The following is a 72,089-nucleotide window of genomic DNA, read 5'->3' as shown; positions in this document are numbered from 1 at the left end:
ACCCCCCCCCCCCGCCCCCTTATTCAATGTTGTATACCAAACACCGCATTTTTTTAAATGTTCTATATCATGTATATCTTTGCTCCAACATTGGTTGGTGGGCACTAGTAGAAAAATTGTAATGAGAATTCTTTCAAAACGATGAGAATTGGACAAAAGTATGAGAATTGAAATTTTCTCATTCAAATGAATGAGAAATACTAATTAGCGTATCAACCACCCCGGGCAACCACCTGTCACATTGTTTTAAATGAGGAAATTTAAGTTTCAACCGTCATCCTGACGTTCTGTATTCTGCATATAGCTACAATCAAGTGCAAATTTGCTGTGACACATCCACGGTTCAATGCCCCCCCCCCCCCGCCCCCGTATTCAATGTTGTATACCAAACACCGCATTTTTTTTAATGTTCTATATCATGTATAGCTTTGCTCCAACATTGGTTGGTGGGGGAGGGAGGGGATTCAAAATAGGCTGGAAATTATACAAATAAAATATCCTATGGCGAACTTCATATGGACGGTTTTATTGAACCGAGGTTGCGAAATATGCATATGCAGTTATTAGGCCTTTGCATTTCTATAATAACATATCTACCAAAAAACGTTGACAACGTAAAGAAATCAGCAAGTTTAAAAAACCCACCTCGGCTCACTTTTTGAAACTTGGTCCCATTTGTAAAAGGTACTGATTTCAACTTTATCATATTTATATAAATTTAAAACATTTCCAGAAGTGTTATGTATCTTTAATGTGCAAATGCGATATTAATTTGTAAGCTTTCTGAAACGACCTAAAAGGTTAATTATTATCTTGTTCTTGCATGGTAAACCAATATCCTATTGTGTTTTGTTTTATAATAATCATGATTCATGACTGAATTTAACAAATAACAAGTAGGCTTGTAATCTTGTTGGAAACGCTGTATTCTGTTGAAATAAAATAAAAACACTGATTTGCTGTTGGTGTTCAAAATGGGACCAAGTTTCAAAAAGTGAGCCGAGGTGGGTTTTTTAAACTTGCTGATTTCTTTACGTTGTCAACGTTTTTTGGTAGATTTCTTTTCTTTTTATGAATGTAGCCAATCAGCTCCAAGCTTGGAAAGTCATCAGGTTACGAAGTGCTCCATAAAACGAATAATATAACGAAAAATAGATGTTTGAGATTGCTATTCTTGATTCATGACAATAAAAGATAAATTAACAAAACTTTATCAGTCGTTTATTTTTAAAACTTGCTCGTCACGCATGACTGTAATGTTAAGATACATTTTATTACACTTTAATTATTCAAGGCAACGTAAATATGTAAAGAAAATGTAAATATGAACAACACACACCCAATGTAGACAATGCCAGATAGACACAGAGAGTAAGTCCGATTTAGGCCTACTTCAAGTCGGAACTGGTTAATGCGCATATATTTAAGCCTATACTACGGAAGCGTCTAAATGCCCCGACTAGGCAAGATAATCGTGTTTTAATGTTAGTGGTTCTTTGTAGCCCTGCGGGCAATTTACTTGGCTATCCGAATTTCGCGGTTTGTGGTTCTTTGTATAGACCTTCGGGGCAACCTAGTTGGATATTCCTATTAAGCGGCGGTTGTCGGCGATCTTTCGTGGTTTGTTGTTTTCACCAAGCCCTGTCCTCTATCGGGAGCTAATTTATAGTTTAAGCTTGTTGGATATCCAAATTTCGCGGTTTGTGGTTCTTTGTATCCCTGCGGGGCAATCTAGTTGGATATCAATATTGAGCGGCAGTTGTTGTTGATCTTTCGCGGTTTGTGGTCTTAATTTGTTGGATATCCATATTTCACGGCTTGTGGTTCGTTATAATCGATAGGCCTGCGGGCAATCTAGTTGGATATCCAAATTTCGCGGTTTGTGGTTCTTTGTAGCCCTGCGGGGCAATCTAGTTGGATATCCCTATTAAGCGGCGGTTATCGGCGATCTTTTGTGGTTTGTGGTTTTAATTTACCTCATCAAGCCCTGCCCTCAATTGGGAGCTAATTTATAGTTTAAGCTTGTTGGATATCCATTTTTTGTGGTTTGTGGTTCTTTGAAGCCCTGTGGGGCAATAGTTGCATATCCAAATTTCGCGGTTTGTGGTTCTTTATAGCCCTGCGGGCAATCTAGTTGGATATCAATATTGAGCGGCAGTTGGCGATCTTTCGCGGTTTGTGGTCTTAATTTGTTGGATATCCATATTTCGCGGTTTGTGGTTCTTTATAATCGATAGGCCTACGGGCAATCTGGTTGGATATCCAAATTTCGCGGTTTGTGGTTTTATAGCCCTGCGGGGCAATCTAGTTGAATATTCCTATTAAGCGGCGGTTGTCGGCGATCTTTCGTGGTTTGTTGTTTTCACCAAGCCCTGCCCTCTATCGGGAGCTAATTTATAGTTCAAGCTTGTTGGATATCCAAATTTCGCGGTTTGTGGTTCTTTATAGCCCTGTGGGGCAATCTAGTTGGATATCCCTATTAAAAGGCGGTTGTCGGCGATCTTTCGCGGTTTGTGATTTGAATTTCCCTTATCAAGCCCTGCCCTCTATCGGGAGCTAATTTATAATTTAAGCTTGTTGGATATATCCATATTTCGTGGTGTGTGATTCTTTGTAGCCCTGCGGGGCAATCTAGTTGGATATCCAAATTTCGCTGGTTGTGGTTCTTTATAGCCCTGTGGGGAAATCTAGTTGGATATCAATATTTAGCGGCAGTTGTTGGTTATCTTTCGCGGTTTGTGATTTTAATTTGTGACAATTTATAACATTTATTCCAAATATAATTTCAGTCTGAGCTGTGAACAGAGCCACTGATAATTTGTTTGTTTGATGAAAAAAAATAATATCACCATAGCAATCGGTGTTCAAAATGGTGTTATTCCTGATTTATGACAATAAATTGGTTAATAAAACATTGAAAAAAAAACTGGTGGGAAGTTTCGAACTTGAGCAAAAACTCATAAATGGATCAGAAGTCCATGGCCTTAACCGCTTCGCCACGGGGACGTCTCGATATAACGACGTGTAAAAGTGGAGTATTTATTAATATGAATGTATGCTGTGGTCCGGAAAGAATAAAAGAATTGTGAAAAACTTGATTTTTTTGGCGAATGGGATCCAGAATTTGTATGGAGGGTATCCAGGAAAATGCTAGGGTATATTTGGAAGTGAATCTCAAAAAGTAGTGCGACAGTGACAGCCATGTATGGCTGTAGCAGTGTCGAAAGATTCTGGATATCAGTATGATTAGCTATGATTTGCCACTAAATTTGGCTATAAAATACCGCGTAAAATGAAGCAAGAATGATTGTTTATTATCAAACAATCGGATTGACTGTAAGATTGGTGTAACTTTTTGAATTAATGAGTTATTAAAATATTACACTTTGGACAGTAAATAAGATTTAGCATGGTTTTAGATATATTTTGTACCCAGCGAAAAATATCATAGAACAATAGCGTTTTGTTTCGTGTAAATATAGTCCTGTGTGATATAGTCCCGCGGTGCATCTGTTTATTCTTCTTTATCAGTCGTTTTTTTTTAAACTTGCTGGTCATGCTACCGCTTGACTCTAATATAAAAAAAAAAAAACACCAAAATTGAACATGTTGAAGAAAACCCAAGCATTGATACATGGAAATAGAAAATCAATCAATCAAGATTTATTCATTTAATATTTCATATAAATACATTTGAATAATTATGCAATACAGAAGAAGTGTAAATTGGCAATGTGAAGAAAAAAAGAAACAAAAAAAAAAAGAAAGAAAGAAAGAAAGAAAGAAAGAATTGAGATTCACCAAAAGACCCGCTTACCTTCCAATCCACTCATAGATCTTTTGTATAAATATATACCAATAATGCAGTTGTATAAATTGAATAAATAAGTTGAGATAAAAAAGGTTTTTAAACATATCTTATAGAAGAGAAGAGGAAAAGTAACAATAATAAAAAATAGCCCTACAGAAGATTCGAACCCATGACCCTCAATAATAAAGCCTATAGTTTACAAGTCAGATCCTCTAACGCTGCAACACGAGGAACTCTATGAACATTTAATCGATTTGTAATGTATATTAAGTTATTCAATGTACGTATGGCCCGTGGCGTAATACAAAACTGAACTGAAACGTCTCAAATAGACATAATTGTATCGGTTTACTGCGAATATATTTGTTGGCAATGTATTTAGGGTTAAGAAAATAAACTTGGAATTTTGATTCGTGCACTTTTCTCACGGTGGACACAATTTAAATAAAGAAAATTACATTAATTTCTTTTAACACTGTTTGTGTCGACCGTTCGGCCATCAACCTGTTATTCTTATTATAAATAACTCTGCACGACTGACAACGGCCCTACTGCAGTGTAGTGGTTTCGTTAATGCCTTGCGATCACGAGGGCTAGAGTTCGAGTCCAATTGTCGCCGATTTTTTTTCCTTTAAAATTTTGTTCTTTATCCCTTTTTAAAATCTCGGATGACACCTACGACGGCGCAGTTTATCGATTTAAATTTGTTTTTAAAAATTATGATCAATAATGAAATCCGTGATATTATAAATTAAAATTAGCAAAGTCTCAAGATACTGGTTATGGCTTCTTTAGATTTTACATTCACCTATTTGGACACAATTAACGCAATGTAGGTGTTTTGCATCAAAACAAAGTAATCATAATAATTCCTTATGAGAAAATTGAAGTTTACATTAATTTCAGTGTCAAACGACCATCTGTGACAGGTTGTTGACAGGTGAATTAGTATTTCTCATTCATTTGGATGAGAAAATTTCAATTCTCATAGTTTTGTCCAATTCTCACCGCTTTGAAAGAATTCTCATTTTACAATTTCCACTAGTGCTTACTACCTCAACAGTGAAGGACGTGGAAACACAACTTTATGACTTGAATAAAGAAAGCAAGAAGGTGGGATTGAAAATGCACAAAGAAAAAACAAAATATATGATACATTTGGCAACAGATGAAAAGATCATCATTGAAGATTAGGAAATTGATAGAGTTAAGTATAAATATCTGGACCAAACACTGAGGTTAAAGGATTGTTCGAAGGATAAAAGCAGGATGGAGCTGTTTTGGAAGACACAAAGAAATCTTATGCAACAAAAATATGCCCATGTCACTCAGAAGGAAAGTATATAATCAATGTGTCCTTCCAACAATGATGTATGGCTCTGAAACTTGGTCATTAACTAAATATTTAGAAACTAAACTACAATCCGCCCAAAAAGCAACGGAACGGCAAATGTTATACATATCACTGCGAGACAAAATAAGGTGCTCAAACATCAGACAGCAGACATTTTGAGGAAAATCAAATAATCAAAATGGAGATGGGCTGGACATGTTGCCAGAAGAAATGATAACAGATGGACAAACAGATTGTTAGAATGGTAACCAAGAATGGGAAAAAGAAGACGACGTAGACAGGAGAGGAGGTGGAGAGTGATAACACCATAGTTGGACTTTATAACCAAACATTGGAGGGAAAAAAGATACCAGTTTGTAGGAAGGAACCAAAAGTCATTCTCCTTTAGAAGAAAGACGAAAAGACAGGAATACAAAATTACAGACCTGTCAGTCTGTTATCAGATGTGTAAAATTTTTACTAGGATAATACAGAACAGAATAAAAGGAGTGCTGGATAAAAACCAACCACGAGAACAGGCAGGCTTCAGAAGTGTATATTCAAAAGTAGACCATACCATCTGCATGCCATCAATCAACTCATTGAGAAGGCAAATGAATATAACTTGAAGCAATGCATTGGATACATCAAACTACGAGAACGCCTTTGACTCAGTGGAACATAAAGACCTCTTTATAGCATTACGTAAAGTCGAAGTCAATGAATGTTATGTCCAAATTCTTGAGGACATTTACACAAACGCCACAGCCAAAATCCTCATTGAAAAACAAATTCAAATTCAGCGTGGACTGAGACAGGGAGATACTATATCCCCACAGATATTCACCACACAAATGGAAGATAATTCTCGCCATCTATGTTGATCACCCTCTCCTGTAGGTCAGGGTGATCAACATAGATGGCAAGAAGCTAACAGATCTGAGATTTGCAGATAATGTAGCTTTGGCGACTACATCAGTAAAGGATACGGAGGTCCAGCTCATGATCTGAATATAGAAAGTAAAAAGATTGGACTGAACATACACAAGGGCAAAACTAAATAATGACAAACCACGAGTCAGAGGGGTCCATTGTAGTTGAAGGCGATATTATCGAAAAGGTGGATGGCTATAAATATCTTGGCTAAACAGTGAAGATGGAGGACAACACCAGGGAAGAAGTTTTAATCAGAATAAAGGCAGGTTGGAGTTGCTTTGGCAGATTCAAGGACATTCTATTTGATAAAAAGTTACCAATGCATCTGAGAAGTAGAATGTTTAACCAGTGTGTAATGCCAACAATGACATAATGGGGCTGAAACATGGACAACAATTACTAATAGCATGAATAATACAGCTGCTAAGCTGAAGCATATTGCGCACATTTTAGTAGAAGCATGAGAATTTACACACACGAAGCACAAGGTCCAATATTGATTTTAAGATGTGGAGCCATTTTGGATTTGACCCCTGGTGATCGCTATACTCGATCTTGTTGACAGATATACCAAATTACTCGTCTGCTCACAAGGATTAAAAAATGTATAGTTTGTGCTATCTACGACCTATCGTTACGGAATTATCCTATCAAACCCTCATTTGTAGGTAAAATATCACATTTTTGGTTTTACAGGGGTAACAATTTCAACTCACACCGATTTTAGCAAAATTAGTGTCAAATTGTAGAACTTCTAAACTGTTTACTTGTTATGTGCAATGGAAGTCAAAGATCAACAGTGGCTTATAGCCACCCAAGGGCCTTTGACCTTGTTTGCCCTCTATCTCAGTAGGTGAACACAGTACATAGCAAAACTATTCTTTTTCTGAACAATTTGCCACCAGTTTTTCAAAATTATTGTTTTAATCCTTGTGATCAGACGAGTAATTTGGTGTGTCCCTCAACAAGATCGGAGCATTTTCAATTTTTTACCCCTGTATGAACTTTTGAGACCTCTAGCGGCCACCAGGGGTAAAATCCAAAATGACTCCACATCTTAAAATCAACATTGGACCTTGTACTTGTGTGGAAATTCCCACCCTTCTACTAAAAAGTGCACAATGGCTTTCTGGAACAGAAATTACAAACAACCCAAAGTGCAATGGAAGGGAAGATGCTACATGTTACCTTGAGAGGTAAAGAACACTGAAATAAGACGTCAAACTCTAGTCAAAGACATTATGGTGAAACGCAAAGATGCGAAATGGAGATGGGCAGGTCACCTTGCACGAAGGGAAGATAACGACTCACTGAATGGCAACCAAGAACAGGGAAAAGATCAAGAGGAAGAGGAGCTAGGCGGCGTGATGACATTATTGCCTACATGGGACCTGCATGGGATCATGAACAGGGCTACGTGCAACAATGGTCGAACACAGTCTTGTGAGGTGGGATTTTGTTATTGTGATTCAACTTAATTACATGAGAGAGGATTCCCATTTCTCATGGGCTCATCACAATGTAGAAAAGGGTAAACTGCAGTTTGTTAGTTAAATGGCTAAAATATGACTCCTGCCATCCCGCTCGCCTTAAGATTGAGTTACAATACTAAGCTATTACGGGTTAATGGATTGCGCGACAAAGCAATTTTAATGGCTTCTTGATTTGACGGTAAAGACTAGTCCTATATAATTGATTTGAAAACTAATGGAGATACGTGATTGCGACACTTTTCAAACGATTTTACAAAATATTCTATAGACATCAGAATAAACAGTCGTGGTCAATTTTGTCAAGGCTAAAAAAGGTAGACGAAGAGCTTCATTTTAATCACTATCAAGCATTAACAACTTAGAATACTAAGTTTTGTTGTACGATGTCTTTCATTAAGGGATGGGGTATGAACGTTTGGACAGTATTTATTGTGGGACATTAGAGCATATCAGACATATCGAATTGCATTATGAATACGAAGAATGTCCTGATATCAAATAATTTTGATTTTTGAAATTCGCAATGTAATACACATTTTATGGCAAATGATTAAAAATTGATATTTTGATATTTAACAGTACTCAAGTAATTGAAAATTTTGACCTTTCGTATTGAAGATATGGATTTTCCCAAAACACCAAAAAATTAGGTCTTTTTGGAAAAAATCCATAACTTCAATATGAAAGATCAAAATTTTCAATTGATCGTCGGCTTTTCCTCCCAGCTACATACACTTTAAGAATATATCATTAGATTTATAAAATGTACTTCGAGGATTGTTAAATATCAAAAACGTGAAAAATATCAAATTTTAATAATTTGTCATAAAATTTGTATTATATCGTGAATTTCACAAAATGTAAATTATTTGATATCAGAAAGACATTCTTCGTATTCAGAATACAATTCGATATGTCTGATGTGCTCTCATGTCTCACAAAAAATACTGTCGAAACGCTCAAAACGCTCATTCCATATCCCTTAATAAAGCATTTAAAAAATTAAAATACGACAATGTGTAATCTGAAATTCAATATTTTGCATTTACATCTTCATTAGATCCCTAAGGCAATAATAATTTAAAAAACAGAATAGACTCTTATTTGTTTTCCACAAAATATTAGTTTTCATTGATCACATTATGTCCATTTTAATTTCGAGCCAACAAATGAGATAAAACCAAGAAAATTGTCAATGCGTGTATTACTCGCCGATCGTTATTAAAAATGAAGTCAAATAAGGAATAGTTTGCACTGTCTAGAATGCTTTGCTATTGCCAAAATCCGATAACAAAGGTCAACCTCCATTGCAGTCTATACGGGCTATTGACCATGACCTATTTTGCGATGTTTCCTGGGAACGAAACATCCTAGACAATGAGAACTATTCCTTATTTGAGTTCATTTTACGTACAATTGAGACCATCTTCATTGAAATCGGAGCACTTTTAGGTTTTGACCAATGTGTGTGGCCAAAAAACCCTGACCACCCCTATTTTGACCTTTCTTCTTATAACTCAAGAACGGTATGTCGCAGATAGGTCAAATTATACTTTTTCTGAATCGTTATGACTAGAGGTGTGATTTTTGACAAAATCTGTGGTACAGGATATAGATCCCCAGTTTGATGGTGAAGGCGAGCGCCACATGGGCACTTTCTTGTGTGCCATCCCCATATACAGTGTTCAGTTATACTGTTTATAGTTGCAGGGAGTGTGGACGCTAACTGGTATTATGTCTATCCCTTTCATCTTTCTCTCTTCCTCCCCAATCATAGAGTAAAAGTAGGTTATATTAACATCTTGGGATGCAAATAACATCTTGCAATCAGGGTGAGGTAACTCTCTACTGACAACACCTTATGAAACCCCTCATGTATTATGAAGTACAAGAATAAGGAAGGCCGTAGAACCCAAGGCCATAATGGGTACCATCTAGATGGTTCGAAATCGCCCAATCATAACTACTCAGAGGCAAGACCTCAGAATGAAGTTCTGCAGTCATAGCTACGAGGAGGCTCCAAGGCGGGGAAGAGTGGAAGCTTCAGAATGGAGAATAGTAGGAAGACTGGACAAGAGTTATTTGTTTGCACATACAACAAAAGAACAATCAGAACAGAAGAGTTAGAGGAATTCAAGTGGGACATCATTGGTTTAGCAAATCAAGGAGAGAAGGGGAAGGTTTGGAAGAGATTGAAGGGGGAGCTTGGTTGTACAACAGAGGAGCAACAGAAGATGACAAAAAGGCAAGAGGAGTTGGTTTACTGACACATTCAAAAAACAAAGACTACATTATAGAGGTGAAGAGTTACTCAAATCGGGTCATCTTACTAAGACTTCAGCTAGCTGGAAAGGAAGAGATGTGCATCATCCAGGTATATGCAACAACAAGTGACCATGATGATGATGTACAGATGAAGTGGAACAGTTCTATGAAGATATCACAAAAGGATTGGAAGAGCACAAATCAAATTATACTATAATTATGGGAGTCTTTAATGCTAAAGCTTGTAAAAAACAAGAAGGTGAAGAAAATATCTTGGGAAAATTTGGAATTGGAGAAAGAAATAGAATGGGTGACACCATGATAGAATTTGTTGCCCAACACAGTCTTGTGATCACAAATACCTGCTTCAATAAAAATGTGAATAGATACTGGACTTGGGAAAGCCCAAATGGCCATACCAAAAATCAAATTGACTTTATACTCAGTAGTCAGAGAGGAATTGTGAAAAACTGTGAAGTCATCACTAGAGTCAACATCAGGATCTCTTCCAAGCACTGAGAGAAATAGGTATAAATGAAGGGTATGTTTGTATTCTGGAGGATATATACACAGATGCAACATCTCGAATCCATCTGGATAATGACGTTTCTGAAATTGTTAAGATATCCAGAGGAGTTAGACAAGGAGATGTATAAAGAGGAATCAATGTCGATGGAGAAAAATTAACAGACCTCCGATTTACAGATGACGTTGCCCTTACTACCTCAACAGTGAAGGACGTGGAAACACAACTTTATGACTTGAATAAAGAAAGCAAGAAGGTGGGATTGAAAATGTACAAAGAAAAAACAAAATATATGAGAAATTTGGCAACAGATGAAAAGATCATTATTGAAGATCAGGAAATAGAAAGAGTTAAGGAGTATAAATATCTGGACCAAACACTGAGGTTAAAGGATTGTTCGAAGGAAGAAGTATTGAGAAGGATAAAAGCAGGATGGTCATTAACTAAATATTTAGAAACTAAACTACAATCCGCCCAAAGAGCAATGGAACGGCGAATGTTATACATATCACTGCGAGACAAAGTAAGGTGCTCAAACATCAGACAGCAGACATTTTGAGGAAAATCAAACAATCAAAATGGAGATGGGCTGGACATGTTGCCAGAAGAAATGATAACAGATGGAAAAAGAGATTGTTAGAATGGCAACCAAGAATGGGAAAAAGAAGAAGAGGTAGACAGGAGAGGAAGTGGAGAGATGATATAACACCATAGTTGGACTTTATAACCAAACATTGGAGGAAAAAGATACCAGTTTGTAGGAAGGAGCCAAAAGTTATTCTCTTTTAGAAGAAAGACGAAAAAACAGACATAAAAAATTACAGACCTATCAGTCTGTTATCATATGTGTATAAATATTTTACTAGGATAATACAGAACCACAGAACAGAATAAAAGGAGTGCTTGACGAGAACAGGCAGGCTTCAGAAATGGATAAACAACAGTAGACCATCTGCATACCATCAATCAACTGATTGAGAAGGCAAATGAATATAACTTGAAGCTATGCATTGGATACATAAAACTACGAGAATGCCTTTGACTCAGTGGAACATAAAGACCTCTTTATCATCATCAGTCGGCTGCGGAGCAGGCGACTACAAGCTTTCTCCAACTGTTGCGATCTTGGGCAAGCGAAACAATTTTGTTTGGCTGCAGCATCCCTTCAGTATCTCCGAGGAGGTCCTGTACATACTGTAAGTACAGTGTCCGCGGCCGTCCCGGTTTCCTCTTCCCATGTGGTGGAATATAAAGGGCATATTCTTTCACAGGTTCGTCATCTTCAAGACGCAGTATATGGCCGAGAAATTTGAGTTGATGAATCTTGACTCTGGCAACCAGTGGAGTGGTGTTGGTCAGATTGTAGATGGTTTCATTTGGGATCCGATCCACACGCTTGACATGACTCTGTAGCAAGATGTTGCAAAGGCATTGATCTTGTTTTCCATGTCCTTGGTGATTACCCATGACTCGCACCCGTACAGAAGGATAATGACACAAGTTCTCTCAAACAGCTTGATTTTTGTTCCGATTGGCAGGGATGGGCTTCTCCAAAGGCGTTCCAGTTTCCAGAAAGCGGCCCAGGCTAGTGCTTTTCTTCTTTTTAGGTCTCCAACACTAGAGCCCATCTTGGAACCCAAGTACTTGAAGTCTGTGACATGGTTGATGGTACTACCATAGACTTCAAGCGCTGGCTGGGCGTTACAGTTTGCAGTCATATATTCTATCTTAGGTGCGCTGATGATAACGCCTAGATCTGCTGCTGTTGCAGTCCTAGTAAGCTGTGACTGGGCCCGGACTATAGAAGATTCCAACAGGGCAATATCATCAGCAAAATCCAGGTCATTCAGCATCTTAGCAGGATACCTGCTTGACCGACGTGGGTAGGTAACAATTCCAGCGTCAGAAGTTGATTTCTTCAGGAAGTAGTCTACCAGGATAACGAACAGGAATGGTGCCAACACATCACCCTGAAGCACTCCAGTTGTTACTTGGAAAGGCTCTGAGATACTTCCATCTACCATAACGGCACTATTGGAGTCCTTGTAGAGCACCTGGATGGCATTGACCAAAATTCAATTGGAAGAAGTTGCAAGATCCTGATACAAAGGAGGAATTTCAGCTGGAACTAACAAACAGATTCCAGGTCTTGAGCATGGATGATGCCACACCCATCTCTGATAGGTATGAGAGCACCCAATGGGAAATCCAACACCAGAAACAGCATGTTAAACACTTTTTCTTTGCAACCGGGGTTGCAGGTGTTGGCAAAGGTAATTTTCAGCTCCCCGACACTGCGACAGTGTCTCCCCGACGAAGTCAATGAATGTTATTTCCAAATTCTTGAGGACATTTATACAAACGCCACAGCCAAAATCCACATTGAAAACGATATTTCCAAAACAATTCAAATTCAACGTGGACTGAGACAGGGAGATACTATATCCCCACAGATATACACCACATCAATGGAAGATATATTCTCGCCATCTATGTTGATCACCCTCTCCTGTAGGAGAGGGTGATCAACATAGATGGCGAGAAGCTAACAGATCTGAGATTTGCAGATAATGTAGCTTTGGTAACAACATCAGTAAAGGACATGGAGGTCCAGCTCATGATCTGAATATAGAAAGTAAAAAGATTGGACTGAACATACACAAGGGCAAAACTAAATATATGACAAACCACCAGTCAAAAAATGGTCGAACACAGCCTGGTGAGGTGGGATTACTGAATAGGACTTTAAGGTATCCCCTCCAAGTTTTCCAATAAAATAATTTCTCGCAAATAGTTCTGAGTAAACGACGTTTGAAAATCTTGGTACCATTTCATTGGTCCTTCTAAACATTGAGAACATTCTTGAGCACTCATTTGAAATGTATATTATAGAAGTGAATGTGCACAAATTATTTGCAATAATTAGATGTTCTGAAACAATCGATATCATCCCTTCAAACGGGTATTTACAGCTATTCGGCTTTATGCTGAATCCAAAATGTTTCTGCCCCTGCGCAAATAGTTGTATTCGAGGTCGAATACGCATTCAACTACGCGTAAACCATAGCACGCATTCTTGATTTGGGGCTTTGTATAGAAATTACCAGTTGTCCAAAGGCTGTAAACTTTACATTTGATATATAAGTTATAAAATAGTCATCTCTGTAATATTTAGCAAAACCCGAGGATTTTAAACCAGAAATTAAAATATTGGCCTATATTTTGCATACAATGTTTGCGATTCTACGAGGGCGCACTCACATTATTAAGCCAGGGCGATATCATGTGGGGAATGTTTGTACTTATATTGGTATCACTGGATAGAAGACACCTATAGCTATCCATTGGTATCAAATATAATAGTATAGGACATTTAATATAGAAAATTCAGGGTTTCCAGCTATACCCTACGACAGATCAACCTGATTTGTACAGCAAAGTATACGATTCGTCTTTTGGTCGAATTCATTAATTGCACTCAGGCGCGATTCGTCCAAATCAAAATTTCGGTATCTACGTCAGGGAGTAACATTTACCATTAATTTTTGGTGGAAATAAAAGATCATCTGAAACATAATCATAAGCATACAATAACTCAATTTATTCAAAATTCTCGATTCTGCCGAATTCATAACGATAATGAAAATCGTTTTATTTTTTTTTTTTTTGGGGTGGGGGGCAGGGGCGGCGTAATATTTAGTATCATTATAACAAACATTTGTTGTGATGTTCCAAGCTCATAGCCATTTTAGGCTCACGCTCTTTTTACGAATGGCCCCGAATTGCATATTTAGTTTTGGGCGATTGTCGAGAAAAGGTGATATATTGTTAAGAAGTGTTAATTCCGCTTCCAACAATTTTCAAAGTCTTATAGATACCATAAAGGTTGCTCGCGGAAATCCCAATATTTCTAACACTATAACAGTATCGGTTTTAAACCAAAAAGTTGACATTAGTTCCCTGCTTCAATTTCATAGATTTGTCTTTCACTTTGAAGCTATTTATACAAATGTCAAATCAATTTTTTATGCTTTTAATACGAGACCGATCACTGATATTGTGCTTATATATAGCTATAAACGTTCAGTTTAATAGTTTATATTCAATATCTGAAATTTGACATCATCGTCAGTAGATACCAGGGAAATACACTAGCAAACAAACCACACTAGTAATAATATTTGGAGCTATTTGGCACAATAGCAATATTCGCCACCGTCATCGCAGATTTTATATAGCCTTTATTTGCTATTCCAGTTAAAATCCATACACCCCTATGGAAGACATGACCCTAATATTTTACACAGAGTGTGTGAGTTTCAAATGGTGTTACCTGACTGGATGCCTCCATTTTAAATTCACACCCCATGTGTGGGAAATCATGTGTTCCATAATGGGGTGTATGGATTTCATCTGGAATATCCCGATTGGACGATTCCTTCTGACGTCGCTATCAGTAAAACGCCGTCTAATGATACACACAGCGCTTGCAACATATACATTTAAGAGTTGATACGATTCGGACTCAATTTAGCAACAAGGCAAAGAAGTTGGTCAAAATGAATTGTATATTAGTTGTATCTGTGATTATGTCACAAATTGGTGCCTGCCTCGGACAGCAGCCCCAAGTTAGCGACACAAATTCGGTGCAACACATTCGAATTGGTTTATTGTTCAGTGGGAGAAGTGACTTTCTAAATTATCTTATTTTCAAACCTTCTTGTGATATCGCTATTGAAAAAATCAACTCCCAACCGTTCCTATTTAACAACATATCCTTATCGTATGTATGGAGTCCTTTAGACACTCAGTGTGGACGCCCAGTCATGACTGCTCCTGGTGTTGCTTCAAAGATGTACTACAACCACAACCCAGTGGCCATCATTGGGCCACCGTGTAGTACCGAAACGACCCCAATTGCCGATTTAGCCAACTTCTGGAATATTCCGATCCTTTCTGGTACATCCGGAGCATCGTATTTAGACAACAAATTAAGATACCGAACGTTGACGCGGACTTCATTCCATTTGTCCACGATGGGGCACTTTTTCTCGAGTATATTTGAAGGATTCAAGTGGACTGCCACTAGTATTATTTGGGAGAATAAATCGTCCGTACTTTGGAAGTTGCTAGTGGATTCAATCACTGGATCTTTGGAACAGCATGGTATAGAAGTTAATGATGTTTTATTGGAGGATCACCAGAACATGACAGCTGTGCTACCAGCTGCTACAAAACGCGGCAGAAGTAAGTTTACTTGTGATACTAAACACCTACCAAAAAGTAATTCCCCCTTTATTACGAGATAAAACGCAAAATATATGCATCAATTTTAAAAACTGAAATAATGAACACAAACCCAGTAAATTCTGCAAATATTAATACCTCATTGGTCTAGATAGCTCAACGTTTGTAGCCATGGTGACGCCTTGAATAAAAAAGATGCATTTTTGAAAGATGCACTAAAAAGCTACTCAAGTCAGGGTACCATTACATTCTCTACATGAATGGTCAAGGATGACCAGCGGTGACCAGTAAGGGGCGCACCATTAGATTTCCAGGGGGGCATGGGAGAAAAAAAAAACTTCGTCGGCGGCGAAATTTTTTTTTTTCTGCCTGACCCAAACTCCCATGCCCCACCCCCAGAATCTAATGGTGCGTCCCTAACGACCAGGCAACAAAAGCAACATTTTCAATAGGTTTAGGTGCAACTTCTGAACTTTTTCATTCAAATGGTAACCATGACAACAAATTTTGGGCTATTGAGACAAATGAGGCATCACAATTTGCAAAACAAAACTGGGTTTCCTTTTGCTATTTCAGTTTTAATTTTTGATGCATATATTTTGAGTTATTATCTTATAATAAAGGGGGGGGTAATTACTTCTTGGTAGATGTTTATCATTATTTTAATATTAATGTCTTAATACTCGACGCCACTGAGTATAAGTTAAATGTGAAAAAAGGATCTTATTGTTATCTATAGGCAAAATATTTAATTATCGATCATGAGAGTCAACTTGGGTACGCACAGATATTTTCGTCGAGCGTACTATGCAAAGACACACGCTTACGGCACAAGCATATCTTTTGCGAATTGACATGACCAATCACCGTCTTTGGTCGCGCGATCGTGTTGTTCCACGAAAAGTATGCTGACGCAACAGTATGCAAAAGACATATCCTCTCATGATCGAGAATTAAATATGTTGCCTAGATAGTACTGTATATTCTTTGTTGATGTTAAACATGTTTACAATGTTGAGGTACAAACCTTATTGAGTATAACAAACATTTGAGAAAGTTCTTGCAATCTTATTGGTTCTTAGCCGTGTGATATGACACGATATAAGACGACCACTGCGCGTGTGCGTCCATACGATACTCGCAATGCTACTTGAACCAATCCGAGGCGCATAGCAAAATGGGACTGATCGATTCATTCATTCATTCATTTGTGGTTTATTAGCACAATGCATTGTAGCCCGCAGGATAAATTACAGCAAAGTTTGCAAAGTTTAAAAGACATATAGCCTACTCGTATACACAATAAAGAATATGATAAAATGCAAGTGAACAACAAAATAAATAAACAAAATATTGCAGCAAACCCTATAGCACAAACCATACGAAAGTAAAACAAGTTAATAATCCACCCCAAGATATCCAACCCAGACTACTCACAAGCACACAAGATTTCCACAACACAAACCACAACATCAGAACACTGGAAGGGCACATGACCACTCACAACAATTACACACCCACACCACTCAGCATGACACTAGACCCATCCTGAATTATACCACAATCAGAGTCCTCCCACCAACAAAACTCATATATGATAGCCTATCCCCCCCCCCCCCGCCCCTGCCCCTGCACTTTCAATACAACAATACAATAAGATAATATCAAGAATGTGGAAAAATAACACATCAATATAAAAACAGTTAGCCAGCAACATGATTAAAATTAGAGAACTTTACATGAGATCATTGAGCAAATTGACAAAATAAGGAATTGCACTTTTTTGAAACCTATTGGTTCCGCACTTGATTTTGTTAAAATGGTTTGCATTTCTCAGAGAATATATTGCACTTCATCTTTAACTTGTAAAGGCAACCAGGCACTGAACTCATCTGACTTGTAGATATCCATGGCAAATTTAACACAAAGCATTTTACGCCTTTCCTGAAGGCTGGAGAGGTTGCACAGTTCAAGAGCATGGTCATACGACAGATAATCTGGACCAAGAATAATCCTGAGGGCTCTTTTTTGCACCCTCTCTAGCATTGAGACCTGAGATTCGGTTATACCCGCATTCCACACAGGAACGGCATACTCTAATAAGGGCCGCACATAACATTTGTAAATGGTTATCAAATCATCAACAGAAAGGCTAAATTTCTTAAGCACTTTAAGCTTATTAACCTTAAGCTTAAACTTATTGCTAGCCTTGCGCTTGACTTGAGACAAATGAAGATCCCATTTCAAGTCGGAAGAAATTGTAACACCTAAAATGTTCACTTTGTCCACAATTGCCAAATTCTCGGAACACATTTGAACAGGTGTACTGTCAGGTGGGTTCTTCATAAAGGTAACATTCAAGGTAACACACTTGTCAGGATTTAATTTCATATCATTTTGCTCTGCCCAGTCACATAAAACCATCAAGAACATTTTGCAAAGATTCAGTATCACCAAGACGGGTATTCTCAACAATATTGTCATATCATCAACATATTTTAAACTCAGAACCCGGCCACCAGTGACATTTGTGCGGACAGCTTCATTAAATTTGGCCAGAAAACCAAGAAGGCCAAACTTGGTACCCTGCGGAAGACCACCTTTTAGGGTAACAAACTCAGAACTGTGATTTTGATAACGAACACACTGCATTCGTTCTTCTAAGAAACTGCACACCCAAGGGATCTCTGATGGACGAGTTCCCAAATTAAGAAGGTCCTTAATGACGATATTATGATTGATAAGGTCAAAAGCCTTACTGAAGTCGGTTATAACAACCGAACACTTTGATTTTAAGCCCTAGAGCTCTAGGTAATTCCTTATAAAATGTAAGATTTAATTTGACCTACGTATGATTAATATTTTTATTTGAATAAAAAAAAAAGAATGCGAATAAAGGTGTCGTTTTTAACCGCTGTCGTGCATCTATTGTCTCATATAACATTGTTCTACATAAAATAAATGATGTCGTCCGTGTTATATGAGACGATAGATGCACGACAACGGCTAACTCACGATACCTTTATTCTGTAAATGAAAGTGGGAACAACAGGTATAAGACTTTACGTATATTGTGTGTACACATCACCCCGTAACTATCATCACCATGTACAGCGCGGCATACTGCAGTTACTGTCCGTTTTCCTATACACAATACACAGTGCTCTCACCATTGCCGCGTGACCTCTACAAACAGTGTATGTTATAGGTATATGGGCATTGCTTAGTTAACAACACTGTGTGAAAAATAACCGGCCAATATTTTAAATATTCTCCAAATTTCTAGCAAATATATTTCTCTAACATGACCTAAAATTACAGCTAGGTTAGATGTTCAGAAGGGGTCGCACTTTCGTAGAATATGAGTGAGGGCAAAGCATAGCTAGCTCATAGCTAGCCAACTCCCCCGTGTTAATTGAATGGAGATTTGACCGAAAATATTGAGCTATATTGGTAACGGACCGCTCCGTTCTGAAGGATGCCACAAAAAAACGGTACAAGCTACATTTAAACTATTCTAAACAGGTTCTAGAAAATACAGTTTTGTAACATGTCCTAAATTTTTAGCTAATTTAGATGTTTGGAGAGGGTCGCACTTTTGTGTTTTAGGAAGGATATGTAAACGATAGATAACACCAAAAATATGAAGAAATTATTTCCAAACCGTGTTAAGTCAACAATCATTATGTTGCTCATTTTGAAGAATGCTGGTTAACAAAAAGCAGGCCATTGTCTCATTTCGTGAACAAAGGTACACATACCATTGTTTCCTTTCGTTTCCTTTATAATCGGTTACCCAACTGAAGCTATAATACCAGCTTTATTGCGATGTCGCACATGTAAAACAGACACTTGTGCACAACCAGAGAAGATCTGATTTAATCAGTTGAGCTGCTTCAATGAGTGTTATCTTGGTTTAATAGCTTTTAATGGGGTTTAAGTCCTGCAAAGGTCGAGATGAATTCTACTGTAGACATGACTGCATCATGGTTAAAAGACCCAGTTGCTCTGATTTTCGTAAAATTCTTTCGTCTAGCTTTAGGGATTCAGAAAGTGAATAGTTTGCACTATCTGTGATGTTATCAAGGTAGATATAAAGAACCATGGCCATTGTATACTATACCCAGCTCAGTATACACTGTTGGGCCAACGTTAGCGGGTGGCACCGTCGGCGTTGGTGCGGCAAGCCAACGTTGGGTCAATATTGTTCTGGCGATTTTGCGCCAATTATCGGTTAATCAACATTGGTCCAAGGTTACAAATTGCTACAGTCGGCAAGGAGTGTTCATAAATACGTATTATTAGTGAACGCGAAAGTTATATATGTTATATAGTCTACACTAGTCGTTATCCATGGACCCGAGGGAGGGTCTACATGTATACATAGGGCCTGCACTTTGGCTCGTTTTTTGCAGGTTTACATGGTCCAATAATCACAAGATGACTGACATGTGGTAACAAAGGAAGCAGTCACTGCAATTTGATTATGTCCCATATGATTGGCCATTCAAGACACCCCTGTGAATATACTATAGCGGCCTTTTCAAAATATAATACCTGTTTGCTTGACTGCATTGACAATACCGGGAACAATACACACAGTGTATGCATTGGACAAACTTTTTACAATAAGGATGATAAGTGATGATGTGACCTCCAGATTTATACATCGTTCGTCTCTCACACTGACGACATTTGATTGAATGGACTGCGCCGTGATTACGGTGAAGGACACCGGTTCAAATCCTTTGTTTGGAGCCAATCGATAAAAGCATGCAGGGCCTCTATACCCTATACCCATGTACAGTTTATCCCTTACATAACCTATGTCTTGAATACGCTGGCAACGTTATGTAATAATCGGATTAATACTATATAGCAGCAGGTAAAAACAAGTTTTGAATAATCCGCGCTACAAAGTCCCATTCAGTGATCCCAGCGAAAGTGGAAAAAAAAAATCAAATTGTTACGTGTATAAATTTTTTAATGAAAAACAAATGGCAAAAAAACAAAACAGGAAAACGACAGTATTGACGAAGTTGAAGCCCCATTCAAATACATGTAGCTAATTTATATACTGTCAGTACCGGTATATAAATTACAGACTCACGTAAATGCATTTTTTTTTTGTCTTAGACACATGGCTTTCGGCTGAACCACTACACTAGCAAGCTATGTTAGCACATCTATGACAATGACGAAACGTACAAAATCAGCCATAGGCCTTTTATGACCTTTGACATTCTTTTGTGGCGAGTGACATGGTCTTTCAATTCACGCCGAGTGTCCTTGACAGGTTCGACTATGCTTCAGTGGTCATGAAAGAATTCAAAAGATAACCTCTGCCCCAATAATCCCAGGCAATTATCTGAAACTGCTCCTCGGATCATAAGAACTCAGTCCTCAAATGATAGTCATAATAATGTCCAAAATATAAAAATTACTGACTATCATTGAAGACTGAGTTCCGCAATCTAGTATCCAAAATCTGAATTTTGATGATTTTTACGATCGTCGGGATGAAAAAAAATCAAAAATCACTGAATGGGCCTTTAGTTCCCTACTCTCCTTACCCTGGCAATATAAATCAAAGAAAAATAAAGAAAAAAATAAATAAAACAAGAAAAGAAAAATTCACATTTTTGATATATAACAGTCCTCGAAGTAAATATCATAAATCTAATGATATATTCTTAAACAGTCCCTGGCATACCATACATGTATAGGCCTATGTATAGTACATTAGTCTGCTTTATCTGTTTTGTGCTGTTTAAGCAAATTTAAACATAATTTCCATAAAATGTAAGCTTTTACTGTCAGATATGTCCCCTTTTAATTTTGAGCAGAACAAGTGAGGTAAAGCAAAGAAAATTGGAATTTACTACTACTAGCGCCAATGAATGTTATACGATTGTAAAGCGGTACGATCCTCTGGGTGTGTGTGTGTGTGTGGGGGGGGGGGCGCGTATGTGTGTCCTGCACGCGTATTTTTCTGCAACTATAACGGGACGCAATACGATACCGGTATGTTATAAGAATCAAACTTACAAGAAAGATGGCTCTTGTCAAATCCTACAATTCTGTCAGAGAAAATATGCATATTTGCATTAAAATTTTTTATTAATTGACATAATTGATTAATTAATAAATATTTTATTTAATGATTTACCATAATTCCAAACATGTCAAACAATATGTCAAATTAAAGCTAATGAAATGCTTTATAAATTGGTAAGAGCACATTTTGCAGAATGCATTTAGTATTTTAGTTACATGATTCCAAACATTCTATTCCAATTTTTTGCTACACACGCATAGGAGCTGTACTTTTAGAATCCGCGCCTAATCAATAATAATTGTCTTTCAATCCATTGTCAAAGTACTGTGCTCCCTGTAGCATTATAGTGACCAGGTCGCGATATTTTTTTCCTAGTCAACATTTGCATCACATAATACATTTACATGATATAGGCCTATATGAGGCTGGATTGAGCTGTGTTCAGTTTTATACGGCGGATTTATTGCCATAATTATTACCTCTTACTTAACAAAAGAAAAACAAATTTATTCCAATTAAAATTCTACCAGGGTTCGAACCCACAACCTTTTATTTAACAGTCGAGATCGAATACCACTACGCTGTGAGTGCTTCTGCCAGAAATGCGTTTGTTCATCATACTTATTGATTACGGAATAAATCGCAAACACACGATATATAAACTGCTCAAATAAAGAAAGTCCGCAGTCATGTAACCCGTCCTACACAAACACCTGATCTTGTTATGACAATATGATTAAAAAGGTCGTGTTCAGAATCATGTTAGCTGCAATTTAATACCAAATTTGCTGCATAAAACTCTAAATTCACAGAGATTGATACCAGTATATGAAATGTCGTGCATTTTCAAAAGTTGCAAATTAAAAACGGACCAAGCGGACTGTAGAGGAGAATGGCAGAGCGCGACCATTGACATAGCCCGAAACAACCGCTAGGTCATATCGATCGCATCGTGCCCTAGTGTTCATCAGTAAAGCACTGTAGCAATCCAGGCGTTTTAGATTAACAATTGAATAAAGCGCGCACTTGGGATAGTCGACATGGACCCATCGTGGGCAAGCAAGCTTGACCATATTGCCACGTTAAGCAATTTCTACTGCGTGCTTCATTCTGATTTGCAACTTTTGAAAATGCACCAAATGCCATAAACTGGCATCAATCTTTGTCGCTTTTGAGTGTTTGGTAGCAAAATTGGTATCAGATTGGAGCTAACAAGATTCCGCACACAACCGTATCAATCAAATTGTCACAACAAGATCAGGTTTTGGTGTATTAGGACGGGTTACATGACTGCGGACTTTCTTTATTTGAGCAGTTTATATTACGTGTCTATTAGTAATAAATACGTAGGGGGGCCTATATAATCTCCAATCAATAATGAACCTTGCCTCCGACTATGCGGTTCCTATGCAAATGTTGACTAGTAAATTATATCAGGGATATAAAGGGATAGGCATCGTAGCTATTACGTAACACACCGAATGATGTAGTTTAACTCTAGACAATAGGCGCCATATTGCAGGAGGGTTAGAGTTCATAGAGGAAACGTTAAAGGTTAGTAGATTAGGTCACCCAGGCACATCACTAATGTGTTTCACGAGTTGTAATACCGACAGGTAAAAACATTGATTTTGTAAAATTCTCCCGATTTTTAAAATTACTAAATAAGGTTAGTACTTCAAACCATTCTTTGATGAATCTATGCAATATGACGGTAATTTTTGAAACATCTAAGAATCAATCTTAAACATCTTCATGATATTCATTTTTTTGCGCATGGTCAAAGCATGCTCTTGCGCTATCCGCAGACTATCCGGTGGAAACTTCAAAGCAACGATCATGCGTTAATATTTACAAAATGGCGAATGATGTAGTTTAACTCGAACAATAGCGTGACCGGCGTGACGTAGTTTTTGGCATTGTTCCTATATGCACTTTCACCCTCCTGATTATATAGGCGACCAGGTCCTAGAGTGTGATGGTTTTGCAGCAGATGACAGTGCTCATTCAAGCCTGTCAAGGTCAGTTAGTAGCCACTTGCTGAATGGATGGCCATTATCAGCTATCAAAGAGATGCCTTGTGCAGCTGCCAATCACAGTAGAGGTTTGATAACATTTTGTTAAAACCCAAATGTGATATAAGGACAAAGCTGTGCATGTTGGTACTTAATTGTTTGGATTCTTATGTTGAAATTCCCTTGTATTAGTATTTTTATGTGTAGTGTATATTGTTCATAAATTATATAGCTTTTAAATTTTGGGCATTTTTGCTCTGTTGCACTGTACCATTATGGAATTTGAGCAAATCAATTACCGACACAAGCAGGTATACAGTGTATTATTTTATTTTTATTTCGTATCTCAGGAGCACAGCTCACTTGGTAAGGCTTCAGAATTTGGTACACGAGCGCTTCGAACTTTAAATCGGAAGGTGGTGAGTTCGAGCCTCATCACGGTCACATTAATTTTATAAACCAAATATTGTTCGAACTTTTCATATTTGTTTTTCTTTTATTGTTTCTTTTTCTTTGTCTTTTTTTCTTGTTTTATTTAATTTTTCTTTATTTTTCTTTGATTCATATTGCCAGGGTAAGGAGTGGAGGAAACTAACGGCCCATTCAGTGATTTTTTCATCTGGACGATCGTAAAAATCATCAAAATTCAGATTTTGTACAATGATATAGTCAGTAATAATCTTTTGATCATTATATGACTATCATCATCCGAAGAGCAGTTTCAGACAATTGCTTGGGATTGTTGGGGCAGAGGTTATCTTTTGAATTCTTTCATGACCGCTGAAGCAGAGTCAAACCTGTCAAGGACACTCGGCGTGAATTGAACTGATTTAATTTATATACTGACAGTATATATAAATTAGCTACATGTAGGCCTATTTGAATGGGGGTTCAACTTCGTCGATACTGCCGTTTTCTTGGGTTTTTTGCCATTTTTTTCATTAAAAATTTTTATAAAAGTAACAATTGGATTTTTTTTTAACTTTCGCTGGGATCACTGAATGGGGCTTTGCAACGCGATATATTCAAAACTTGTATTCACCTACTGTTATAGCATTAATCCGATTATTACACAACTTCGCCAGCGTATTCAAGACATCCAATGCAAATAATCACCTAGATTATGACGTTCATACCGTAAATATGGCGGAGTACTCAAATTCATTCAACAAAAGCATGATTACAAGCTATTGCAATCTACCGCGACAGCTCGTCTCACACTCATAACAAATGCACTATAGGATCAAATAGGTTGACGACAACGTTTGATTGAATGCACTGCATTGCGCCATGATTACGGTTGAAGGACACCGGTTCAAATCCTTTGTATGGAGCTAATCAATAATTTCACGCACATCCTCTATTATTGCCCAATTATTGCCCGGGATGATTGCACACTGTAAGCTATTGTTATAATGTTTGATGAAATCGTGTTTAACTATTTGCTTAAAGCCATATTATAACATTTGCTGTTGAGGACGCCCTCACTGATTTTTTAAAATTCATTTTTTTACACAATTATATTGTACTTTATTAAACCAATATACCCTGCAAAAATCAAGACTCTAGGTGCTGTAGTTTTGTCAAAATCCGATATTTTGAATAAAGCGCCGGAACCGGCGTCTTATTATTACGATGGAATTATTAGTCGAACGCATACACGATGTTCATAACACACAGTGCGGGACGGTGATCTACACAACAAAGGGTCGTACCATAACATGGCCGAAGGAGTGGTACGTATTGGCGACATACGCGCTGGTAGTAAATTCCAATTTTCTTTGCTTTGACGTAGTTGTTCGGCTCAAAAATAAAAGGGGATATATCTGACAGTAAAACTAACATTTTATGTCAAAGAAATGCTAATCTATTTTGTATGATAATGTTATAATATTGCTTTAAGAAAGCACAATACAGATAAAGCAGACAGATTTACTACATGTGGTACATGTATATACATATAGGGAATGTGTTCGAGTATTACCTAATTATAATAGGGGCGTATCCAAAAATGAATTCACACCCCTTTCAAATGTCGAGCCAAAGTGCAGGCCCTATGAGTATACAAATATATACTGCCATAAAGCCTTTGCATCGGGGCCTGAGATTGGAATTCCAGTTTCCTTTCTCACGAAGTAAGGGCTAAGAGTAAAATTGTACAATTGTGTTTGGGAGTGGCCTTCTCTCTTTTCTCTTTTTCCTGGCTATTTTCTTCCATTTCTTGCTTTGTTTATCAAAGCTATCTAAACCAACATGCATATATTAGCCTACACTGGCTATCCAGGCTTGTGCATTTGTATGAGCTTGGAACGGTCCATGGTTTTCCATGGATTAGCATGTGTTCCTCACGGACCAACCTGGGTAAACAAACAAATGAGAGGTTCTTGTTAAAACTATGGGCCCGAGGTGAGATCAATAGTACTAAAGGAAAATTTTTCTCGGCCAAATGAAAAGCAATAATTTTCATTTTTTCAGTAAATGTCAGGAAAAACTGTAATGCTTGATACTGTATTTTTTTTTTCAAATCTTAGTGTTAAACTTAGTCGTGAAATTCAGTCATTTAGTGTAAGATTTTCGATTTTGATAGGCTTCAACTCTGCCCGCGAGCCTTTTTTTGGATCAACCTTTTAGCTTTTCAAAGTAATATAGTTCGCTTAAGAAGGATTTTTCCCAACTTTCTAACGCACATCACCGTGAGCGATGTATCATAGTTTTGTCAGAATTTCCGTTTTGATTCCATAATTTTTGACTACCAGCTGAACATTTTTCAAATCCACGCGTGAAATCTTAGGCCAATACTAGCATTGTGGATCGATATCTCTGGGTGCCCGGCCTGGATACAGTGTTGCCAGAACTTCAATATAGCAAAGAAATTACCTAGTGTTTCAATTGTCATGAAGGTGACTGGGTGTAGTATAGTGCCTTTTGTTTGTGTTTGTTTGAAATTGCTTAAACCCACCGAAAGTCATAATGAAGCAGCCAAAACAATACAAGGTTAAACATGGAAGTTTATAACAACCTATTATAATGACCTAAAGGAAAAATCATTTATGGCAACAATGAGCCTTGCATTGTAAGTCATGGTTAAAATGTGTACCCACCCCACCCCCACAGGCCTACATAATATTACATACCGGTACCTTATAATATTTATATAGCACGGCTATAATAGCTATACATTTAGAAAGCAGGTCCTAAATTATGACAAATAGGCTTACACAAACCCGAACGCAAGTCTGAAGGGTGTAATGAAAATGTCAACCCGCGATGGGGGGGGTCATTCAAAATTCACCTGGAGATAGGAGGGACAGAAATAAACAAACAAACAAACGGACAAAATGGTTTTCATAATCATGGAATCCATAGCCCCTATAAATTGAAATTGCAGGCTATCACGGGAGCAAATTTCCAAAATTCACCTCATTTACCAGAATTGGGGATTTGGGCTACCAAATCGCTGGTCAGGCAATCCTGGTTTTCAATGGAAAAGGGACCTGGTTGACAACAATTGAAATATCGATTATTTCTGCTGGTTGCTCTCGAGATAAAGTACTGAGTTGGACATTTTCGGAGCATGAAGGGAAAAAGGGTAAAATAAAAACGGAAATTCTGACAAAACTATAATATATAGACCCACACGATGTGCTTTACAGAGGTGGGAAATATCTTTCTTTAGCAAACTATATTAGTTTGAGACGCTAAAAATGAATTCCGTAAAAAGCTCATGGGCGCTTCAGACTCAGTATTGTACGTACAATATTGTATGTACAATATGTACGTTATTTAATCTATTGCCATTCTATTTCCAGTAATGTTTAAGTTCTAACGAATGTTTGATGACGTAAAATCGATAATATATTTCTGCTAGATATTGTATGTAACATATTATCGATTTTTCGTCATCAAACATTCGTTAGAACTTAAACATTACTGGAAATAGAATGGCAATATATTAAATAACGTACATATTGTACATACAATATTGTACGTACAATACTCGGAGTCTGAAGCGCGCTTAACTGTATACTTCATTAATATATTCTTTGTTTATTGATTGGTTAAAAGAAAATTATTTGACGTTTGGACTCTCCAGCTTCTATCCTGAGTGAACAGTACGACCAATTTAAGCACAACCTATATTTTGCCCTTAAAAAAATCGAATAGGGTAAAATCGGGCTAACCAATTAATTACAGCAGGGCGAAATCACGCTATGGCAGTTTCGCGTGCGTGAACCGTTCCGTCGCATCGAATGCGAGAACGCGGAAGGCATGGTCAAAAGTACTATTTACGGCTTGGAGGTACTATTTACGGCTCATCCGGGACATTGAAAATACTATTTACGGCTTAGAGGTACTATTTACGGATAGGAGTACTGATGGTAGAACTATTTTTGGTCATGTGATCCACTTTTAACCAATCAATGAACAAGAATATATTAATGAAGTATATAATAGCTTATAGTGTTACGCCCAGATTGTAAAGTGCGCAAATTTTGTTGATTTGTAGCGTGAGAGTACACAATTGAATGAATACTTAACGCGCGGATCGCCTTGTCGTACATTATACCGCGTACTTTCACCCTCAAATTGTTTGATCCCATCTATTAAAGGAGTATTTCGTGATCCTAGCATACTCTTTTTATGACATTTTTCAGTAGATATCCACGAAAAAAGCTTTTTCGAGTTTGCGAGTTATGAATGATTATGTGTATTACACTGCTCCATAGACAATGTGTTGTAATTTCGTTCTGGTGCACCAGAACGAAATTCAAATTGCACGATATCTTTGCTAAACGAAATAATCTGCAAGAAATTTTTTGTATATAAACATTATGTAGCCATAGGTTTCCAGTGATATAAAAATCTCAACTTTTTTTGAGAAAAGTGGGGGGATGAGGCTGTGGATCACGAAATGCCCTTTTAAGGACTGAAATTGTTTTTGATCCGTCTTTTTAGGACCCATTTTTTAACCCCCCTATATTTTCCACTCCACAGTATTTATTAACACTCCCTTGGCAATCAGCGTTCCAACAATCCTGCAGGGACAAAATGATGTTGACCCAGCATTGGTTGTCAATATTGGGCCAATGTAACGTTGGCCCACACTCCATGGCTGTCTGTGTATGTATTTTGGATTTTCCGTGTGTCTTTAAATTTTTTGAATAAAACGTTAAATTGAGTTAGAGATTGTTGAGGTCTTTTTAATTAATGGAGCTAGATATTTTGACGGTTGTTATGCTTGTATGCAATAAATCGACTACTGTTTTTAAGGCTTAATAATGGGCATAGGCATTGGGCAATCACGGAAGTCAGGTGCATTTAGTGTGCCGTTAGATCAATATTTTTTTCTTTACTACAAACGTCAATTTATTATATAGCTGAGAAACTTATAATTAAAATATCTATATCGGTGGTTAAAATTAGATACAATTAACAATAAATTGTGTTACGAATCATGAACGGCCGAGTAGAGTAGCAATAAGCTATAAAGCAACGTATAGCCAGCTTTTTAGTGTGGGTGGGGGTGTGTGTGTGGGGGGGGGGATAGCAAATTGTCGTACCTATAAATTTTTTTTGGTCAATTTTTCGTCCCACCTTTAGTCATTTTAATGACACTTTACTCTTTGCTGCACCCATTTTCATCCCTGAAAAATGCGGGGGGCTAAGCCTCCCCTGGCTATGCATAAAGGTATTTAGTCATTAATATAATTATTTTGTTTTTGGATATGAGGAGTTATCACAAGTAGAACGTAACCGATTTCATCTATTTGTATATACTAATGCTTTTTGGAAAGTAGAAATTAAAGCTATATTTAAAAAAACCTTCTTTGCCCAAGTGTCCATCATTTAATGCGAGTTGCTGTATAAATCGCAGGCGGGCAATTACCACACAAAAAACTAATAAAAATCAGTAAAATATACCACTTGGCATATGATGTCACCTGTCAATCAAACTCAGTTACTTTTTGTTTACGATTTAAGGGAGGTGTAATGAGCGAACCGTGGTTTGGATTCCAGAGGGAGGGTGTCTGTAAGAGGCACAGCCATCAGAAAATGAATAACTGAGATCGCGCGCCAAATAAACTTACTGCAGTAATTTTCCAAGTCTTTAAAAAAATAGGCATAGGTGGGAATCGAACCCGGCACCTTCCGGTTCTGAATCAACGGATAGTATCACTAAGCCAACTTCCTATCTGCACTAAAACCTGTGATATTAATTCTTGATAATGCTTAACAGAAAAGATCAATACTAATGTACGATGTCATTCAAAATCAAATAGAAGTCCCACAACTAAATTAGCAATCGATAAATCTGCTCACTCAATCATCAAATAATCAATCGAAAAATAAATAAATAAATAAATAAATAAATAAATAAATTAATTAATGTGTCCGTTCTCTCGAGCCCCAATAAAATAAATAAAATAAATAAAATAAATAAAATAAATAAAATAAATAAAATAAATAAAATAAATAAAATAAATAAAATAAATAAAATAAATAAAATAAATAAAATAAATAAAATAAATAAAATAAATAAAATAAATAAAATAAATAAAATAAATAAAATAAATAAAATAAATAAATAAATAAATAAATAAATAAATAAATAAATAAATAAATAAATAAATAAACAAATAAATAAATAATACAAAAAGAAATTATAAATTAGTTTTTCTAGGCCCTTCGCTGGAAAAATAAAGCAGCATAAGAAAAGTGACAGACGCACGGTTTCGAACAAGCGACGCTCAGAACAGTAACTAAGAAACCACAACGCCACAACGCCTTAGGGGGCACACCACTAAATAATCGTCCCATTGAAATACACGTGAAAACACAAGAAAGTAAATTAGTTTTTCTACCCTTTTGCCTAAAGATGAGAAAATGTCATATGGATTTTCTAAAAGTATAAAGTCAGAAATTTAATAAAAATTTATTTTTTTGGGGTCCTTTCAGTCGAATTTTTGAGCTACGGGCACCTGAACAGCGCCCTCATGAATTTCAGCCGACAATTTCGCCTCCTTACCAGATCCGGCCTTGATATCATTCCGACAGCCTGTCACTAATTCACAATCGATTTGAAACATTTCTTGAACAGATTTTAATGTTGAGATTCTACTCTATTGTTTTCATCAAAAACAAGCACGATTCACTTAAATATAGTACCCTCGAGAGGCTGATATATTTCGCTCAGGCGCTATTTTTAACCGGAACTATACAAGGTTACACCAAATGCGGAAGGATTTAGTGTTGTGCCCCCTTCTAAGGAGAAAAATTAATTTTTTTCCTTTATTTTTTGAATATTTTGAAAGAATAGACAGTTTAAAGAAAAAGTGTAAAATATTTTTCTTCTATGTGTCTTAATTACGTAATGAGAACGTTTTTCCGAAAAATGGCAAATGCCGCTTTTGTCAAATTTGAGCCAAAAAAGCACGTTAATCTCGCATTAGGCCTACACCCAAAACACGCCATGTAGGCCTATCTAGTTTTACCTCTAAATGCTCATTTTTCTTTAAATAAAAGTAAGTCACGTTAATAATTAATTACAAGGGTCCAGTAGCTAAAAATTGTGTAATAATTACCCCCCCCCCCCCTCACAAAAACAAGTTTGGGCGTGTTTAAGGACCCGGGCAGATTTATAACTTCAAACCAAATCAATGAAAATCGTAGAAATCTTATTTTTTGACATATCTCGACACTTTGTTCAGCTTTGAAGTCCCCTGACGGAATTATATCAAGCACGATTTGCATCTATTTCGATTTAAAATTACGCATTAACATCTATACTATAAATATAAATCGAAATTAACATAATTCAAGCAAAAGCCGACTTTAATTTTGGCTGAATTTATCAAAAAGCCGATTATAGACCAGGTTGAAAAAAGTGCCTTCGAAGGGGACCAAATGCGGAAGGATTTAGTGTTGTGCCCCCTTAACCTTTAACGTTACGCAATATTGGCACGTGACACGGGCACATGTCTGCGGGTAAAGATACTGCATGATAGAAAGGCACACAAAGGGTCGATCCCTGAAGTTAACGGTCATTGACATGTAACCAATTCTTTGTATACCAGCTACAGTCAACCTATACAAAGAAGTATATTATTAGGCGTTGACGCAATCATCAATGTGGGAAGTATAAAACCATAGTCGCCACTCGTGCACTTGTTTGAGTCCACGGGTATTCCGAAAACAGCCTTCAACCCTGAATTCAGAGGTCGACTTTGGATTGTTACATGCAAATACAAACTAATTATATCATGAAAAAACCCACCAAGAGGACTACGATACTTATTCAGAGCCAATCTACATTCTGTTATTTACAAAAGCCGACGATCAAAGTAAAATTATAAAAGGAGCAAGACTGAGATATCAACGTTAAATCACGGTAAGCCTAAAATCGCATCGAAAACGCCAAAATACAGTCACAAAATTTATAATATTACAAAATCACCACAACGAATTGTAACGTAGGTATGCAGAAAAGAGTTGTATTAGCAATAACAAAGTATGTGCAAAAAGATTTGTCTTTAGCATGTCTCTTTTTTGGAATATCACCAAAAATATGAAATTTTGGAAAAACGCCCCAAAATTTAAAACAAACACGAACCTTCCAAAATAAATATATATTAGCACTTGGCGGCCCAGTCACTACCTGTCGCTGTGATTTGGGGTAACTCGTTGCTTCCCTTCTCCAGATACCTGTACTTCAAGGTCGCTCATACCCCATGCCTTAACGTGATGATTGAAATTTGTGAACGCAGTGGAAAAATTGCGTGCCCTGTTATATTTCACCTTCAAACATGTAAATCGTCTCGAATGTTTAGGTCTTAAATAGAAAAAATTCTGTTTCGAAGGTTCCATGTCAACAATTTCTAGAAAAGTCGTTCCTTTGCCTTGAAAATGTAACGACATCGTTCGCTATTTTCTGCGATTCCTTTTCTCCGATGAAGGCACCAGATAGATAAACCTCCCTTTTACGCAATTTTTTTAAATCTCAGACTTTTTATCGTTTATTATATTTACTCTATCTTACAATGCCCCTGATTTGTTAATTAAGTGATATAATCATCTGACTAACCAATCAAATTAGAGCTTTTAGATCTTATAGCAATTTTAAGCTTAAGCTGCTTTAACCCCATCTGGTTGGTTCAATACATAATATTTATAGTCCTTCGTAACCAATAAAGTTTGGACTAGTATAGTGCCCACGGGGCTAATATACAAACCTATAATATACTTATTGATCTGCACCATGGAGGTCAAGTCTTGTCACAAGTGGACAAATATTATGTCTCCAAACTACCATTTATTCACGGTACAAGGCATAAACCGACAATACAACAAGGTTTTAATTGGTGTTTTGTAACACGCTATACAATTCAATTGGATTTCAATAATCAATGTCAGCTTTATTTTTTCTCTCTTATTCAGTTAGCAACCTGGACAACCGATTCTTTTGTTATGCAAGGCTCACTCAGCCATTTAATGAGGCAATACAAACGATCGAATTTGGTGTTGAAATGAGCTAAATTTTGAGTTACACCTTTTCAATGTAAAATTTATTTTCTCGGCCAAATGAAAAGCAATCATTTTCATTTTTTCAGTAAATGTCAGGAAAAATTGTAGTGCTTGATACTGTATTTTTTTTTTTTTTTCAAATCCTAGTGTTAAACTTAGGCGTGAAATTCAGTCATTTCGTGTAAGATTTTCGATTTTGATAGGCTTAAACTCTGCCCGCGAGCCTTTTTTGGATCAACCTTTTAGCTTTTCAAAGTAATATAGTTCGCTAATGAAGGATTTTTCCCAACTTTCTAACGCACATCACCGTGAGCGATATATCATAGTTTTGTCAGAATTTCCGTTTTGATTTCACCATTTTTTACTCCCGCCTGAAATATTTTCAAAATCAACGCGTGAAATCTAAGGCTAATACTAGCATTGTGGATCGATATCCCTGGGTTTAATAGGAATACCGGCATGGCTAGAGTGTTGCCAGAACTTCAATATAGCAACGAAATTCCCAGGCCTAATAGCGCTCCTACTGATCACAGCGGCGTAGCTGGGATTTTTTCCAAGGGGGGCAAGCCTGTATGGGGCGGGGGCCCAAATCCACCAAATTTCTCTGCACTTGGGGGAGAGGAGGCGGGGGCCCAAATAGACAATTTTGCCAGGCTTATTGAATATAATCGTATGGTATTGCATATCGTATGGATTCTCCATCTCTCTGCCCCTCTTTTTCCTTTTTCCTCTTTTTTCCTTGCACTAGGGGGCGGGGTCCGAAATAGGCAAATTTTGCCAGGGGCAATTGCCCCCCTGCCCCCGGCAGGTACGCCACTGACTGATCATGTTTATAGCACGATGAGGATCTTTCATCACGTGAGTGATTAATTATTTGATTTCATCATCACCGTGATCATCGGACCAATGTGTTGAAATTTGCTTCTCCTCAAAACAACTTTGCCCGACAATCTTAATAATCATAATATTACGCTGTATGTTTTATGATCAAGCAAACTGTTTGGAACATACTTCCAAATAACCTTCGTAACACCCCCAGACTTTCGTTATTTAAACGCCAGCTTAAAACCAATCTTTATAAATTGATTGTTTTTATGTTTGTTTGTGAATTTCGTGCTTTACGCGCTTTGAGCTCCTCATCAGAGATTGTGCCTTATAAGAACCATTCATTATCATTGTTAACTTAAACAGGTTTTTGTTTTCAAACAAAAACCTGTTCAAGCAATTATTTAAAATTGCTTGCCTAAAAACAGAATAACTTGGATGTTAATACTTGACGTAGTGTTTCAATTGTCACGAAGGTGACTGGGTATGGTGCCTTTTGTTTGTGTTTGTTTGAAACTGCTTTTGGAAACCCACCGAAAGTCATAGGCCCTAATGAAGCAGCCAAAACAATACCAGGTTAAACATGGAAGTGTATAAAAACCTATTAAATATAACCCTAAGGAAAAAAAAACATTTGTGGCAACAATTAGCCTTGCATTGGAAGTCATGGTTAAAGTGTGTTGAGTACCACCCCAAAGTTTCCCTACATACACCCCCGCTACCCACCTCACACACCTCTGCACCCACCCCACCCCATAGGCCTACATGTACATAATATTACATAGCATAGCTATACATTTAGGTATACGCCTACATGTCAAATTAAAAACAAACCCGAACACAAGTCTGAAGGGTGTAATGAAAATGGCAACCCGCGAGGGGGGGGGGGGGTAGGTCATACAAAATTCACCTGGAGATAGGAGGGACAGATGATTAAAATCCCGGATAATAACACGCTAATTTTTCTAGGTTTGGACCGTGGATTTTCCCATGGACCTCAAGCGTGCGTCTCTTAATACGGACTAACCTAGGTAAACAAACAAACAGACAGACAAAATGGTTTTCATAATCATGGAATCCATATAAATTTAAATTGCAGGCTATCACGGGATCTCCTCCCAAAGCTTCTTTTTATCCCAGGAATAATTTCCGGGTCTATCCAGATTTTGAGGAGAGCCAATCTTTCCTTGTCATTCCAATTGACCCGATGCGTTTATTTATATTAAAGCCATATTATAACAGCTCCATACAAAATAAATTAGTATTTCTTTGCCATAAAATGATAGCTTTTATTATCAGATATGTCCCCTTTTAATTTTGAGCCGAACAACTGAGTAAAAGCAAAGAAAATGGAAATTTACTACCAGAGCCGATGTCGCCAATGTGTATCACTCCGTCGGTTGTGTTACGGTACTATCCTTTGATGTGTATATCCGTCCCGCACGCCATGGACGTACTGTGTCGTGTATGCGTTCGACTAATATTTCCATCGTAATAATAAAACGACGGTTCCTGCGTTTTATTCAAAATCTATTTTGACAAAACTACATCACCTATAGTCTTGATTTTTTGCAGGGTATGTTAGTTTAATATAGTACAATATAATCATGTAAAAACAGAATTTTGAAAAATATTGAAGGCGTCCTCCTCAGCAAATGTTATAATATGGCTTTAACATTTGCAGCTGCAGCCATGATGATATTACGCAGTAAATTACTCTGCTTAAAATTTTGCGCGAGTGATATACTCGCAGTTATATCCGACAGCCCAATAGTGCTGTCCACACGTAATTACTATTACTATTACCGGACGCAACGTTCGGTCTTAATCCTGCTCATCTTCGGCTTTAAATCGTCGGATTTAAGGCACATTATGTCCGATACTGAGTTACATCCGATGCTCGTTCACACTGTCACTTATATCCGATACTATTACCGACGTAATTTAAGTCCGGTAATAAGTGATTTAAGTGTGAACACGACTAAAGATACTAAGGGTCTTTTTATCTTTTCAGTTTTCGTAAGTCTATTGTTCAGAAACGAAAACGAAAGGGATTAAGTGAGTTGATCTGTAACTTGAATTTATTGTTAAGCTTGAAGTACCAATCAGCTTATTTCAATAGAGGTGGATGTGTCAATAAAGGCTGGATGAGACAAGATTATGGAACACCGATGTTTTTTAGTGGTCTAGCGCCCCTCTCGTTTTTGATGGTCTTAAATTGGCTCACATTCATGTGACAAACGCCACTCCGAATGAAAAGGTCCACTATTTTTGCAAAACGTTGAAAATAAGCCTTTAAACACAAAAGGTCCGCTTATGAGCCGGTCGTACCCCAATAAATCCTGGCTACGGGTCTGTGCAGGGCCGCAGTGTCACCCTTCCCTCGTATTAATCATGTATATCTCCTTATTTCGCCTCCTCCTCGCCCTCCGAATCGGTCTCCTCGCCCCTCCCCGGTCCCTTCTCTCTCCTCTCGAGTTCTTTTTCTCTAGTCTTTCCGTCGCTCCCTCTGCTCTCTTTCTCCCTCGCCCTCCCACTCTCACTTGTTCAGTCTGTCAGTCTCAAGTATCTCTCCCTCCTTCTTTGCGAAATTTATCAGTACATGAGTATGATCAATGACTGACAAAAATCAGCTCTGCAAAAATAAACATTTTAAATAAACTCGGATCTCGCATATGGGCCCAACCTATTATCAGATTAGCAATTCCAATAAATTGAATGAATGAAATCAATAAGTTCCGATTGGTGTTACATACTACCACACACGCAAGTTTTAAGGTGTATTTTGGGACGAAAATAATTCCCCGTTTCATATTTACATAATCATATGATTTTTGCGCGATTGCACGAACAAGTATACCTACATCTGTACATGCTATAAAGCCACCCTATACTCCCTGGCAACACTGATTAGTATCTCGATTAGTATTATATTTCGATGCTAGACTATTTTCGCGAGCAAGTCACGCCTAGGCGTAAGTATTTGCCAGCGTTGTTACATAACTCCCTGGTAACCATGGTAACTGGATCACGCACCTTTTGGAATTGGTAGTACATGCCATAAGTCGTGTTCACACAGTCGGATAATAAGCGACTTATAACCGAAATTAGTGACTTATTACCGGTATTAAATCCGACTGTGAGAACACGACTATAGACTTTGTGTTGTGATCATTTCGATCGTGGTGTAGAACTCAAAAGCGTGATCCAGTTGACATAATGATAATCGGATTACACGTAACACTTCGCTGGCGAATACACAAGTAAATGAAGCCGTACAATTTCTCGTGAATTTTGGACCGTAAAATTTAGATACTTCTTTTGTCTAAATGAGCACGTACCCACTTACCTGGAGTTTTGCAGTAAGAAATTTACATAACTTACGGAAACGGATACAAATATTATTGCTTCAAGTTATTAATAAGTGACAACAGGCTAGAATAAAAGATTGGTCACACCTGGGAAGCTAACACTTCAGAATAACAATGACATACGAAAATGGATACGGAAACAGAAACTGAAGAGATAAAGGACCATAATCTTACAGGTCCGAGTGATCAGCCTTTCTTTGACATCTATGGTTCAATGCATAGGTACCGCGTGCATGTTGTAGTGCAGGGCGATATATTCAAAACTATTGCTGTGGTAGTTAATCCGATTAATTACGTCACTTCTACGGCGAATTGTTACTAATATCATCAAAATTCTTGGCAAAGAATATACAATTTGACTAAAATCGTATATTTTTGGCTTTCACTAACCCAGGAGGAACACACCCACCATCTTAACAGTCTCCTCTTCACGCACTCATCAATATCTTACGTTTTTCGATATTTTGTTCTCTTGTTTTGCAGTCATTATAATTTGTACCAATGGAACAGTGGTTCGTCAATTGATGCTGACAGCATCAGATATGGGTCTCATAAATGGGCAGTATGCTTTCATTACTGTTCCTCTATACGACAATAAGTTCCTGTTTGGTGACAGTTCATGGAAACGGGTAAGTGGATTAGATTAGATTTATTATTATCTTTTCACTCAATACATGATACAAGAATATTACAATAATATTACATTATAAAGATATAAATAATAATACATAATATAATAACTATGGAAAGGCATTATACAACGATGAGTGAAGGAATTACAGTAGAGGCCCAAAGGCCTGTAGCTCTGTAACCCCTTGATACAGGTATATGGCATTTATTTGACATGGCAGCAGGTTGGTAGACAACAAAATGCTGAGTCGAACCAACCAGCTGTCATGTCTATCAATGACATATCCTATGTTAACATTTAAGGAAAAACAAAGAAAAACAAAATGCACATATCAAAAGCTAATTATTGAAAGTAAATTAATGAAATTAGTGAACAAAATAATGGTGAGGTACACCTGATTGAAAGACTGTATACAATTAAGAATAGTTTTGCATAAGATGTTGTTTATACTTTTTTCGGAATTGCTTCACTGATGACGAGCACTTGATATCAGAATCAATATCATTCCAAAGCTTTATACCTGCATATTTTATAGATTTCTCACAAAAGGCTTTCTTGACTCGAGGTAAGATGAGATTGTTTCTATATCTAGTGTTTATAGCGTGAATTTCAGAGTGCTTTGTGAAAAGGTCGTCAAAAACATTTGGTAATAAGCAATTTGTATGTTTATACATGAATGTCCCAAGCTCTAGAGTGTACATATCTTTGATGCTTAAAGTATTATATTTAAGTAACAGAGGATTAGTTCTAGATCTGTAATTACTGTTACTAATAATACGCAATGCTCTTTTTTGAATTTTAAAATTTGTTTTGCGTATTAAAAAAACCCATCCAAATATTCACCTCAGGGATCATAGAAGAAGCATAATAACGTGGCTTAAGGTCAGGAACTACAAACCACATGCTAGAATAAACACATTTCATTTAAACTGTTTACACTCTCATTCATCTGGGTATGTTGAAATTAAGATTTAATTTAAATCTGGTCAACCAGACATACCTATTTTTGACGGACGAACCGACGTTGCGACTGAAACCTTCAGTCTTCAGCTGGGTTGTGATGCAAATGACCTTGAGTACCGGATACTTCCGGTATTGATGACAATGGGCTCGTCTGTTTCACCGATTTGAACGCATTGCTCTGTCAACGTTTCCCGGTAGAGCGTCATCTAGGTGGTATCGTTATGTGGACGATACATTCATTATAATTAAATCTAATGAACTTGACAGGTTTTTCAACCACATCAATCAAATTGATCCTCTCGTCAAGTTCACGCAAGAGTGATTGTCAGATAGCAAACTCGCTTTTCTCGACTGTTTAGTGTGCGTGGAAGAAGACCACTCCCTTACTGTGTCTGTTTATCGTAAACAATTCGGTTCAAATCACCCGCTCATTCAAAAACTCGGCGTGGTTAACACCCTGTTCCACAGAGCTGATTCTATCATCACCAAAGACTCTGAAAAGATCGTTGAAATATCAACATCTGCGCAAAACTCTGGGTAACTGTGGTTTACTATACCAGGACTGGGCCATAAGGCCCTGAACAATGATAACACTAAACCCACTGCCACGAGCACTAAATCAGACAGGGAGAACTACAAGCATCACTATCCCATACCACGGTGACTTGTCTGAGAAATGTATCGCGACCACGGGATCACCACTCATTTCATGTTCGGATGAGCAAGCCTGTTAAGACTCTTACATAGGAGAAACCGCCCAACCTCTGCACAATCGCATGTTACAACACTGCAGAGCCAGCTCAGGTGAAAACGACTCAGCAGCTTTTCTACATCTGAAAGCCAGCGGACACGTACATTTCGACACCAAGGATGTCTGTATTTTAGACCGTGAGCAGCGCAGCGTTGGTTCGAGCTTGGCGTGAAAGGGCCTATCCTGGGGGCTATCTGGGTGAGGGCGGAGCAACCATCCCTCAACCGTGGATGAGGCGTCCGGGCCAAATTGTCACACGGCCGGGCTGGGACCGAATCATAAAGTACATCCCTCGCCGATTGTTATCAATACCGGAAGTATCCGGTACTCAAGGTCATTTGCATCACAACCCAGCTGAAGACTGAAGGTTTCAGTCGCAACGTCGGTTCGTCCGTCAAAAATAGGTATGTCTGGTTGACCAGATTTAAATTAAATCTTAATCACATTTCATTTACTTTTTCTATTTAAAAAACAAGCAGGACGCATAATTGTTAATTAAAATGATGTAACAGGATTAATTACCCATGATAGCGATGGATTAACATTATTTTTGAATGTATTGCCCTGCACTATAAGCAGGTTGCACTCATCACCTGTGTATGTATACAGTCATACTGCTCTTTTCAAAGACACTAATCTTACAGTCACGAATGAAACATACATGGACTCAGCATCATGCGATATTTCTAAAGTATTACGATCCAGGTCTTTATCCCGGTTCTTTGATAATCTAGGGTGCAATGAAGAAGAACAGAGTAACGTCTAGTGCAGGGTAATACATTCATCGGCAATATGTTCTGATCACAATAGTGTGAACCCAATAAAAGATTTTTTAAAAAATAGTGTGAACCCATTGCTATGGCAATTAATAATGTTACATAACTACTTCTACGGCGAATAGTGATGCAGGCTAGGACTCATAATCGCAGGATTGCGAGTTCGAACCCCAGCGGTGCTATCATGTTGTGCACTTAGATAAGGATATGTACCTCTATTGTCTCTCCCCACCTATGTGTATAAATGAGTACAGGTATATCTAGGGCTGGTGGCTAGTTGTGCGGTGAGCAAACCCCACACGTTAATTCAAAGGAGTCTGGCGCACACGCTTTTAAAGAAAAACAGATGAGTACAAACATAGTATAAACTCCATTTTTGCTTCTCAGGGCGATGAGTTCGATGCAAAGGCCAAGATTGCGTACGAGGCTCTCATGACTTTTCAACTGTATGAGCCAGATACTGAAGAATATTATACTTTTCAAAGAAATGTGAAAGAACGAATCAAGGAAGACTTCAATCTTACACTAGACGAAACAATTAAGTATGCGGTAGGTTTGCACTTCATATTATATTAAGGCGAGTCGGAAGCAGTGTTTGCATTCAAATATTGAGACAAATAAAGCTGACACACCAGAGGAATGGTATATGGGTTTTATAAAAATATATGAGATCTCAACTTCTCAAGGCCGGATTTTTCTCTAAAGGGGAAAACGGTTTAATTGGATATTATTATTGGCCTTATTCATGCTAATTCAAGAGCCGCAAGACCTAGCAAAATATAAATGATATTATAGGCTTCCTTGACTCATAAGATCAATACATTTATATTCAGAAATACCCTGGAAAATATAGCTTCGGTCATCCAACTCGCCTTAAAATGAAATACAAATTTGAATAAAATGTATGAACACAGAGATGGACCAAGAAGGTACTGATTGCCCCAGGAAATAGGAAACTGTTCAAATGTTATGTACCAATCATCAGCTATCCCAGGTTGAATAAAGGTTGTGGGTACTGTGGGGTATGCGAGGATGGGGTGGGTGTGTGGGGATACAGGGCAGTGGTGTGAGGAGAAAGGGGACAAGTTTGACCCTGTATTTCCCCGATCATATATTATCATTCCATCCTTTAAACCTCATTAGGCCATTTAAGCATTAAAACTGTACATTTTCATGTGCTTCCCTTGGAAATTTACTTGGTACGCCACTGTTATGCAGGATATGATGGGTGCAGTTGTCTCGTGGAGTGAGCGTGTGGATACGGGCCATGATGCAGTCATGTCTACAGTAGAATTCATCTCGACCTTTGCAGGACTTAACCCCATTAAAAGCTATTAAACCAAGATAACACTCATTGAAACAGCTCAACTGATTAAATCGGATCTTCTCTGGCTGTGCACATGTGACTGTTTTCATGTGCGATATCGCAATAAAGTTTTTTATTATAGCTTCAGTTGGGTAACCGATTATAAAGGAAACGAAAGGAAACAATGGTATGTGTACTATTGTTCACGAAATGAGACAATGGCGTGCCTTTTGTAAACCAGCATTCTTGAAAATGAGCAACATAATGATTGTTGACTTAACACGGTTTGGAAATAATTTCTTCGTATTTTTGGTGTTATCTGTCGTTTACATATCCTTCCTAAAACACAAAAGTACGACCCTCTCCAAACACCTAAATTAGCTAAAAATTTAGGACATGTTACAAAACTATATTGTCTAGAATTTTAGAAGAATACTTTTAATATTAGCCAGTTATTTTTCACACAGCGACGTTAACTAGGCAATGTACTATTACCTATAACATTAACTAAAACACCAAAGTACGAATATTTCCAAACATCTAAATTAGCTAAAAATTTAGGACATGTTAAAAAACTATATCTTCTAGAACTTTACAAGAGTACTTTTTATATTGGCCGGTTATTTTTCACACAGCGACGTTAACTAGTCATATCCCCATACTTTTAACGTAGGGCTATTTGTAGAGGTCACTCGTCAATGGGAAAGAGCACTGTGTATTGTGTATAGGAAAACGGACAGTAACTGCAGTATGCTGGGTGGGATTGGGCTATGTATTAATACGTAACACAACATGACGATTTGATTGATACGGTCATAGAATCTTATTAGCTCCAATTTGATACCGCATTTGCTACCAAAACCTCTAAATAGACAAAGATAGTATATGAATATATGAAATTTTAATGCATTTGTAAAAGTTGCAATTTACAAAAAGGAGCACTCAGAGCTATAAAGGTGAACTGCAGATCGTGATCATGACATAACCCGAAATGACCACTTGGTAATATCGACCACATGTACGTATACAGCATTATAACAATCCTGCGTTTCAAATAACAATGAATAAACCGGGCACATGGGATAGCCGACAGGACCTCGTCGCGGGAAGCGAGCTTGCCTTGCCTAGAATCCCAACTGCGTGATCGTTTTGATTTGCAAATTTTGAAAATGCACCAAATTTCAAATACTGGTATCAATCTTTGTCAATTTCAATTACTCATTTTTTGTCAATTTTTGGTAGCAAATGCAGTAACAAGTTGTAGCTAACAATATGCTGCACCCCAGCAAACACAAAACGTTGTCGACATCATTCGCAAAAGATTATAAAAGGTTGTCAGAAAACGTTTAAATGTCGGGTTATATAAAAGGTACATTAATGGTATAAAACGTTTTCATACCATTAAATAACATTTGTTGGTAATTTACTGCACAGCAAACACAAATGTTTTACAGAAAACATTTAAATGTCTGGTTTTATAAATGGTATAAAAACGTTCTAATAACATTCCAAAAACATTTTTGAAAACTTGGTACAAATCATTCTAAACAGAATGTTATTTTGGGGTTGAAAAAATATTTTGCAAAAAATGTTTGCCCAAAATATTTACAATAACGTTTTTAAAATGTTTTCACGACCTTTATGTAACCCGACATTTAAATATTATTAAAACGTTTTGTAAAAAACATTTTAAGAACAATTTACAATGACATTTCGAAAACATTTTAATAATATTGTTGTAGTGTGTTTTCATACAAACGTTTTAAAACGATTTCATGACCTTTATATAACCAAACATTTTAATGTTATTAAAACGTTTTTACCTAAACCAAAACCCAAAATATAACTTATTTAAAACGTTTTAAAAACGTTTTTTGTGTTTGCTGGGACACGACCCTATCAATCAAATTTTCACAACACGAGTAGGGTTATGTAAGTGAGGACTTTTGTGTTGTGGTCACCAGTTCTTTTGTTATGCATAGTCGCGCTCAAAGTCGATCGATACATGTTAAAATCAGCACAATTCAGAGATACACCTTTTTGCTATGAAATTGATTTTCTCGGTCAAATACAAAGCAATATTTTTATTCCTTCAGAAATGTCAGTTAAAAACATAGTACATGGATATACATTAAAAAAAATTGTGTCTTTTAGTGTGATGTTTGATTTTTATAGGCTTTAAGTTCAGAATTCATTTTTTAGCACTTCAAACTAATATAGTTTGCTCAAGAAAGATATTTCCCACCTCTGTAAGGCACATCGTGTGGGTCTATTATATTATAGTTTGGTCAGAATTTCCGTTTTGATTTCACCTTTGGTCACTTGCGACTGCCAAAATATCCAACCAGTACATTTCTGATATAACAAGCAGAAATAATCGATATTTCTATTGTGGCTTGAAAATCATCCATCCAACTGGTTTTCGGAATTGAAAAATGGTGCAATCAAAACCGAAATTCGGACAAAACTATGACATGGCTTTATATGATGTGCTTTAGAAAGTTGGGAAATATATTTCTTTAGGGAATTATTACTTTGAAAAGCAAAAACGTTGACCCCAAAAAGAAGCTCTCGGGGTAACTTGAAGCCTGTGAAAATCGAAAATCTTACACTAAAAGCCTAAATTTCACACCTAAGGTTAACACCAGGGTTTGAAGAAAATATACAATACCAAGCATTACAGTTTTCTTCTGACATTTATTGAAAAAATGAAAATTATTGCTTTTCATTTTACATTGAAAAGATGTAACGCAAACTTGTGCTCATTTCAACACCAAATTCGATCGTTTTTATTGCCTCATTAAATGACCGAGTGAGCCTTGCACAACAATAGATATCGGTTGACCACCGTTCTGAGTGTTTAGGGAAAAAAGAGACTGCCCAACCATAGTGAACGTATGATTCAATCTAATAGGGTTAAGGGGGTACTACACCCCTGTCCAATTTTATGCCTATTTTTGCATTTTTCTGAAAAACTATAGCGCATTGGTAACAAGTAAGATAGGTATATTATAGGGGCAAGGACTACAACTACTGCACTGGAAATTTTATTTCAGCACAGAAAACAGTTGTGGAGTTACAGTCAAAAATGAGGGAAAACCAATATTTGATCAATAAATCAATAACTACTTGCCTTGAGTTGCTGAATTTTCAGTGCAGTAGTTGTAGTCCTTGCCCCTATAATATACATATCTTACTTGACACCAATGCGCTATAATTTTTGAGAAAAATGCAAAAATAGTCACAAAATTGGGCAGGGGTGTAGTACCCCCTTAAACTAAGTTAATTTTAGTTATGGTTAGTGCATAATAAATTAAAGGTCCTTATATAATCGAAAATACAAAACATTTGGAATAAGTTAGGTAGCCATAACCTATACTAGAGCGGTTCTCGGCTTTCGCGGTTCTCTGCTTTTGTGGTTCTCAGCTGATATTGGTGTTAGGTGGTGAGTGGTATTGTTTGAGAAACTGTGTGGTTGTATTTGGTTGTATTATTGTTATTTCGTAGTGAATCGTATTCTCCACAGGAAAACTATAACTCATTCTTTAAAAGCGCTTTCCACGACGCCATTATCTTGTATGCTTTGGCCATTAACGAGACAATAGCAGAAGGTGGGGATATTTATGATGGCTATGCGATTACAAGAAGAATGTGGAACCGCACATTTAAAGGTAAGTTGGAAAATGATGGTGAGGATAATGTATGATGACCACGTCAAAATTCGTATGTCCGAGGACGAAGTGTATGGGTTTAATGTGTGCGTATTTAATTCATGCAGGCACAGTAAAACAGCTTTCATATACTTATTGGATTTTGAATATTGACCGTCTTGTTCTTAAAATAATAATAACAATATCACAAAAATGCCTCATTTTCTATCTGTTCCACGGATCCAAATACATTGTATCAATGATCTATATGTGGAATACCAAATATGAGGCGTCTATTAAATGTCCTGATAGTTCATTATCTTACTTCTGTTCAGATTCAGTGGATATACACTGACTATACATTATTTTATTCTGTCAACAGAGGGCGACGTGATAAGCCATTTTTTCTTGAAACACCCGTATAATCGGCAATATGTCCTGATCACAACCATGTGTATTATTATAAATTATTATAAACATTTTTTAAAAAGTGAAATCGCATTTTGTTAAATGGACAAAAACTTGACTTTTGACAGTTCGTTCAGTGTTTTGTAAACTCAAATTATTATCAGTTGAACTTAAGGTAAACTATATGATGAGAAACAAATCAACTGATCAATTACAGAGCGAACTGGGTGTCTACTTTGAGAAACAGGAAAGTTCTGATAAGTTAAGCATGGTATTAAGACACTTTGAAGCTTCAACTCGCGTGTTAGGCAGGATGCTGGATATAGCGGGGCTTGAATGAGAAGCATTTTTAAACCAAGATTTAATACATAACCCTACTTTTTGGTCAAAGATATTCAAACTATCAATATCTAACAATAAGATTATACCAATTTTATCTGTCTTTTTCTTAAGTTTGGTGGCTCTGAAAAGAGCCGTGGTTCGGAAACCTTTTCTGTCTCTTTTCTAGAAACTTGGTGGATCTGAAAAGAGCCGTGTAATATTATGGTTAAAATTCTATCTTAACTTATTTATTTATAATAAGCCCGACTTGGCTAAAAACGAACAAGGCCGCAGAACCGGGAGGCCCGAGGCTGGGGGCTTCCATAGTTGAGTTCTTTATTAATGGGGTTCCAAAATAGAAGGGTCCCGCAGGGCAAGAAAGCAAATAGTTATTACAACTACTGTCAAATCTCTTTTTAGAAGTTTGGGTGGCTCTGTCTACGTCCCAGTAACACAATGAAGGCTTACGACAATTGAGCACAAATAACCATGACGTCATTGCCCTAAACAATTTTGAATATCGCGTGTTGGGAGCCGGGGCTGTTTTTATTCGTGTATTATGGTCAACATGAGACATGTTTTTCTAACATACAGCCTGTCTAAAAAAAAACTGTGGCAATTAGAAAATACCATTGTGACAATGGTGAGGGGGGTGATAGAGTTACGCAATCTAATGTTCAGATATCGGTAGGCCTATATTTTAAGCGAATAGATAGGTATAGCTATATATTTTACCTTCGTGCAAATTCATTGCTAAGTTTTAGGTAAAAAGAAACTATGTTTTGCTATGCAAAAAATGCGTATAGAGGTTGTAATATGGGTGGTTGTGAAGAAATTCCAACCAAATGGCCATTAATTCCGTATAGGAAAATAGACACTTGAGTTTCTCTATTTTTGAGAAACTTATAGAAAGTTATCGTAGGACGCGTTTCGATTAATGGTGATCAAGGCTTAGTTGATCTTTTATTAATCTCATCAGCTACATTTTGCTCAGCTTGATTTTAAGATCACCTAGTATTTGGGTATATTTGTTCACAGTAGAAACATGGATCTGCATACCTAATTAACTTAGGTCTAAAGTGCCTAACTTTTTGACATTTGTAGTTTGGTCCATTTTTAGTGACAGAGTTTTTCTCTAAAAATGGCAAATGCAATGTCTATTATGACATTGTGTAGGCCTATACTAATATTTAGTGGCAGAAATCATGTTCTACTATGAAAATTAAGCATGAGTGGTTTTGATTTCATTAAAATTGATGTCTTTTCTTTATTAGAAAAGAGTAGACCTATTAATAGGCCTACATATGATCATGATAATGAAAATCTAGTTGGTACAATAGGTATAAAGTTTGTATTTGGTATAAACTGAGGAGTAGGCTCTATAATTTAAGTGCCTTCATAGTGAATAGTAGGCCTTTATGATTATGCTACTTTTAGTCCATTTAATTAAATCCATTATGTTGCGTTGCTTAAGCGCATTTTATATAATGGAGTAATTACTGGTCTCAGTAAAAAGCATAATGTTGGAAAAGGTCACAATAATGAAATCACGGACAGTTTAACCAAAAACTAGTGTCACGAAATGTCATAAACCCGTGCTATAAGAAAGAAAGAAAGAAAGAAAGAAAGAAAGAAAGAAAGAAAGAAAGAAAGAAAGAAAGAAAGAAAGAAAGAAAGAAAGAAAGAAAGAAGGAAAGAAGGAAAAAAAGAAAGAAAGAAAGAAAGAAAAAAAGAAAAAAAAGAAAGAAAGAAAGAAAGATTAAGAAAGAAAGGAAGAAAAAGAAAAAAGAAAGAAAGAAAAAAGAAAGAAAGAAAGAAAGAAAGGCTGAGAAAAAGAAGGAAAGAAAGAAAGGCTGAGAGAAAGAAAGAAAGAAATAACAAAGAGAGAAATAAGAAAAAGAAAGAAAGAAAGAAAAAACGAAAGAAAGAAGCAAAGAAAGAAAGAGAGAAAGATTGTAGTATCCCTGTCAAGCAAAATTGCTTTGATTTTTGGGATATCTACAAATTTCAAATGTCTCCCTAACACAGAATATTCTGCATCAGAAAATGTTTTTCATTTGCTAAGTTTATGACGAATTTTTTGTTTATATTGGCCAAGTCCTGAAGTGTTTTGGACTTCTTGGATTTTAAGAGTATTTTGGAATTTAAGTGACAGTTTCTGGACTTAATTTTGTCCTTATTTTGTCTCTTAACACCCTTGTTTTGAAACTTTCTTTTATTTGCCATTTTACACTATCAAGTATCAAACTGTTGATATTTTGTTTGACTCAAGTAGCATTATGGTATTTTCTCGCATATTTGACACATAGATCTCTCTAAAAAAGAGCCAACTTTAGATTTTAAGTTGGCGAGCTGCATGCCTTTGGTTTCTCTTCTAGTCCTTCTTGGTCTTGAAAATTCTTCATGATTGGCTTGGTGATTGGTTTGGTGATTGGCTTGGTGCTGCATGCCTTTGGTTTCTTCTTCTTGTCCTTCTTGGTCTTAGAAGACTTCTTCAGGATTGGTTTATTCGGCTTGGTGATTTTGCCGTTCTTCACAGGAACTACTGCCTCTTTTCTTTTTGGTTTGGTGGTCGAGTCGCTGTCGTAACTACTACTGGTATAGCTGATGCTGAAGTCATGTTGACGGTCAGATGGCCAGTGATGTGATAAATTTATTATTGAGAGAGGAATGTGTCAATTCTCTAAGGTCGCGCTGTCTAAAATGTTGGCGTGAACGTGCGTGTACGCTGCGTAGTAGCAGTTGCGTATACGCGTTCGCGAGTAGCCAAGTTTAATTAGACAGTTGCGGGCTGCTGAAATGACTGTATGGAGCCAAGACAGCAAGTTTAAGAGAGGCAAAATTCAATTGAAAGAGACGATCAAAACTGAGTACCGATCACCACCATAAGAGCATATACGCATGAGTATTTTAGAAGACATAATCTGATTCCATGCTTCCTATTTTTGGAGTATGGCAATCAGAATGTAGATATAAGTAACCATGATTTAGGTGACTTTGCTAGGCTAAATTAGTCCTCAGTCCTGTCTATTTGAGTTAATATGCCTTAATGTTTTAGGCGTATTTGAGAATAAACAGGAAAGATGGATTTAGCCTATAAAGAAATGTTCATGATATTATGGTTTGTATGAACATAATCTATTCTCTAACCTGAAATAGGTTAGGCCTAAAGACGGGTTTGTGATATCGAACGTATAGAGATTCCTTCGCTAATGATAGAATCATCAGGAGAGAATGCCAGCGCACTTTCTATCGGATGTCCTATGTCCAAAACGAAGGAGCATAAAACGGAGAAAAATGGTGAGGGGGGTGATAGAGTTACGCAATCTAATGTTCAGATATCGGTAGGCCTATATTTTAAGCGAATAGATAGGTATAGCTATATATTTTACCTTCGTGCAAATTCATTGCTAAGTTTTAGGTAAAAGAAACTATGTTTTTGCTATGCAAAAAATGCGTATAGAGGTTGTAATATGGGTGGTTGTGAAGAAATTCCAACCAAATGGCCATTAATTCCGTATAGGAAAATAGACACTTGAGTTTCTCTATTTTTGAGAAACTTATAGAAAGCTATCGTAGGACGCGTTTCGATTAATGGTGATCAAGGCTTAGTTGATCTTTTTATTAATCTCATCAGCTACATTTTGCTCAGCTTAAATTTAAGATCACCTAGTATTTTGGTATATTTGTTCACAGTAGAAACATGGATCTGCATACCTAATTAACTTAGGTCTAAAGTGCCTAACTTTTTGACATTTGCAGTTTGGTCCATTTTTAGTGACAGAGTTTTTCTCTAAAATGGCAAATGCAATGTCTATTATGACATTGTGTAGGCCTATGCTAATATTTAGTGGCAGAAATCATGTTCTACTATGAAAATTAAGCATGAGTGGTTTTGATTTCATTAAAATTGATGTATTTTCTTTATTAGAAAAGAGTAGACCTATTAATAGGCCTACATATGATCATGATAATGAAAATCTAGTTGGTACAATAGGTATAAAGTTTGTATTTGGTATAAACTGAGGAGTAGGCTCTATAATTTAAGTGCCTTCATAGTGAATCAATAAGTAGGCCTTTATGATTATGCTACTTTTAGTCCATTTAATTAAATCCATTATGTTGCGTTGCTTAAGCGCATTTTATATAATGGAGTAATTACTGGTCTCAGTAAAAAGCATAATGTTTGAAAAGGTCACAATAATGAAATCACGGACAGTTTAACCAAAAACTAGTGTCACGAAATGTCATAAACCCGTGCTATAAGAAAGAAAGAAAGAAAGAAAGAAAGAAAGAAAGAAAGAAAGAAAGAAAGAAAGAAAGAAAGAAAGAAGGAAAGAAAGAAAGAAAGAAAGAAAAGAAAGAAAGAAAGATTAAGAAAGAAAGGAAGAAAAAGAAAAAAAGAAAGAAAGAAAAAAGAAAAAAAGAAAGGCTGAGAAAAGAAGGAAAGAAAGAAAGGCTGAGAGAAAGAAAGAAAGAAATAACAAAGAGAGAAATAAGAAAAAGAAAGAAAAGAAAACGAAAGAAAGAAGCAAAGAAAGAAAGAGAGAAAGATTGTAGTATCCCTGTCAAGCAAAATTGATTTGATTTTTGGGATATCTACAAATTTCAAATGTCTCCCTAACACAGAATATTCTGCATGCCGTTGGTTTCTTCTTCTTGTCCTTCTTGGTCTTAGAAGACTTCTTCAGGAGCTTTCAGGATTGGTTTATTCGGCTTGGTGATTTTGCCGTTCTTCACAGGAACTACTGCCTCTTTTCTTTTTGGTTTGGTGGTCGAGTCGCTGTCGTAACTACTACTGGTATAGCTGATGCTGAAGTCATGTTGACGGTCAGATGGCCAGTGATGTGATAAATTTATTATTGAGAGAGGAATGTGTCAATTCTCTAAGGTCGCGCTGTCTAAAATGTTGGCGTGAACGTGAATATTTTAAGAAACTCGTTGGAAGCTATTGTAGGACGCGAAATAGATCAAATTAATTTGATCACAGTTAATCGAAACGCGTCCTACAATAGCTTCCAACGAGTTTCTTAAAATATTTAAAGAACCTCTCGTGTCTATTCGATATTCCTATATATTTTAGGAATAATTTTGGCTGAGTGGATTTTTAATATAAAACCACATATCCGGCCTCCATGTGCATGTTTTGCAAAAAGCAAAAATTATAGCTAAGAGTGCACCAAAATATTGACATACTTTTTGGTATTTCAATCAGGTACAATAAAAAGCTATCTTGTCATGTTTCTCTGCAAAGTCCTAACTGATAACCAAACGGCAGATTGCGTAACTCTATCACTCTTTAAACAATTAGCTTTCTATAAGTTTCTCAAAAATAGAGAAACTCAAGTGTCTATTTTCCTATACGGAATTAATGGCCATTTGGTTGGAATTTCTTCACAACCACCCATATTACAACCTCTATACGCATTTTTTGCATAGCAAAAACATAGTTTCTTTTACCTAAAACTTAGCAATGAATTTGCACGAAGGTAAAATATATAGCTATACCTATCTATTCGCTTAAAATATAGGCCTACCGATATCTGAACATTAGATTGCGTAACTCTATCACCCCCCTCACCACAGTGACATGATGCTTACATCAACGTCAAGGACATAGTCTTAGCTCTCAAATACCGTTTGTTCTGTTCAATTTTCTCTTTTTAATCTCGAGATATGTTTAGTTAACAACGAAAGGGTAAAACCACAATTGTGCCACTTTTACTAGGGAATAGGGCTGTACATGTAAATCAATGATAGCTGATGTTGATGCGTCTAATGCAGTCCCTCCTTCGGGGCTCGTGCATTAGACACATCAACACCAGCACGCGCGCGTGCATTATTTTATCTAATTTCATTAATTTGTCAAATTTCATGAACTTGTCAAGTTCATTAACCTATAAGTGTGCAATATTTGTTTGTCTTTTAACATGTCTTGAATGAACAGTATTTACCATCGTAAAATCATTGACCTGGACATGTATTTAATTTTACAGCAGAATGTGAAATATTTATTTATCGTTTAATTTGTCGTAAGTAGGGAAAAGAGAATCATTATACCTTTATCATGATAAAACACTGAAAACAATTTTGTATTGTTGTGTAATTGATGCATTCTTTTGATTTCACGAAGGAACTCTTGATAAACTTGATGCTATCATTGATTTACATGTACAGCCCTCTTCCCTAGTAAAAGTGGCACAATTTTGATTTTACCCTTTCGTTGTTAAGTAAGCATATCTCGAGATTAAAAAGAGAAAATTGAACAGACTAAACGGCATTTGAGAGCTAAGACTATGCCCTTGACGTTGATGTAAGCATTATGTCACAACGTTCGCTATTTTCTAATTGCCAAAGAGGGCGCTTTTCACTTGCACAATTGTTTTTGAGACAGGCTGTATAAGGCATAATGTTGTGATTGCCGGAGTATTCTGTTAATTCTCAACCAATTTCAACAAATGAGCACTTTTAAAATCAGAGCTAAAGGATACATAAACTGGCTTTGTGGTCTATATGTAGTTGAAAAGTTTTCTACAAGATCATTACTGATTATTCTGGTTTTTTCCAGGTGTATATGGTGACGTGACCATCACTCCTAACGGTGATCGCGAAGGGGATTTCTCAATGCTCGATATGACAGACACAGAAGCAGGGACATTCCAGGTAATCCATACTAGTACTAGGACACTGGTCTTTGACCTCATTATGTTTGTATGCTCATAATATTGACCTTTAAATGGGTTGAGTTGGGGTCAGTGGCCACGTGTTAACATTTGGTACGCCATTTTTCTTTCTTTCTTTCTTTCTTTCTTTCTTTCTTTCTTTCTTTCTTTCTTTCTTTCTTCTTTCTTTCTTTCTTTCTTTCTTTCTTTCTTTCTTTCTTTCTTTCTTTCTTTCTTTCTTTCTTTCTTTCTTTCTTTCTTTCTTTCTTTCTTTCTTTCTTCCTTTCTTTCTTTCTTTCTATTAATCTATTTCTTCTGCCACAAACAACATACTCAGGGTGACGGTCTATGAGTTGACCAATCATTAACCAATCAAAGCAAATGATACCAAAAATGTTATCAAACTTGCGTAAAGGTGCTAAAAGATACATAATATCACAAAATTAAAATAACAATTAAAAGGTTGGGGGTTTGAAAAGATTTTATTTGGTTTACCATAGCACTGTGTCTTTTACCTTGTGTCAAGCAACAATTCATTCTGAATGAATTATATAATTGGTCAACTCATAAACCGACAATTCATACGACCCAAATGTAGGTTAGCTTTTGAGCTATGTCTTTGGAAATGAGACTAACATGTAAGAGGGATGGGTAAAATACTGTCAAATGTGGCGGCTGATTTGTCTGCTACTTTATGTCAGGTGGTGTACAACTACAAAGGAGCGACACGTACTCTGGAGAAAGTTGGTGACATCAGATGGCCCGCTGGGGTCGAGGAGCCACCTCTCTCAGTGCCCGTTTGTGGATTTTACAACGAGAATCCAGCTTGTCACTCTGAAGGTATTATATGTGGAATCTTCTGAGCTCTTTCAAATAGTTATGATTATGAACAAAGAAGAAAACACCACGAAGATAATGGAGAAGGTACCCGAGAAGGTGAAGAAGAAGATTAAAAAGAATAAAAAGAATAAAAAGAAGGTGGTGAAGAAGATTAAAATGGGGAAGAATTAAGATAAATATAAAGAAGCGTAAAACGAATAATTAAGTGACAGATGAAGAAGCGGAACACGACGACGAAGAAGAAGAAAAAGAGGAAGAAGTAGAAGTTAAGAAGGGGCAGAGGAAGATAAAAAGGCGGCAGAACAAATAAAAACCTAAGTATGACAAACATTAGGAAGAAATCTATGACATTTATTGCCAAAATAATAAATTATCTTTTTGTGTCAGAATCATTATCAGTGTTGAATATCGCAACAATTTGTATCGGAGGCGTATTGATTATCGGAATACTTATTATTGCACTAATCTACAGGTAAGGCACCACAACTAAATTTGTTCGATGCTGCTTTGATGCTTGTAATTAATGAACTGTCAACTAATTAATCAGAATTACTGGTAAATTTGTATTGGTCAATATCATTACATGCACAGATTCATATGACAATTAACAATAGTCAATAGTAGATTTTATTAATGATAATAAGGATCCACTAAGCATCGATGGTCGAGCGAAATATCGAGCTAATTTGGTTCTATTGCCTAAGTATCGATATTAATCAAGTTGGGAAGACAAAAAAAGGAAAAAGGACCGTTGTCCCAATTTGAGGTTATTTCAAATTTTTTAAATAAAATGCTATAGTGAACATATAAAGTGCTATAGGTTATTTTATTTTAGTGACAACTCGAGTCTCTTGTCCCCTTAACCAGAGAGTTATTCAGTGTCAATTACTCCATCTTATAGGAAAATGCGTCTCGATGCTGAAATAATGAATATGTTGTGGCGAATCAAGTGGAGTGATATTGCATTTCCAAGTATGGTTAAGTCACGTGCATCCGCTATATCCCTGGTAAGTACTTCGAGTGCTAGAAAATTTCAACAATGTATTTTTTCGACATTCGATTAATTCAATTAACTGGATATGTATTCATACAAGCCGGACTGCGTGCAGTGACGTATGCATCTGCACCAGCTTGATTTTCCATCATACACCTTGTAGGTTAAAACATTTTTTGAATATATTGCACTGCACTAGTACCTTATCGCGGTACTTCTACATTGAACCATAGATGTCAAAGAACAGGGATGAAGACCTGGATTGATTAATCAACATAGTAATAGGTTAAAACAATATTTGCATACATCACGCTGCACTACAAGCAGGTTGCACTCATCAAAGAGCTTTAATAACATAGATAGGCAATAGATTACGTAACACATTGTTCCTTTGTACCGATTTGATTTGCCGACAAGCTATATTTTGTTATCATGGTTATAGGCCTATTCAATAAAGTCAAATGGAGTTTTTTTTTTATATCACGGATATCCATTTCAAAAGCAAGGGAAAGTGAGGGCGTGAAAGAGGGAGGGTGAAAGAGGAGAAAGGCAATTGAGAAACCACAGGGAAGAAAAAAAATATAGCATCCGAGATCAAACCACAGGTTATGATTACGAGGGGCGGTCAATAAGTTCGTATATAGAACAAGGTACTTGAAAGAGTACCAGCCAAATTCTTTCCATCTCACTCTTGAATATACCTTAAGGCACCCGTCTCAAATTTCTTGAAACCTTCTATGTCAACAAAATGGAAGTATTCGGTTTAGTCCATGAGCCACTCTTCAGTGAAGGCTCACAAGCATTGATCACCAGCAAACCTGATATTATGAAGGCGAGACTTAAAATCATAAAATGGGGTTCACTGATAGCCAGAATGGAGTGAAGTGACTCTATAAGTGGAGTAAACTAGCACTGACTCTCCAAAGGAGTCACCTGATTATCACAGGAGAGTAAGTTGACTCTACCTGTGGGGTCAATTGACTCTACATTCAGAGTCGTCAAGGGAGTCAGACTCTGTATTGCTCGGCTCTTGACACCATGGAATGTATATTCTCTCATTCCAAGGGGATAGTGGTCAAGCCAAATTGTCTCCATCTTGTCGTCTGACAATCGCAAATGGCGTGAAACTCAGAGTAAAGTCTCCTATTCCGGTAGGTCAAAACTTTGAATTTTTATCTTGATTTACATCTATGTGTATCATTATTTTGTCTTTTTTCGGTCAGTCGGAGTGACCCTGTAATGGAGTCAGGATGACTCTATTAATGGAGTCTGGGTTACTCTAGGAGCAGAGACCAGCCACTACGCGACTCTATGTCTAAAATTACTCTATATTGGGAGTCAAATGACTCTTCAGCGGAGTCAAGAAATTTATGACTCTTCAAGGGAATCAAATGACTCCCAATATGGAGCCATTTTAGACATACAGTCGCAGAGTGCTGGACTCTACATTTAGAGTCACCTAGACTCCAGTTTGGCTTTCAGTGTTCGCTAACTTGAGGTCATGCCTCGACAACAATATGTTTGTTTTTGTTATCTGATTCCGAGAACAGTCACATTCCTACAATCAACCTTCTTCACTTGATGGCTTGTCCCAATTTTTTTCCCAATCAAATTAGTGTATGATATATGCCTAGGAATATACTTTAATTTGGAAAATGATCTGTAATCAAGACTCTGATTGAATCTCAGTAAACAGCAATAGAGACATTGACCTATATTGACTAAGTGATGATCTTCTTAGGGTGGGAGATCCAGGTGCTTCCACTAAATGGATTCATAATTCCAGTGATTAATGTCTTAATCTTGAGTCAAATATAGTTGAAATTTGTCTTGGTTCTCATTCTTAGCGTACAGGAGGCGTGGACCTGGTTATGTCATCTAGTATCCATTTTTTTGCATGAACATTCTGGGACCCCATCTAGAAAACACCCTTGAATACCCAATGTTAATGGATTTATGTTGAAAACAGTTTCATCAGTTATCAATGCCACTGTACCAGCACGTATACCATTAGTGGTGACGTCAACAAGCCTTTTGGACCTTGGATGATCTTCAAGGACGCTCATTCCATCCTTGAACTGGAAGGACCATTTCCTTGCTGTTGAATATCAAGGAATTCATTACCATTTACATCAACTGTACATTGTTAAATTTCATTTGCATTTTCACTTCCGTCGGGAGCAACCCTGTCACCTGTGTTCACTTCTGGTAGTACCTGTAATTTCAAGGAGGTAGGCGTCCTCTGCAGGGTGTCCTACCCATATACATGAATGCAAAAATCGAATAGTTTTGCAGTAATGTTTTGAGGATCAAACTTTCAAATGAGACCAAATTCATTACCATGCGAGTAGCATATCTTGACCGCACCTCGCATCTCGTGGCATTTCCTATATTTTCCCACTGATCATGGTATGTAGAGGTACGAAGCTTATAGACTTCAGTTAACATTTAAGTTCTTCAATACCCATAATACTAAATGTGGACACGAGCTGTCGGTAATGTTTGGTATGTGTACCCAAAATATTACAGGAGACCTCTGACGATGGAGTTAACGGAAGGAAACAGTTGTTTGCTGAAGTTGCACAATATCAGGTAAGATTTGATACTGCCAAATGAAACCGTCTTCTTCCTCCAGATCCTTTACCTGAATCATCACTCATCATCATCATCATCATCATCATCATCATCATCATCATCACCATCATCATCATCATCATCATCATCATCATCATCATCATCATCATCATTATCATCGTCATTTATATCATCATCATTGATGCTGGAAAATAAACAGTACTTCATTGTTCATCATCATCATTAATGCTGCAAAATAAAAAGTATACTTTATTGTTTTCGTATGTAAGTTTGCAAGTAAATCGATATTGTCATAATCATATTTCTTCATTTTCAGGGGCGGATCGTGGCTCTAAAAAGATTCTCTAACACTAAGGTGGAACTAAATCGTACCATCTTGGTTGAGTTAAAACATGTGAGTATAATGCCAGATTGGATACTTATATTGTCATTAAAGGTTCTTAACCCGGTCGAAAGCCTCATCCCCATAAACAAATTGCGATATTTTTATCATTACCCTTTGTGATGTGCCCTGAGTAATTTAATTTAAAGGAGTATTTCGTGATCCTAGCATCCTCTTTTTATGACATTTTTCAGTAGATATCCACGAAAAAAGCTTATTTCCAAAATTTCAGTTGATTCCGATTTTGCGTTTGCGAGTTATGCATGATTATGTGTATTACACTGCTCCATAGACAATGTGTTGTAATTTCGTTCTGGTGCACCAGAACGAAATTCAAATTTAACGATATTTTTGCTAAACGAATTAATCTGCAAGAAATATTTGGTACATAAACATTATGTAGCCAGAGGTATCCAGTGGTGTAAAAATCATCAACTTTTATTTGCTAAAGCGGGGGGGCGAGGCTGTGACTCACGAAATGCCCCTTTAATTTAATTTAATTTAATTTGGGGACACTTGGCTAATGTAGCGAAGTACCGGCAATAATAATAATACGTCAACGAAGTTCTTCTGTAGACCGGACATCTTGTTTGGTAAAGACACTAAAATATCGTTAACCTCAAATCAAAGAGGTTATAATAACCTAAACAAATCAAATATGATACATGTGCCAACTGAGGATAGTTAGCATTATCTTGAAATATAAGCCTTAAACAAAAACAAACAAACACTTAATAAACAAACAAATAAAAAAAATAACTTGAAATTTTGTTTCCTATCTTCTCGATTGCATAGATGCGTGATATTGAACACAGCAATATTGTCAGATTCGTTGGCGCATGCGTAGACGCTCCAAACGTTGCAGTTTTTTGGGAATATTGTCCCAAAGGCAGTCTGCAGGTAAAACTTTTCTATATATTTTGATAGTGGAATCCTTCCTCTTCATGGTCCTCCCTCGACTTCTTCCTTCTCGTCCTTCTTCTTGTTGTTCTTCTCCTCCTATATCTTTTTCGTCTTCCTCTTTATCTTCGCGCATTCTTCTGAAGTTGTGTTAGATAAACATGCCCCGCAAAGTACCAGGTCTCGGACTGTTCGTCCACGACCCCGGTGGTATAACGATGACATTAGAGAAGTAAAGCGTGAACAACGAAGGCTGGAAAGAAAATGGAGGAAGAGTCATCTACAAGTTGACAGGGATGCCTACATGATACAACATGAGAAGCTTGTGAAGATGATTGAGAAATCAAAAGAGACGTATTACAAGGATTCACTTTGCAACTCAAATACAAAGGACACTTTTAAGACTCTATGCGTTCTGTTAAATAAGACTGGTAAAATACTGCCCACTTTTGATACACCAGATAAGCTGTGTAACAAATTTGCAGAGTACTTTATTGACAAGGTTGCTAAAATAAGATGTAGCATTGATAAATGATCCTGTAAATTCTGTGCCAAATGCTGAAATGAGTGTTACTATTGTGGTTGACAGAGAACTTTAAATTTAAAGAACTAAATGATACTGAGGTCCGTGAAATAATCGCGGGTTGTGCTAATAAGAACTGTCTGCTTGATTGTATGCCAACTTGGCTGGTAAAAGAAAACATTGATATTGTTGTACCGTATATCAAAAACATTGTAAATAAGTCTCTCGAACTTGGAGTTTTCCCATGTGAACTGAAAAGAGCCATTGTAACTCCCATAATTAAGAAAACTCTTGATTGGAATGACCTTCAAAATTACAGGCCAGTTTCCAATATAAGTTTTATTGGAAAGATAATCGAGAAGGCAGTGATCACCCAGTTTAATGAGCAAATTGAACAGAACGATCTTGATGAAATCTTCCAGTCTGCGTACAAGCACAAACATAGTACAGAGACTGCTCTGCTCAAAGTAAAAGATGACATCGCACGTGCCCTGGATGATAATCAATCTGCCTTCTTGATTCTGTTAGATTTGTCTGCTGCCTTTGATACCATTGATCATGACATTCTGTTTCATAGGTTTGAACATCACTTTGGTATCAAAGGCACAGCTCTTCAATGGTTTAGGTCGTATATGACTGATCGTACATTTCAAGTTAATGTAAGTGGGTCGATATCGGATGTCTTTGGACTGTGTTATGGTGTCCCACAAGGATCAATTATTGGTCCTAGGGCATTTACAGCTTATTCCCAATATGTTGCTACCATCATTCGGCATTACGGTATAATGTATCACATATACGCTGATGATGTTCAATTATACCTTGTTTTCAACCCCAAAGTTCCTGATGATGCTGCATGTGCTCTGTTTAAACTGTCATCTTGTGTCAGAGAGATTCATTCTTGGATGACACTAAATAAGCTCAAACTGAACAATTCAAAAACCAAATTCTTCATTGCAGCATCACCACATAACTTAACTCGTCTGTCTGGCACTACGTTGTGCATTGGAGCCCCTGAAATTGTTCCATCTTCATCCATCAGGAACCTAGGCGTATCCTTTGACACTTCATTGACCATGTCATCTCATGTAACTGCTCTTTGCAAGTCTCTGAATTTTATTTTGTGGAACATATCACGTATACGTCGTTACATTGACCAAAATGCCTGTAGCAGTGCAATGAGAGCCCTTATTTTGTCCAAATTGGACTACGCCAATGCACTGCTCGCTGGATGCAAGGCTGGTGACATCACACGCCTTCAACGTCTGCAAAACAAAGCAGCTCGCATAATCTTCCAACTCCCTCGTCGCCACTCAGCTTCAATCTTATTAGACATACTTCACTGGTTGCCCGTTAACAAACGCATCATTTTCAAAGTTCTCCTGTATGTTTTCAAGACTGTTCACAACCTGGCTCCTGACTATCTCACAAATAGCATCACAATTCACAAACCATTAAGACAAGGTCTCCGCTCAGCTCTGGATGTTAACCGTCTCGCGACTCCGAAATACAACAGGAGGTTCAGCGATGGAGCTTTCAGTGTCTGTGGTCCCAAATGGTTGAATGACCTTCCTATAACCGTCCGCTCATCTCTCACTGTTAGTGCCTTTAAAGCCAGTTCAAAAACCTATCTGTATTAAGTTGTTTTGTTGCATGTAAAGCACATTGCTCAATTTTGGAAATGCGCTATATTAAGCGTCGTTTGTATGTATGTATGTATGTATGTAATAAAGCCTGAAGAAGGTACGCCCAGTACCGAAAATTTGCTGTACAACTGTTTCCCGTCTTCGTTTGTTTTATTTTATGTTATATATTTCACGGGAGTGCATCTTTAGAGATCCAGTTAAAGTATGTGTGTTTCGTCAACTTTCTGTCTACAAATTATTTATGTATGTATGTATGTATGTATGTATTTATGTATCTTATATTCGTTTTATCTCCTCTTTCATATCTTTCTCGTTCAGACCAAATTACCATAAAGCATAAATATTGAACTTAAGCATGTAAAGCAATATAATAACAATCTTACATTTTCATATACATAATTTTCAGGATATCTTGGAGAATGAGGCATTGAAGCTTGATGCGACATTTAAGAACTCCCTTATTTATGATTTGATAAAGGTAGGATGTTGGGCGAATTGTCATAGATTCATCAGAATTGTAATGCCAAATTAATATCCCCTCTTTCTGTTAAAAGTCTTTCTCCTTCTCCCTTTTACCCATGTTTCCATTTAGCTTCCCATTTTGTTATGCTCCCGCCCAAAGATCTTGGAGTCGTGCCAGTGTATCACATTATTCTCTGTCGAAGTGATCTGAAAAAGCTGACAATTCTGAGTGCGTGTATATTTTTATCATTTGCCTTTTTCACTTCAGTTTGGTGTTCGACCAGAGTTTGGTCTCAAACATTTGCGCAGTTTTACATATGACAGATCACAGCGCACCAAATATAAGCATTAGGTCAACACATCTATTGAAAACTTGGAACATCTCCACGCTTCGTGTGCTTTCATTCGGAATTAGATCAAATTTGGAACTATGACATGTATTATAAGACTACTATCAAACTGTTTGGGTTTTTTTTCCAGGGTTTATCGTACCTCCATTACAGCACATTGAATTATCACGGCAGGCTACGCTCATCAAACTGCGTTATTGACAGCCGCTTTGTACTTAAGCTTACTGATTTTGGTCTGCACACCTTTCGAAAGGCTGCGAATGAGCAACGAAACCAAAAATTATCAGGTATATTGTTATTGTGCATTTACACGCAGTGGCCGAGCGTCGAGCAATTGACTCTTGACCAATAAAGTTACGAAGTATATAGTACGCTGTTCCAAACGCAACTGAAAGTTCGGTACCTTCTACCTTCTGCCCAAAAATTTATTAAAGGGGGTAAACCTATTGGTTTAGGATATGGATTGTCTTCAAACTTACGTACAACGTCAAATACCGCCCCTTTCATGTATCCATGTAAAAAAACAGAACATTAAATGTGAATAATTAGCACAAATAATGTAGTAAGCCAATACGTTGTTAAGTCCGATCCTGACTCACTACCATTCGCAAGATGCTGTGAACTACCAAATCGCAACAGTTAAAAATAGTTGCTAACCTTAAAGGAAATTCTACGAACATTAATAATAGCATTGTTTTTCTTCTCTATCTCTCAGGACAACTTTGGATAGCGCCAGAATATCTTCGCACATATGACTTACCATTGTCCAAGGAGGGGGATATTTATTCAGTCGGAATCATTATTCAAGAAATCCTGACAAGAAGCGAGCCATTTGATAATGAACGAACGAATGGGGTTGAAGGTAAACTATAACTTGTGCAAGCATACTTTGAAATTGCTGGTGTTCTAAACACTTTTATGTTTGCATTATTTATATTTTGCAAGAGTCCTGGTTTCAATACTGTTATTCACAATGCCCACTTAAGAAGAAGCTGTGGTTACCAAACTTTCACGGATGGTAAATAAGCTTAATATCTAAATTTCCTCGCCAGGAAGTTTGGAAACAAGTGTTTACTTTGAAAATTTCAATTTTTTTTTATTTCAGGGAATGTTAGAAACACTGTAGCTTAAAATAGAAACACTCAATTAAAAAACTGGCGAGAGAATTTAGATAGTAATCTTATTTACCAGCCCTGAAAGTTTGGTAGCCATAGCACCTTCCTAAGTGGGCAAATAAAATCCTGGAATCCTGTAGTAATTCAATGGGGTTTTTAGATGACAAAATATTGCGTAAGTCAAAAACGCTTTTTTAGAAAAAATTATAACATGGCAAGTAAGGTTTTCTCATCAATACACACATCCTATATCATTGTCAAGGAATTCTGTGCACGACACCGTAGCCGATAAAGCCACCTTAGTATAATGTCGTTATATAGGGAGAATGTTCAGAAGAATATAGTTGAAAGGAAACACACCATAATCCATATCCTTATGTGTTTGCTAATAGTGACAACTATCGTTGACAAACTGAAGGCAGGCGAGACCCCGCCATTTCGACCGTATGTTCCAGAAGAGGCCATTTCAAGTCCTCAGATCAAAGCTATCATGGAGATGTGTTGGGCAGAAAAACAGAATGAAAGACCGACAGTGAGAGCGCTCATGTCAGAGATTAAACGACTTATGAAGTAAAGTATTTTTTACGAAAGCATGTAGATGACATTATTATACCTCACGAATATGCACAAATCATGCCAATTAATTTGCGATAGTTTTACCTATCTATATGACAACTTCATCCCCATAGCCAAAGTTCGGTGTAATAAAACAATACTACATGGTCTATATCGGGGAAATATACTATATTTTTCTTTCGTAATTGGCTATTGGGTAACTATATTTTCCTCGGTACTGGTTACGGGCCTATCACCCGTCACCCCTCCAGGCCCGTTTAGCCAATACCTCGGGAAAAAACAGTTTGCCTAAATGTCCCCTCTAATCATGTCGGATTGCTTTAAAGCAAATTTAAAGTAAGTAGTAAATCTTTCATGTTATGATTTATTGCGAAATAAAAGGTATGACGAGCGGACTGTTCTTTTGCCATTTTAGACAATGGGATCGGTTGTAAAACAGTTTGCCTAACTATATTTAACACACGAAGGTGGAAAATTAAGTTAACTATGGCGGGTGCCATAGTTACCGTTTCTCAATCATTATCTTATCAAGAGCAGTGAATTAGTTTCAAATGGCCCATTTTAGAAATGTCCATGCAACTGTAATTACAAGAAGATCAAGAATAACACTCTCTTAATGTAACCCAATTTAACACACCAAGGTGGAAAATTAAGTTAGCTATGGCGGGCGCCATAGTTACCGCTTCTCAAAGAAGCAATAATGCTATTTTTAAGCAGTCGATATCTTATTAAGAACAGGGAATAGTGTCACACAAACTCACTCTCTAAAAGAGTAAGAGGAGTAAAAATCGCACTCCAAAAAGTGACAAATCAGTCCTAAAATAGCGAAAACCACTCCTAAAATAAAGGAATGATTTTACTCTTTAATTAATGAGTAATTTTGAAAAGTGTTGCGATTTTCACTATTCTCAACTCTTATAGAGAGTGAGTTTTTCACCTTTTTACATTAAGAGAGTAAAACAATAGTAAAGACAACAACAACAGCAGCCGTAACCATGGTAACAACAGCTGTTATACAGACGTTACAATGAAACTGTTCGTAAATGATCCGCCTGCAAATATCCACAATAACCTTATTATTTACAGGGAGACAAGTGGCAAGAACATCGTCGACAATCTCTTGTCCCGAATGGAACAGTATGCTACCAATTTAGAGACGCTTGTTGAAGAACGAACTGCCGCATTCCTTGAAGAGAAGAAAAGAGCGGAAACGTTGCTATATGAAGTGTTACCTAAGTAAAACTCAATTTGTGACTTCATGTTACATACATGATATTTCGTAAATGTTCTTGCGTGTTGGGGGTGTGTGGGTGTGTGTGTGGGTGTGTGTGTGTGTGTGGGGGGGTGTTATTGTTAAAGCGCTCACGCTGTACTCCAACCATATTCAGACAATCGTAAATAACTTGTAGGAGGAGATCATACTACCTTTGAAGGTAGTGCCCGCGTAGACATAACTGTTGTTAGCTAGCTAAGACGGTTTACCCACTAGATTTCTTCGTGCTTACCAAGTTACTGTGCAAGCTTTCACACATGTCTTACGCTACTTTGCGCGGTTTGTATTGCAAGGAGAACACTGGCTTTAATAATATCGACAGTTTAGTGCTAGACGTGTAGCTGCCATATGTAGAAGTTTTAATTGCCAAATGTTCACAGTGCAACTATTGAACTTACCCACAGTGTTTCTAAAATTAAATTCGGTTCATCTGGCATGGTAGTAAACGTGGTAAATGTTGTCCTATTTCCTTTTTGCACGTTAACATAGTACTAAAATGATAGTTTTTTTTAAAAATAAAGTTGATAAATTCTTGGTATCTCTTATTCAGTTGACAAGATATGTACAGCGATATCGCTTTACTGATAATATTGAAATCTGATAGCATTTTTGTTATTGTTTCAGATCCGTAGCAGATAAATTGACGCGAGGTGAAACCGTGGAGCCTGAAGCTTTTCATTGTGTCACGATATTTTTCAGTGATATTATTGAATTTACATCTCTTTCTGCTGAGAGTACTCCACTACAGGTAATTTTTTTTGCGTGTGAACTAGATCGTCGTTTATTCTTATTCGCTTATAAATGAGTGGGCAGAGGTCATCTCTCAACTGGAATTATACTATTTTGACTTTGCTGGAAACCATCGAAGGTGATTGTGTAAGGATCTAACTTCTGTTCCGACGACCACCAATTTGTACTCGTACATACCATTATTATTCGGATGTCCCGAAAGTTTCAGGTAACATTTCACGAGCAAGAAAGCGTCGAAGAGGATGGCAGTTGTGTGGCTCTCGCACGAGAGAAACGTTTGAAAATTCAATTATCTTTAATACTTTTTATGTATGTTATTGTGTATGTTATTTTAATATATTGCCATTTTTTCTGCAAAACAGTATTAAATAGTCAGTGTTGGTGAGTCGTACTTCCGTACAACTCTATAAAACTGACGGACGAAGGGTAATCATATTCGCCTCACACTGTTTTTAATGGGATATCTACATTATGAGGAACGCTTTGAAATACATCTTACTTCAATATAGAGTGGAATTGAAAAAAAGTTAAAACCATGGACGAAAAAGATAACAGACCGCGCCCAAGCAGTCAAAGTCTCAGCATCACCCGATATTGAGGGCCGATTGTTCTATGCGACAGGCAAAACTGCTACGCACTTACCGCGTATTTTTATGCTCTATCGCGTGATCGCGAAGGCACGCAACACTGGCGTGATGTTAGACACGGCACGATCGAACAATCGGCCCTCATGAATATGCGAGAATTCACAGCATACAATGCACGGGGACTTTGTTGATACATGGTCCGTAGTAGTCTGCGGTTAAAACTATGACAAAATGACCACTGAAATGCTATTCTTGTATTGTTTTATAGGTCGTCACGTTTCTGAACGATTTATACATTTGTTTTGATGGAATTATTGGAAACTTTGATGTTTACAAGGTAGTTAATTCTCTCTCACTCTATCTGGGTGGGTGTTTTGGATGATATTCTTTTGTTAAACCACTTTTTGCTCCTTCTAAATTAACACAGTCACGACGACCCTTATGTTTTCGTTGCATTAAACATTAAATATAACAAGCATGACAATGACAAAAATTGAACGAACTAAAAGGAACGCTCCATTTTAAAGGGATCATGTGTTTTGCTATTTGGAATAGGAAACCTTTATACTATAACCAGCAACCAGCCTGGAATTGAACAGGGACCCACGCTAAATACAATGACGTGAATGTTAACTCTCATCAACGTGTTGGATGTAGAATCAACTTACTATAAAGGTCCATGTTGCCAAATATTTGGCGTTGTTTGTGTTTTCTAGGTGGAGACTATCGGTGATGCGTATATGGTGGTGTCTGGTTTACCCGTACCAAATGGAGACAACCATGCAAAGGAGATCGCAGCCATGTCATTGTCACTCCTTAAAGCTGCAGCATCATTTAAAATACAACATAGACCAGACAGGAAACTTCAGCTACGGGCTGGTGTACACTCTGGTATATTTTCACACATATTGTAGTTCCTAAAATTACCATGTAATGTACCATATCAAAATTTAGATAAAATAAATAGTATCTGAAAATTGTGCGTATTGCCACTTCGTATATCCCCGCTAATTTGTTCTGCACCCGTACTAGTCTAAACGCGTAGGCCATGATAATAATCAGTTGGTTCAATTTGTCATTTCTTTTCACTGACTTCACTTTGTCCAATTGCTACTTGGACCAAATTTACTTTGCCATTTGAACCATCACCATTTGGTCAAGTGGCAATGGACCAAACAGTAATAATTGGCACAAGTGGACCAAATGCGGTTACACGAAATGGTGATCGGGCGAAATGGTGATCGGGCGAAATGGATTTGGACGAAATAACAATACCCGAAAGCTTCAACTGTGTGCTGGTGATATCTTTGTACTTGATAATTAAATATTTCAGGTCCCTGTGTAGCTGGAATAGTTGGGTTGAAGATGCCAAGGTTCTGCTTATTCGGAGACACAGTGAACACCGCATCCCGAATGGAATCGAACGGCAAAGGTAACATCAGTTTGCACTGTTAGAGATGAATTCTCGTTGTCTGGAAATATTGTTTTGAATTGTAATGCATCGCACAATACACTATTTTGTTGATTAGCGAAAAGAGTAAGGCCTACAGAACTGTAATTCAGTACTCGTTAAACTCTTGCCAGTTAAAAATATTTTGTATTGCATAACGTTTATAGCCTTCTTCCAAGACTCTCTCTATCCAGGCTGCTGATCACCCCGGCCGACAGTGCATTATTGAATAATTATGAATAAATTCGCGCTAAGCGCGCACAATTTGTAATTTTTAGGTTAATATGGCCAATTATGAGGTTAAGTTGGTCATAAACTCATATACAGGCGTTAACATGGGAGGGGGGGGAGGGTGATTGCATGGTCCATCCCACCCTATCAAAATTGGAGGATTTACCCCCCCCTCAATCCCCGGGATCTACGCCTATAATGGTATTATGAGGTTTTATGCAATAATAATACATCCAAGAATGCAGTTATCTGGGTCGTGGTCGTAACAAGTCCATCATAGATGAGTCCAAGGCCCCACGTTGGGCGCCAATGGTTGATTTTACCAGGGCTTAACTCAGAAGATGGTCGACGAATGATCGTGGGGACATTAACGGTTCATAATTGAGAGAAAATATTGATGAAGAGACAAAGAACTTGAAGTTGACGACTCCATTTTACTATGTGATAGAGTAGTTTATTCGCTGGAGATACAAAACCATATAATTATTGAGGTACAATACATTGAATACAGGTATTCTATAAATATATATTGTTCCTTTCCCGTGTTTGCAACATTTTCAGCTATGAAGATTCATATCAGCAGCCAAACAAAAGATATTCTGACCAAATTTGAAGCATTTGAAATGGATCTGAGAGGAAATGTAGAACTGAAGGTAGGTATTCGAGTAAACTTGATTTCAAAATGTGGTTGAAATCGACTCCATCTTCACTGGCAACGCAACAATAACCCGTTGCCAACTACATTTCCACATGAAGTTGATATTCTGGTCTAAATATAGTCGAAATGCGGTTGCATTTTGGCCAATATCAGGTTGAAAATGCGGACGCACATTCGACGTCTATATACTGACGTTGATTAGAGTTAGACGTCGATTTGACGTCATTCAAATCTGACCGTCACTTCAACCTTCAATTCAACGGTAATTCCTCAACCTGTGCCCACTGCCCAACCGGGTAGTATTTCGAACATCACCGCCAACATGGCCATATTGAAAAGGAAAAGCACATTAATGTTTTGTGGATACCATGACTTCGTCTTTGATGGCTACGCCAATGATCAAGGAATTAAGTCATACATCCACTCTACAAAAGCTGAATACAATGTGTTAAAAATTCTTTGTGCCTAATGCGTATTTTGAGCTAAGTAAAGTTATTTTTTATCTTTACAGGGAAAAGGACTGCAAACGACGTATTGGCTTATGGGCTACAATTGAAGATGATATATCAAGATGATTATAGGCCTACATTTCAAGACTATTAAGGCCAAGAACATGATGAAATTTAAAGCAATACTGAAACGGAGCACATCCGCTCATTTCCCCATATTCCATACTTCCACATATTCCCTACTGTTCCGTGTTTAACGCTACTCCACTGTTCCACTGCACATTTCGTTTTTCTCTACTATGGTTCACATGAGCGCAACATTTCATCGTTGGCCCTTTGTGTCTTTGGAACATTTTTCCTTAAAAATAAACGCGTTCCTTCATCCAGTCCTCAAAAGAATAGCTAATTGTTTTCCTTTTGAAACTATTTAAAAAAAGGAGTAAGAATTGACTAGCCTACCTAGCTAAAACTGACGTCATTGGTCGTATTTTGTGTTCGGTATTCTATCCGGAAAGACCATTTTGTTTCTAATTTGATTTATAACATATCAAAAATAATATGCACACGGACACCCTCATTCAAAAACAACAACACTGACTTATACCGAATAACAGAGCAGAGACAATGAACATTTTGAAATTAATTGCACATGTGCCTACCTACTTTTCATGTAAAATATAGCATTCCTGTACTTTTGCAGTGTATTACGTGAAAACGTGCTTGATTTATCGTTATGAATAAGTTATATACGTTTTACAAAAGTGTTGTTGTTTCAGCCCTCTTTACACTTAAATCAAGAACCACAGGACCTACAAAAGTATATCTGAGCTATTCCATGTCAACTCCACGGATGTGCACCGCAGCACCTCTTCAATTTTTTCTTTTTCTGTGTGGTGGTAGATATTGATGAGAAAGTGAAGTCCTGAAAATTTGAGCTTCATACTCTATTTCGTTTTCCCGTGGCATTACTTTGAAATTTAGGGGGATCAGCGTAAAAAATGTGTCGCAACGCGAAAGACGATGTTTGGAGGTCCATAAATGCATAAAGGGAATTAACCCCTACAACTTTGAAAAGTATGTATCCTGGGGTACTTTTTTCTGTCGAATTCAAATCTGGCATCAGAAAACTTATAACTCTTTTACTTTAAAAGATACAGTGCCCTCAAAATGCAACTTCCTCCATCCAGGACCAACTTCGGGGGGTCAGAACTCCAAAAGTAAAAATAATTTTTTGTCCATTTTTTATTGCCAATTATTATTATTATTATTAACGAATACTTATATGGCGCTCTACAGAGATCACAGCGCCTTACAATAATACAAAATTACAAACAAACCAAGAAGTAAAAATCAAAAAGAAGTACATAATAAACAAATCCCTAAACTTTAGGGAATAAATGGGTTTTCAGATGGCGTTTGAAGATTTGGACGGACGCCGTCTCTCTGATGCCAACAGGAATCTGGTTCCAAAGATATGGGCCAACCACGTGAAATGCTTTGTCACCAGCCGTACGCCTCGAGCGTGGAACAACAAGCCTGGTAACATCAGAGGAAGAACGGAGTCGACGCCTAGAGTCATCATTGCCATCTGAAACATTGTACAAAACAAGATCATTGGTAAGATAGCTAGGAGCTAGATCATGAAGACATTTATAGATATATATATAACAGTATCTTGTACTTAATTCTGTCCTTAACTGGAAGCCAATGAAGAGTATACACAAAAGCTGTGACGAACTTTGGTCCCGTCTACAAGCAAATACCAACCGCGCAGCCTTATTCTGCAGGCGCTGAATACGCTTGAGGTCGACTTCCTTGGCGCCAAAAAGTAACGAATTGGCATAGTCTATTCGGGACAGGACCAAAGATCGTACAGCGTGATGACAGGCTTTTTGTGTAATGAACCTTCTTATTCGCCATAAATTAGGAATATGAAAATTAACGCTCCTACACAGACCACTGATCTGATCGGACATATTCATGGCAGAATCAAATATGACGCCAAGAGCACTCAGAGCACTTTGGTAGGACATTACTCTTATCCCATATTGAGCCTATTAGAATACTTTTAGCTGAGATATTACACATGCAAAACCCCAATTGTACATTTTTTGTACATTTTGACCCCCCTGAAAACCAATGTCAGACATTTTGCCCCACCATCAACTTCAGGTATGTTAAAAATATGTTCTTGGACAACATTTCTGAGAGATTGTGGCTTGGGGTCTTGATGACTTTGCTTTAAAAACATCAGTTAGGTTTGCCTACTCACATATTACTAATTCCAGCCATATCAACTGAATGGGTTGGTTGGTCAGTGGTCATCCCCTCAAATTTGGCTGAAAATCATTTCTAGCATATCTCTATGAGCATAATGAACACATGGAAAAACATAATGCTCAACTCCAAGCGGTTTTGGAGATATGGCTTGTCACAAAATTTGGCCCCACACCCCCACTTTTTGCTGTCTTGAGTCGCGTCGTTGAATTAGTAGCGTTTTGGGACACTCATATTTTTACTTTTCATTTTTTCTATGTGTTCATTATGCCCATAGATGTATGCTAATAATGATTTTCAGCAAAATCTGAGGGGATGACCAGCAAACCCATTTGTTGATATGGCATGGAATTGGGGTTTTGCATGTGTAATATCTTAGCTAAAAGTATTCTAATAGGCTCAATATGGGATAAAAGTAATGTCCTACAAAGGGCTCTGACAGGCAAAATATTTTTACTTTTGAAGTTCTGACCCCCTGAAGTTGGTCCTGGATGGTCGAAGTTGCATTTTGAGGGTCCTGTATCTTTTAAAGTAAAGGAGTTACAAGTTTTCTAATGCCAGATTTGAATTCTGCACAAAAAATTACCCCAGGATACATACTTTTCAAAGTTGTAGGGGTTCCCTTTATACATTTATGGACACATTTTTTACGCTGACGCCCCCTAAATTTCAAATTAATGCAACGGGAAAACGAAATGGAGTATGAAGCTCAAATTTTCAGGATTTTACGTTCTCATCAATATCTACCACCACACAGAAAAGGGAAAAAATTGAAGAGGTGCTGCGGTGCACATCCCTGGAGTTGACATAGATTGGCTCATCTGTGATATTTGAATTCTTCTACACAATCGCTATGAAATTGTCAGTGCAATTTGTGCCAAATCCACTACCATTCACAAGATGCTGTGAACTACCAAATCACAACAGTTTAAAATAGTTGCTAACCTTAAGAGGTGTGTAGGGGTAAAAAAGATTGTTGACCGAAACACATGTGTATGTATGATTTGCCATATAGAAACTAACAGAACAATACCTAAAAATATCATTTTGAAATCATTACAGGTACAAAATTACAATTGTTTGTACCGGGGTGTGTATGTTGTCAAGTCGATGTCGCCATGTTGTCAAGAATAGACACGCGTAACAATCTTGAATAATATT

The 72,089-nt window shown here is 37.1% G+C and overlaps 1 protein-coding gene across 1 annotated transcript; it reads left to right on the top strand.

Moving 5' to 3' along the window:
- The first annotated feature begins 37,529 nt into the window (after window positions 1–37,529).
- LOC140160043 (atrial natriuretic peptide receptor 1-like) lies at window positions 37,530–69,254 on the top strand. The gene is made up of 21 exons (XM_072183312.1): window positions 37,530–37,578; window positions 37,886–38,031; window positions 40,911–41,072; window positions 45,356–45,500; window positions 52,777–52,871; window positions 53,572–53,710; window positions 55,770–55,837; window positions 57,234–57,296; window positions 57,616–57,693; window positions 58,477–58,581; window positions 61,157–61,228; window positions 61,693–61,849; window positions 62,278–62,424; window positions 63,070–63,247; window positions 64,340–64,489; window positions 65,151–65,274; window positions 66,132–66,200; window positions 66,580–66,754; window positions 67,197–67,295; window positions 68,106–68,197; window positions 68,714–69,254. The coding sequence occupies exons 1-21, from the start codon at window positions 37,530–37,532 to the stop codon at window positions 68,756–68,758; spliced, it is 2,358 nt and encodes a 785-aa protein (XP_072039413.1). The 3' UTR covers window positions 68,759–69,254.
- The last annotated feature ends 2,835 nt before the right edge of the window (window positions 69,255–72,089 follow it).

Source organism: Amphiura filiformis, chromosome 9 (assembly GCF_039555335.1).
Source record: "Amphiura filiformis chromosome 9, Afil_fr2py, whole genome shotgun sequence".
NCBI classification, from domain to species: domain Eukaryota; kingdom Metazoa; phylum Echinodermata; class Ophiuroidea; order Amphilepidida; family Amphiuridae; genus Amphiura; species Amphiura filiformis.
Note: the sequence above shows the minus strand (reverse complement) of the source record. Positions and strands in the feature narration are given on the sequence as shown.

What these genes read in the sequence shown, in the direction of transcription:
- LOC140160043 (XM_072183312.1), top strand. Translation starts at nt 37,530, where the DNA reads ATGGATACGGAAACAGAAACTGAAGAGATAAAGGACCATAATCTTACA. An exon ending in TCTTGGTTGAGTTAAAACAT is followed by an intron (nt 57,694 to 58,476) that starts GTGAGTATAATG and finishes TCGATTGCATAG; the next exon opens with ATGCGTGATATTGAACACAG. An exon ending in CTGAGAGTACTCCACTACAG is followed by an intron (nt 65,275 to 66,131) that starts GTAATTTTTTTT and finishes ATTGTTTTATAG; the next exon opens with GTCGTCACGTTTCTGAACGA.